At 32.6% G+C, this 72089-nt stretch overlaps 1 protein-coding gene across 1 annotated transcript; it reads right to left on the bottom strand.

Moving 5' to 3' along the window:
* Positions 1-10478: 10478 nt before the first annotated feature.
* On the bottom strand, positions 10479-49659 carry LOC129218156 (transmembrane protein 234 homolog). The gene is made up of 6 exons (XM_054852371.1): positions 49502-49659; positions 48794-48839; positions 44878-45029; positions 30631-30697; positions 28152-28244; positions 10479-13749 (listed from the first exon to the last, which is right to left on the bottom strand). The coding sequence occupies exons 2-6, from the start codon at positions 48804-48806 to the stop codon at positions 13679-13681; spliced, it is 396 nt and encodes a 131-aa protein (XP_054708346.1). The 5' UTR covers positions 48807-48839; positions 49502-49659; the 3' UTR covers positions 10479-13678.
* Positions 49660-72089: the final 22430 nt, after the last annotated feature.

Raw genomic sequence — 72089 nt, forward strand, 5'->3', positions numbered from 1 at the left:
CTAATCTTTGACGTCCATACAAATATTTCTTCAAATTTTCTATATCAAGTTCTAATTTTGAAAAAAAATAAAAACAAGAATGATGAATTTATAAAAAGGAAGAAAAGTTTTATAGTAAGAAACTCCTTAGGTACAATTTATATCTTTGAAGAAAGTAATAGATACCAAAATTTACTAGTCGTAAAAACACATTTTATAGTCTGTCTTCGGTGACATCAGAGAAAAAGGACGGAGGAGGGGGGGATTGCTCCCAGAAAATTATCGAGATTGGCGTACGAAAAATAGTTTTAGTAATCTTTGGTTGTGTTTGGTTGCAAGGAGAAAAGAGTCGGGGATATTCAAGGTGCATGGAGAAATTTTCGACATTGACGTCAAATATCGCTATTTTAAGAACTTTTTCGAGACTTCAGGGGAAAGTAATGTAGGAATTCCCTCCTAAAATTCTTTCAAAATTGAAATCAATTCGAAGCTATTTTTTGTGACCGTAGCTTAGGAAAGATCGGTGCTCTTCCCGAAAATTTTCCGAAACTGAAGTTTTAACAAGAAGTTTTGGGTTATCTTTGTTGACGTTGCTAGAGGGAGGGAGAGTCAATCATCTCCCATTGAAAGTTTTCAAAATTGAAGTTTTAAACGCAAATTTAGGCTGTCTTTGGTGACGGTAGGGGATCTGGCGGCTTTAATCCGATAATTTCTCTGTACTATTGTTTCAAAAACCCATTTTTGGCTATATTTGAAAACGATAGGGGAAACTTGAAAATATTCTGAACCAAAATATTTTTCGGAACTAAAATCCCTTTTAGGCAATTCCTGGGAAGGAAGGGTTTTGGAGCTCTCAAGCGGACATTTCTAAAAGCTCAATTTTATGCTATCTTTAGTGACGTTAACAAAACTGGGAAGCTTCAGCGGATCTTTCGGATATTTTTCGATATTAATATCTGAAAAACATAACTATAGACTTTTGTCCACCTCACTTCGACGATTGATGGGTATATGCCCTATCGCAGCGGTTCCCAGCCCATGGGGGGGGGGGGGGACCCCATTCCACAAGTGGACCGCAAACAGCGTGTTACTGGGCCGTGAACACTGGTCAAGAATCTGAAACATCAAGATAAGTCTTGGGGTCTCCCAAGATTAGTGGATTTCCATTATTTTGTGAAAATTTATTTATCAGCTGTACCTCACTCTAAGAGCTCTCCCTGGCTCATCGCCAATAAGGAACTTTAAGATTAAGATTTTTCATGTTTCTTAGGAACTTTCCCTTATAATTGAAGATGAAATCTAATGAATCAGAAACGTCTTCAATGAAATTTGCCAAAGAAACTAGTATTAGCCTCAAGCTGCGGGTTAAAAATGCTCCTCCTTTGTTGAACTGGCATGACTAATCAGTGAATTGAGACACTTAGTAGCTTTACGACAACCTACCTATAATAATGAGGCTTTTAATTGCACTTTTTAAAAAGTAATGTAGAAATGCATCGCATGTTGTGAGTTATTTGAGACGAAAACTATCTATTTTCAATCCAGATATCAAATCCCTCATAAAGAAAAAACAGCGTCGAAAATCCCACGCAGCTTAGCATGGGATTGAATGACTTTTACACTTAAGGACAATTATGAGCAGAAGAGCAGTTACCTCCCCCTCCCCGGAATTAAATTTTGGCTGTTGAAGTAATATATAGTAGTTAGTGGGCCTCAATGGTGTTCTGCACGAAATTGGTAGGTCGCAGAATTAAAACGGTTGGGAACCGCTGCTCTAGCACTGTGAAAAGTTACATAAGTCAGGCGTTCTCCTCCAGAGTTTTTTATAAATTGAAGTCCCAAAATTGCATTTTAGACATTGTTTGATAACGATTTGACAAAGACCGGGCGGAGGTTCAGTGTGCCCTACGAACTGTTTTTTGAAATTGAAGTCAATTTCAAACTGAGGGGGTGGGATTAGGAGCTTCTCTAAGGACGCTAATTGAGACTATATTTGGTAGTAATGTTTGGGAATAGATTTCTGGGCCCTCCATTGCAAAAATTTCGAAAAAGAAATACGAAAATTGTCATTAAGCAATTTTTGATGACATTAAGAAGGGCTGTGTCCTCTGAAACACATTTTGGATTTTAAAGCCAACATTTTCAGGCTATGTTTGACTAAGTTAAGTTGGAAGGGGTGAATCAGAGATTTAGTTGGGTCTTTAAGATCGGTGGTTCAAACAGCAAAATTTAAAGTCCTGAAAACGCCACTTTAAGCCTTCTATAGTCTCGTCAAGGAGGTCATGGCATCCTTTTGGGTCTTCGTTTTGGAATTACCTTTAAATTTACTACCCGGGGCAAGAGCAATGATCTGAAACCAGGCAGTTCATTCGTGATTTTAATTCGAAAAAAATGCTGTAAAGGGGGGAAAATTACAAAATTTTAGTTTGTCATTCACATATGTTTGACTCTCAGAGGGGGAGTCGCAATTTTCTTCTCTCTCTCTACCCATCCGCGATTGTTGAAAACAGAATTTGTTATTTAAAATGCTTGCGAGAGTATGTAATCAGTATAGCTTTTTAAAAATATAATATATAAAATATGTCTTCATTGTTTAGGTCAATAAAAACTTGGGGGGGGGGGGGGAAACATTAGTGGCCGCTTTGGGCCCTGAGTGCTCCTTTTAGAAGGTAACCTTTCATTCTTCAGGAGGGGGCCCTTTCCCTCATCTCCCCTCCCCTGCATCCATGCCTGATTACTGGTTCTATAATAAGCTTTGCAACCAAATGAAGCATCTGTGTAAAGAGTAGATATTAATGGACAATGAACCCCAACACAATGTTCCCTAACAATCTATTTTCTTAAACTATGCTATGCTGTCGGGAAATCGGCACTTACTTTGATAATTGAACATTTAAAATTCACCACATTTATTTGACTTATTATAAGCTATCTTTTGAGAAATTCTTGAGAAATTTTGCTTGATTAAAAGAACTATACGATGCGGCCTGCGGCCGCCCCTTGCTTTGGCCGCCCTTGTGCACACTCTGCACACCTGCTAGGATCGGCCCTGGCTATTGGTACCAAAATCGAACCAGAACCTGTATCCCTTGAGAGCTACTTAAGGACCAATTTTAATTTTTGTATTATTCCGTCCGTTACTTCTTGAGATAAAAGCAGTCATGCATACCGAAGAAAACGTTCGATTGCTCCACATTCTTGGAGAATTTGGAGTCAAAACATCGTACACCAATTCACTTTTATGTGTATCTAATTCTATTCGATTTCATGCAGCAGTTTTCAGTGGCGTAGATAAGGGGGGTTAGAGTCATTCCCCCCCCCCCGAAAAGTTCGTCCAAAATATTTTTAAGTAAAGAGAAGAACAACAAAACTTTTTATTTTCCTGGAAAGAAAAAAAAACAGTAGGACTTTCCACTAAATATCAGCGTTACAAAATTCACTGTTGCCCCCCTCCCTTCCAGCACCATTAACAATCGTCTAAAATTTGTTTTTAGGACATCAATGTCAAAAAAATTCCGGGGGTATGTCCCCGAACCCCCTATTAAAGTTCGCCTAAATTCGCGTTTTTTGGAATTTCAATTTAGAAAAATTGTGGGACAAATGAGTTATAGGAGCCAGAGATAGCAGTTTCACTTATTTTCAGTTCATCAGTCTGGAATAACCATAAACGAATGGCAGCAAAACCTCACGTAAGTGCTGAGAATATTTTCACATTAGTCGCTAAAAATATTTTAGCATAAAAGCGAGAGGTCCGCAAAGCTCCACCTTGAAAAAGTGAAAATAAAAGCTGGGGCATATAACTTTGTAATGTGTAATACTTTTATTTGGTTAACATCTTCAGGAAAACTCCTCAAAAGAACTAGAGTTTTTTTTCCTCCCAAACTTTCTGGGGTGTTTTTTGCAGCTACCTCAATTACTTCTACCTCAATGTGATAATTCATTGTGGATCAATGGCTATATATAGATTAATTACGTTAACTTTGACTTTACAAATACTTTCTCGCCAAGTGACAAATAGCATTTTAACTTCATTCAAACTTGGCGATGTGAAGAATTATCATGCGATAGTTAAAAAAAAAACTATTTGGTGCTGGTGACTGAAAAGCAACTCTGTGCTATCTCTATTTGCTGCCAGCTCCGAAGTGGAAATCCAAATGGTTTGAGAGAAATGAATTAAAAAGAATTATAAACATGCATTTGAAAATAAATCTTTTTTTTTTCTTGTAATTCATATTATTTTATTGAGAAAAACTAAGCAGTACAAATTGATACCAGGTTTGCTTAATACAATTTACAGAAATTTCAACAGTAAACCAAAAAATGGATTACATGATTTTTTTTTTTTTTTTCTTTCTTTCAAAGAAACATAGACAGCTTTGAAATCGGGGCAAAGGTAGAACCAAATAATTTCCTCTGTTCTAAGCAGCAAAAATAAGCTTCCTGAATATGTGCAACACAATTACATTGAGCAAAAACATTTTAAGACAATTAGCCAGATGGAATAATCAAAACTATACACTAAGTAAACTTAAAAATGACTCTGAAAATGTTAATAACATTAACAAATATTAAAAACTGTTTTATAGGTAAAATTAAAACATTGTTATAAATCGCACAGCAATTTAGCTTTTTTCAAATGAACTGAAAGAATTATAGAAAATATTAATATAAAGTGTAATTTATAAAATTTAAATGACACTTTTAAATGTTAATTTTTAATTTTTATAAATAAAGAGGGATTTTTTTATAAAAAATAACATTTTTATTATTAAAAAAATAATTTTTTATACAAAAAATCTAAGAAACGAAATTAGAAAAGTAAATTTGAGGCAAGCATAGCAGGGTTGATAAAATTTCGCTTCACCCACATAAATTCCAGAAAAAATATATACATCTGAATTTGTGAATACAATCCTAGTTATGCACAGAGCAAAGTCACAACATATAAAATTTCGGGCAATAAAAGAGATTAAAATAAAATTGCCTTTACATATGATATAAAACACATGCATTTCAAATCTTATGATTTTTTTTTTTTTTTTGAAAAGATCATAAGATTTGCTGAAGAAGTTTTAAATAAATATTTCTTTACTACATATGCATATGCAGTTGAACCTGTTTTCAAGTATGTAATGCAGATTTATTTCAGTTTTAATCATAAAGCACCATACTTGTAATTTGACTGTTCTCCTTTTAAACTATGACAGCTGGGGTGCAAAATCGATAGCAACAGGAGAAAGTATTGAGAAATATAACACTTTTTGGCACAGCTTTTCAATAAAAGTTGCATTAATCTGTTTTGGAATTCTTAGTTTGTCAAAGTAAGAAAATGTAACAATGCAAGATAAGAAGCATAAATGTCTTTCAGAAATGTTCTAATTATCTATAACAGGCAACAAAAAAAAAGGTAGATAACGACTTTCGCAGATGAAAATAATTTGGTTTTGAATAACAGTAAAAATATGGATGCAATTTTCATTGCAAACACAAATGACTATTAGTTTAAAATATTTTAATGTTGCATGTCAGTTATAATTAAGTAAAGATATATGAAATAAGTATTACAATGCTACATATGGCATGAATAAAATCATTTACAAAATTTATTACAGTTAAGAAAAAATTTAATTTTAAAATAATCCAGCCTATTTTGAACACAAACTTTAAGCCACTATGGTGTTTTACAAAATTACCAGAAGAGGAAGAAAACACTTCACCAAGAAATGCTTCACAACTCAAATACATAGTTGATACAATATTTCTCAAAATAAAAAGGGGATAAAACGACAACAGAGTTATCACATGTATCACCAAGAACAATATGTAATTAGTACGTAGAAAGTAATTTGAAAAATAAATGAATCCTTAACATAAAATGTTTTTAAATACCAATCTCAAGATATACTATATAGAAAATTTACAGGATGTAATATAATAACATGAAAAAAACTGGGCATCAGTTGAAATTTCAGCTGAATTGAAATCAGTAAAAATGCATAGCTTCCTCTTCAATTTTAAAATCATCCAAACAATTCTTAAAGTTAACTGTTTGTATATTTCAGTTTTGGCAAGTTGATAAAAACTTCTGCTTAGCATTCCTGACGCTTTTCATTCAATAACACTGAAAAAAAGGTTCTTCATAACACCAAAAGACATGCATATCATATTTTTGGCAATCTGTTTTGCAATGGTTTGGCCTCACCAACTTTACTTTCATTGCTTCCTAGTAAAAATAAGGTTGCAAAAAGAAAAAAAAAGCAAATTCAGATTAAAGATAAGTATAGTGAAAAAATTTAAAGGTCACTTTTACTTACAAAAGTAAAGATTTACACGAAGAAAAACGATATTTAATAATTTTGTGCTTTGACAAATTAATCAGAAAGCCTCATTAATTTGAATTTTGATTATGCAGTATGCTGATGGCAGTTTCCTCACCACTATTTACTCAGCATTAGATAAATTACTTTAGTTTACTCCAAACATTTAGGAAAACAGAAACTCAAGAATATTTTGCAAATTAATTTCTAGGAAAGAGATTCACAAAGATGGACAGCAAACACTTTTAACTACAAATAATTAAATATAAGTATAATACTGCTCCCGCTGACTGTTAAAAAATATCAGGCATATCATTTTTGAATGAAGGGAAAATTTTGAACTCACACTATATTTCTTCCAGCAGGTGCTTTCTTTTGCGGAAATTAAACTGCTTCTGAGCTTATATTTGCACACTGAATTTTCATCAATTTGATTGAATGCATTAAGTAGCTCAGAAACATTGAAATAATTTGTTCAAACACTTTTTAAGTTTTTAATATTTTTAAAAATGCCTTAATGTTATTTTCAAAACAGCTTTTTAAATTTCATGCAAAAAAAGGTTGATCAGACGAACATAATGTTTGATGATTAAGACCTGGCTACAAATTGTTCCTATTTTGCAGCAGCAAACTGGAAAAAAAAAAGTTTAACAAAAAAAATAATAATAAATGTTATTACTCCACATTGATTGAACAGTATCAAAAAACGATTTTTAATGTGCTAGCAAAACTTTGATTCAGCACTTAAATATTGTAGCTTTCTGCAGCTTATCATTGCTTAGTTTTAATGGGTGCACATTTACAGAAGACAAATTTGTATCATCATTCCATCATTCTTTTTGAACGATCCATTTTTAAAAAATAATATAATATGCTGGTAGGAATTCTTTCATCTATCGGTTACTTATTATGTGAAATTTTATTACTGAAAAGTAATCCAAAGAATAGAGAGAACACAATGCTATTGATGTCATTTGGTCTCCATCCGTTTTTTCTTTAATTTGGTCCAAAATCTTTCAAAAATACACTTGCCTCAAAAAGTTAAGGTACAACCGGTGTTTTGCTTCTAATTTGCAAATGAATGAAGGTAGAAACAAAAAATTTGGAGGATATATGTACTTAATAGTTTTTTATTGAATGTGTCATAGAAATTTACATAAGTGTATAGCAAAAAAGATTTATTACGAAAAAAGCAATGTTTGCGGAAAAGTCCATTTTTGAAGAAAACAGATCATAGTATTATGTAGTAAAATATCATAGAAACAACTCAAAAATGGGTTCGAATAAGGAATGTGTCCCCCTTCTAACTTGAATGCATTGGCCGCATTGATTTTCCATGCTGTTTATTAAGTTATCGGACACCGGAAGAAGAAATGAAGACCAGACACAGAGGAAACCTTGTTCCAGCACATGTAACGAACTTGGAGGAGGATTTAAAGTGGCAACCTGTCTGCCAAGATAGTCCCAAAGATGTTCTATCTGATTCAGGTCTGGAGATTGAGCTAGCTATTCCATATGTTCCGAACCATGGTCCTTAAGACACTCCTCAACAGTCTGAGCTCGGTGAGTTCATTACCATTCCATCAAAATGAAGTCATTACAAATAGCACCAGCATATTGACGGACATATGGATCAAGGATCTCATCCCGATATCTCAGACCAATCAGAGTTCCTCCACGGAACACATTCAGGTCCATGTGACCACCGAGCGAGATCCGTGCCCAAACCATGATTCCACCATCTCTATAACTGTGCCTTTCAACAGTGTTGGGTTGATGGTATGTAATGCGCTGTTCACTCCAGATCAGTAGACGCCCTGAACCACTTTCTAATGTAAATCTAGACTCTTCTGTGAATAGCACATAAGCCCATTGTTGCAAGGTCCAGGAAACATGTTCTCTTGCCCAGCATAAGCGGATCCTTCGTTGTGGTCCGTTGAGCGGAACACACACAACTAGTCATCTTGCATAGAGACCAGCATTATGAAGACGATTTTGCACTGTGTTAGACATAGCTGCAACAATAACGATTTTGCCAAGGATCTAGATTCCAAAAAAGATCTTGATAACACAGACTTTTTGTTACAAGCTTAGGAGAAATCATTTGAAAACTCCAGTTCTGATGGAGATTTTATCTCAATCTGATGACATATTTGAGGCATGCATGTTATAACGCAAACTAAAAATTTTGCTTTTAAGTAGGGGAGCTAGGGGCTTGATGTAACAGGGGTAAGTAGTAACAGTGCTTTTTCACTAAGAATTTAAACTTTATCAATCTATTTTTCAACTCAATCTTACTGTTATAATGTACTGCATCACGTCATCACTGCCAGTGTCCTGCCAGGCAACGTAGTGAGTGGGTGTGTGCGAGCCCTCCGTTATTGGGCAGGTAACCTATTTTTTGACCTTCGTAAATTTTTGGTTAGCTTTATTGTTTTTGACTAAATAGAGCTTTCAATATTTTATTTCGTATTAATATTTATCTATGTATGATGTATTATCAAAGTTTTCAAGATTAGAAAGTTGTTTGAATAGTTAACACGCTAAATATGAAAAACTATAATTTGGGGTTAACTGTAACAAAATCTCGGGATATGTTGTAACATGTTACAACTTGCCCCATATTGCTGTATGTTATTTGTAATGTTATAAGGGATTTAAAGCTTCCGGTGTTTGGCCTTTAAATGTAGATATTTTCCAAGACAGCGACTTTGCGCCTTCTCTTGTCACTGATCATCCAGATCCCACTCAACAATCAGAAAATTCTCTAAATGTGAATGAAAATTTATCGTTGAATCCCGAAACTGCAAACGAACCAACTCCAAGTTGCTCTGGTCTAAACAAATTTTTCCCATCGTAAATTAGACCATTACCAAAGGCACCACCACGGAAAACAAATATAAATAACAGGCGTAAAAGGAAGTCCACTGTTTTGACAGACACACCCGAAAAAGAAGCTTTGAGAATGGAATATGAAGAAAAGATGAAAAGAAAGCAGAAAAAAGATGAAAAAGATAAAGAAAAAGTAAAGGGAAAAGGCAAATAAAAAATCTGCAAACAATGAAGATGGAACAGAAAGAGTAAAGAAAAGGGTTTTAAATTTGGATTTGGAATCTGAATCTGAAGAGTGGCATTGTCAAGTTTGCAGCGAAGGCTATCATCATTCAAAAGGGGATTGGGTTGAATGTATTGTATGTAAAATGTGGGCACATGTAGGATGAGTCGGAGGAGATGCTATTTCTTTTGTTTGTTTAAACTGTAACTCAGATGAAGACTAAATTCATTGATAAAGAGACTTATGAACAGACTGATATATATATATATAAGATGTAAGAGATAATTAAAATACTTAATTTGGAGGTTTATTATTTAACTTACTGTGATTTCGAAGTGCCTAGTTTGTATATAAGTACCTATGTAAGAATTTTAATACAAAACAAGATTAATAGTTTAAAAACTAAAATACTTAAATTGTTGATTACCTTAAAAATGTGTATTTCTGTTAATTATTTAATAGTAGATGCATTTAATAGAAGTACTTTATTATTTTCGTTAAATACCTAATTTTTTGTTGAAAACTAAGCAAAATGTTAAGAGAATAAATGATTAATGGTGTAAAATTCATGTTTTTTATTGTTGTTACTATATGCCCCAATAGATGTTACAACAAACCCCAAGTACGGGGTAAGTTGTAACACTTCCCTTTTTTAAGAATTTTTTTTTTCTGAAAGACATACCTATAGATGTGATGTTTTTTTCAATTAGACTTCATAGAAGAATAGTCAGAGTACCAATCAAAATTTATTTAGTGATAATTTAACCAATACATCTCAAGATATGACACCATTTTTAAAAATTGTTACAACAAGCCTCTTGCTCCCCTACTGCAAAAAAGCAATGTAGTAAAAGAGCAAAAAAAAAAAAGTTATGCATAATTTTTCTGACCATTTAATCAAATGTGCCATCAGAGAAGGGGGTAATCTTTAAGTATATTATTTCGTTCTGGGAGGTGAGGTACTGTTCTTGTGGGGTGGACAGTCCTGATTTAATGCATTTTAAATTTACATGAAATAATACTTCTACTTGAAATGGAAAGGAGGGGGGGGATTGGCGTATTATTTTATTTGGGGGGGGGGTGCTGTAGCTTTGGGAGGAGGGGCACCATTGCACGTGGAGGATGGACACACTTGATTACTAACTTTAACATTGTATAAAATTATATTTCCACTTGAAATGTATGAGGGGAACGGGGGTACTGCTTTGTTTTACAAGCATAGGGGGGCTCTGTAGCATTGGTGGGATGTGTCATCCCTCTTGCGGGAAAAACACCTTTATTTTCATGCTTTTAAATTTAGTATGACATAATATTCCCTCTTGAAATTTACTCTAAAAATTCCGAAAAAATGCTCAAAACAGCAATTTTTAGATGCTCTCCATTCCGAAACCTGACGTACAATGGGAAGGGACTTTTTACCTGTTCTTATTGGGAGGGTAATAAACAATTTGCAACAGGTTTAAACTTTTTTTTTTGGATGTTTGGGTTCGACCCCTATTTTTACTGTACTAATTTCCATCCATCCAACTGCCCACCACCTTAACAAATCGGTCAAACGACATCTCTGAGGCATTTTCTGAACTCTGTTGACTATTGTCACAGAAACTGCCAACCACAGTTCAAAATTAAAACAAGTTATACACAAAAATACGAAAGCTTGAGATTTGCTTATTTTTTTTCTTACTCATAAAGATATGTTCTTTTCTATAAAATAAAAGCTGCAGCTATTGTTTTTTCATAAATGGTATAAGAAATCGCTATTATCATTCATGTAAACTATGCATTTTAATGTTACTGCCATTTTTTTTAATGGTGAGTTTCGAAAAACGTGTTGTACCTTAACTTTTTGAGGGCAGTGTACATTAAAATTTAGGACATTAGAACAAGTATTTATAGCATTTACTGTTGAAATAACTTCAGTTCTCAACACATCAATAACAGTTCAAAAATAATAAAACAGCAGAACTACGTAACTGCTACAAATGTAGAAAAATCTTGTGAAATTTTAATAGAGGACATTTTTCCAAAATCAAAGCCCTTTCAATGCCTCTAAAGAATAACTAGCTAACTTTCTTCTGGTACCAAAAATCAGACATGAATTCTACAATTTTCTTTTGTTCTCAGCTTTCTTAAAAACATTTTTAAAAAGCTAAAATCTAGTCAATGTAAAGGAAATTTTAACGTTTATCCAAATTCTTAAAATTGATAAAATATGAAAAAAAAAGGTGAAAATTAATTTAAAAGAATTTAGAGAATGAGAGCCGGTTTTGAACCATATACTTACACACACTGTGAGACAGCTATGTCTTTTGATGGAGCATGTGGACTTGGGTATGAACGGAAAATCTGTCTATGCAAAAGACACCATTAAACACCAAGTGAAAAGAGAATGCCAGTTATAGTGGATGGATATGCTGTCATGGATTTGAAATTTCTGGAGGACGGAGGAATTGTGAGGAATGTGCTTCAGGGCAACTTTCGATGCCATTGTCTTGAATATGCAGCCAGACAGTGGGAATAGTTTTGAAGCTAACTGCATCCAGTCAGCAATGGACATTTTTAGACTCCAATATTTCACTCCTAAGTTTACTTTTGACTCTCACAACAATTTTGTATGAAGTTTCTCTCTTCTTCCCAGAATGTTGATGCCAGGTGGGCGATTCTTGAAAACATGTCGTGTGTAACGCTAAGTTTTTTATTTTATTCAAGTAACTATTAATTAAATATAGGATTAACTGTTATGCTTTGATAGTATATTAAAGCATGCATTATTCCCCAACAGCCAGGGTTCAAAAATATCATATTTTTGAAAATATCGAAAATATCTGATATTTTGATATATATTGGATATTTTGATCAGCACTAACTGAAGTCTTCAAAATAGTAAATGAATCGTCAAATCACTCTTTATTTTCTTAAACATTGTTATTGCAACACGTAGACTTAAAATTAACACTTCTTTCATTATTTATACCTAATATTTCATTTAAATTTTTTATCAATGTTAATGTAGTTCATTTAGTATTAGCTTTTGTACCTACTCATTTCTTTTTTTCAGTTAGTCGCTTTTACACAGTTATATGATTCAGAAATAAAAAATATGCTTTAGTCAATGCACAGTAATAAGACATTTTCTTTGACCAACATGTAATACTTAATGAGGCACTTTTAACATGAATTAAAATTGTTACATTACTAATCATTTTATGAATATAAAATAAAAAAGGAATATTTTATTACTTTGCTGTATTAATGATGTATTAATACATCATAAAAATATAATGCATAACTCTTTGGTTATGTTTAATAATAAATGAACAATATTACTATGATTAATATAATTTTTATATTGAAAATACCGTAGTTGAGAAAATAAGTATCGAAAATATCAAAATATCATATTTTCAAAATAAATATTGGATATATATCATGATATATATCGTCAAACTCTGCCAACAGCACTATTTTTTGAAGGTTTTGATTAGCAGGAAAAAATTAAAAACTTAGCATTACATACAGGACATTTTTTCTAGAATCGCAGAGGTACATGTTTTCCAAAAAAAAAAAAAAAGCCTAGAGTTCCCTTTTATTATTTGAAGAGAAGTTGATCTCCCTCAGAGCTACAGTGCAAAAGCTGCTAATCTTAGATAGAACACTTTGAAACTCTGGGGCAGCCTAATATGCTTTTCTAACTCTCCTGGACCTACTGCCTGCTTCATAACCATATTTAGCTTGTAATTTTTTAAGTAGTTTATACATAAATGTTTTAATAAATTTCATTCAGTTTATCTTTGGTAAATCTGCTTGAATACCTAATTTTATCCCTCCAATACGCTACAATAGGTTTGATACATCATGGAGTATTAAAAAACGATATTTACCAAGAGTTAAGTTAAATATGCTATGCTGCATTCATGAATCATGAAATATGAAACCACACAGACTCATATTGTAACTAAAAGCATAATCTATTAAAGGAAATCTTCAATGTGCTACTCATCCCAGCATTTTTTATGTGAAAAGAAAATTGTGCTGCTAAAATAGAAGTACCAAAGATTTAAATCACCTACTGATTTTTTTTTTCATTACATTCTCTGCTGATGACCATTTAAGAGTCTGAATGCACCTTGAATTTAAAAAAAGAAATCATAGAACTAAAGAACAGCAATTAACTACTCAAAAAAAAAGTTATATTTTTTAAATAATATTAAAACGAAGAAATAAGAATGATACAATTTAATTGTATTCAATTTGTGTTATGTAATGTTCATTTACTATAGATATCACAATATTTTCAACACAAAGTTGATATTCAGTCCTGATGTTGCTACTTCCAAGCTCTATCTAAGACACATAAAGTAACTCCAGCAACAACTAAAGTCATCCCAACATATGACACTAAATAAAGATAAAGAAAAACTATTTAGATGTATAAATATATAAGTAAATCAAACATAAAACATTATGAATTCAATTATTTTTTTTTTTAAATGAGACACAACTAGTGATGTGGATATCCAGTGAGTATGTAAGTTTTTTCTTTTTTTTGGTATTTAGAAGGTATTTAAACAAGACCTAGGTAAATATCCAAAAACTGGGAATTTTGACGAAAAAAATTGAAAATAGGGAATGTTTTTTTTAAAATCTGCATATAAAATTGTGGGCAAAATTAATACATTCATGTGCGTAATGCATAGTTGATAATATTTATTATTGTAAGATTTGAAGAAATTATGAAAAAAATTAATTGTGAATTAAATAACCTTTATTTGCAACGTGATAATCAGAGAAATGTGAGAAACGGGTCAGTAATAAATTGAAAAAGTTATGAAAGACCATTTTCTTGAAAACCTTTTCATAATTTAAATCAGAATGTGGCAAATATGAGGGCAGCTTTTACTTTGATTAACAAAAAACGCCAAAATGTTGCTGCATTAGGTTACTTTTCCTATCATTGCATTTGTTATTTTCAGTTCGAAAATTAATTTAGTTTTTTTAATGCAACATATAGAGTGTAAATTATTAAATGAAACTAATAAATGAAGCAATGCTTATTAAAATCTAAAAACCATGAACTTAGGTACCGTACTACCATTAGATTGAAAATTCCAGTAAAAAAGTAGATAAGGAAACTTTGTAATCTTTCCAAGCATGAAAAGTTACCAATCGTTTATGGTAGACTCTATTCACCAGCCCCCTGAGTTCAAAGAAACCCCTTTCACTTCTACTTGATGAAGTTCTTAAGATTCATTAACAAAAAAGGGGGGAGGTTGCATTTGGGAACCAATATACGAGGGTAAATCAAATATAAACGGTAATTTTTTTTTAAAAACATGTTTATTGAATAACCTTATACATAAATCATTTATTTAACATTTTTCAATATAGTCTCCTGCGTGATCCAAACACTTTTGTCACCGATTTGGAAGTTTTTTTATTCCCTGGTCATAGAAAGTTTGAAGGCGGGTGTAAGGTGTTAAGCCAATTGTGCACGTTTTCCTCAACTTCTTCATTGATTCCAAATTGCTGCCCTCCCAGCGATTCTTTCATAGGCCCAAATAAAAACTAGTCACAGGGGGGTAAGTCAGGGATATAAGGAGGGTGCTCGAGGGTTTCCCAGCCCATTTTTTCCAGGGCAGTGTGAACCCTGGCGTTGTCATGAAGGAGTATGACGTTTCTGATGGGCATGTCCCGTCTTTTCTTTCAATAGGCAGCTTTTGCTAACCGTAACAACTGGCAGTAGTAAGCTGCATTCACCGTGCATCGATCGTGCAGAAAATTGATCAATAAAATTCCCCTAGAGTTAAAAAAAAATGGTTGCTAGGACTTTCCCTGCAGAGACACAAGTTTTGGCCTTCACTGGGCAACCTTCATTCTTTCTTCTCCACTCCTTACAGGCCATTTTGGACTCGGGGATATAGTGATGTACCTACATCTCATCACATGTCACTATGCGCTTTAAAAAGGCCTCCCCTTCTTGCTGAAATCGATTCAGAAGCCTTTCAGCAATCTCCGACCTGACCTGTTTTCAGTTTGCAGTCAACAACCTTGGAACCCATCGAGCACTAATTTTTCTGAAACTGAGTTAATCAGTGATTATGAATTGAACACTCTTCCATAGCTTATATCCATTTCTGATGAAATTTCTTCAACAGTTAATCGGCGATCACCGTCGATAAGGTGTCTAATCTTATGGATGTTGTCATCAGTAAGGCTTGATCTTGGGCGTCGATTATGATGTTCGTTTTCAACCTGTTTTTGTTTGCTTTTCTCTCACCCACGTATACACACGATTCTTTGACAGTGCACTGTTCCCAAACTACCTTCAAACGGGAAAAAATTTCTGATGGTTTAAGGCCTTCATTGGTTAAAAACTTAATGATAATCTGTTGCGCAACAGCCGAAGGTACCTCTTGCTCGGTCTTGGCTGTACTAATGGTTAAATAAGAGTCAGTGCACGCACCTGCCTGTTTCCCACTCTTCATAAACCAAACATCTGCTCTACACAACATCATCTGGCTAGAAAGTGCATCATTCTAAGAAGAATAACAAAATTACTGTTTATATTTGATTTACCCTCGTAAAAGCTAGTCATTTGCCCTTAAGTTGAATGATCTGCAAATTTATCTAGCCAGTAGGTAAATTAACAGCTTAGAAAATCTATTATTAGAATTTTTTTTTTTTTTTTTTTTGCAAAAAGCTGAAGAAAAAGAAATTCTGGCAAACTTTAAAAGGAAAAATATATTATGGGTAAAACTCATGAGCAATTTTTCTTATCTTTTTTCCCCCCAATCTTAGGATTTTTTAATTTTTTTAATGAGGGTTACTCTTGAAATAATCATAAGGATTTTTGAAACAGTATCATAATTCCCCTCACAACTGCTGCTATCTTTCCCTTTGGTTGCCACTCTCAATTTTCTAAATCATTTTAAAACCAAACTCAACATTATTATTTGCTTTTTAAATACACAAACTGTTACTTCATTACCCTGCATTAGTCGGCATGCCGCAAAAGTTGGGGGTCACCAGGTTTTTCAATAACACTAGCCTGGTACTTTCCGACATGCAGGAAAAAACAAGGTTTTGAAAATATAATTAATTTAACATAGCAAATACGTGTCGAACTTAAAACATAATGTGAGTCCTACATATTTACTGATATTAATAACACTTAATTTTGTTAAAATAGTAATTAACAATACTATTTTTGTTATTCTAACCAGAGAAATCTAATCGATTAGAAAGATTTTTAAAAAATTGAATTTAAAAGAAGCAACCATTTCTAATCAAACAATTAATATATTTCTAAATTACCTACATACTAGGGCTGTGCGATGCATTGATGCATCTCAAAAAACCGATGTACATGCTTAAATCGCAAAATAACAACAAAGATTGCATACACGAATTTTGGTGCTTCGAATTTCCCCTTTTAAATGCACGATGAGATTGCTTCCATAAATTCACATCTTTTTGCATTGAAAAGATATGTTCATTGTAATTTCAAAACACATGTGAGTAATATTTATTGCTATCTTACACTTTCAATGAAAAAAATTAAAAAGAATTCAAAATAAAATTCCAGCACAGAATATACATCGTTGAGATGTAAGAGGGTACTCTTTAGGTATGGAAAAAAAGCCGTGGTTATGCACTGCGGTTTCTGAAATTGCATACATTTTTTAAAAATGCTGACAGATAGGTTCTGTATGCATTTATCTGTTGGGAAAAATTATAAAAAGAATGAGTTCAACAACTTTAAAATATTTAAATATAGATGTTTAGTTCATTTGCATAGTCTTATAATAGAAAAATATTATGTTTTCATTAAAGAAAGTTGATAAAAGTCGTTTCATTTTGAAATGGGTGCTGTTAAGAAACCATATGCATCATGACATTTTCAGTTATGCAATGGTAACTTTCTGAAATTTTTTTTCTTGCAATGATTGGCAAGTTTTAAACATTTTATAGTGATTATATATTTTCTACAATCATTTATGAAGCTAATGGGTAGCACTTTGACAAAAAATTAAATGGCCATTCTTTAGTCAAAAAGAAAGTAATATAAACCTGTTTTAGATTATATGCGAGTCATAAAAAATCGATATTTCTTAAAAACTAAACTGATCGTTTTATGTAGCATATGATGTAGGAGTACATTGAAAAACCAGATATTTTAGCTCTTCAATGTACTCTTTTACATTATACAATTTCAAAAGAATTGTGATTTTTTGTTAACCCATTCGATGACCAGCCCGAAAACCCTTAACGCGCATGCCGCAGATAACGAAACGGAGTTGCTTTTTGCTACGTTGTAATAACACTTTTCTCCCCATTTTGCTATCGGTATTTTAATGTTGTTTTTGCTGTTCAGCTTGCATTCGAAAATCGCTTCGCTTTATTTGTTTTTAAGCGCTGAATTAAATAGTGCAATAAAATACAAGGTTGCTAATATGTGCTGAAATATTCATACATTTACGCAGTACATAACAGGAAAATAAGAAACAATAGAGGATTGGACGAAAAGAAATTATTTTCATAACACTAATTATTTCATTAATTTATTTTTCGTTTTGCTTTTATCTCAGTATATCTTTTTTTTTCTTTTACTGTTAAACGTAAGATGATCTATCTTTCAAAAGGCCTCAACAAAACATTCTTCAAACAATTGACTGATCGATCCAACGTGTGAGCAAGTGGACAAAACGCTGAATGGACAAAAACGCTTTAAGTGTGGGAATGATATTCTAAGAGGATAAAAAGTATTCTTCGGTGCCTTTTGATATATTGTGACACTTCAAAACGACCAATAAACACAGAACCCTTTGATGGCAGGACTATGGTCGACTTTTATCGTAATTCAGGCGACTTTTAAATCCCTTCTGAATGCCCAGATATCAGTTGCTCAAGCGTGGGAAGTATTTTAAAGATAAGTGATTACAAAAGATCAAAACTTGCGGCTAATCCCCTATTTCCCTAAAGGATACTTTTGTGCATGCAACTAAAAGCCCCCAGCTGAGAGAGGAATAACTAGACCGACTGGGAGGTCTTTATTCTCCAAGGACCCTCTTTGCAAACATCCGAGCAAGTTAGTTCCATTCAAAGAATGGTCAGAAGGTTTTAGTGTTTTGTGGTCAACCCTTCCACATTATTTTCTTACAACAAAACAGTTTAGCTCAGAAAGGAATTTCAAAGCAAGCTTTTATGCTTATATGACGAAACATGTCTTCAGAAGGAAAAAAAAAGGAGATCTTGCTTGAAATCGAGTCGGATTTTAAATCTTTTTTTTAAACATACTTGGATAAATTTTAGTTAGTTTCATATGATTATTTACTAATTATGGCAATTTGATTATTGAAAAGAAACCAAATATTTAATTTATATTTTTAAAATCTCATAAAAGAAGGTACAATTAAAACATGGAGCTATTTTAAGATAAGTAAAATCTGAAAAAGAATGGGAGATAAGGAATGTTTCGTTTCTTATGAGTAAAGCGTACAACAAAAGAACTCAAGATATTATCATTTTATTCGTACTGTCGTATCTATTTTATGTTTTACATAGTCAACTTTTACATATAGTCAATGCGGTCGTCATTTTTTTTTCGTGAAATAAAAAATATTCAAAACCGTATCACTAAAAATCCATCAAATGGTGCCGCGTATATAAAAAGATATAATTTGCGTTTCAAAATATCATGATTTAAAAATAAATAAGTAATAAATAATAATAATAGTATACAAAAAAATAAAAAGCGTAGGAAACACATTATAATAAAAAAAAACATACTCGTACAAAGTTAAGATATATAAGATAATTTTAAAAAATAATATTGCGAAAATAAATTATAAAATTTGAGGATTATGAACAATTTAGGGAAGGATACTTGCGTAAGAAGGTGGATTTTTGATAACAGGAAAAACATATTTCTGTTTATTTGCTTTATTCAGGCATAGAAATATTGATAAATATGTAAGGGAATATTTTCACACTTGTTCATCAGGAGTTCAAATGCCAGAACGCTAAGAAACAAAGCTTCCACGAAAAGATAAAAATATAATGCCTGATTATTTGAAGCATTATACGTGTCCCATCAAAGAGTACTTGAAAAGTTAATATCTTAGTAAAATAAAATAAATTACAACAAGTTCCGTAAAATACTATAAATTACATCCCTTTTGTCTCAGAACAGAGCTTGATTACCGCTCCCCTAAAAGCTCCAGAACCCAACAGAGAAGCGCAATTACAGGGTTCTGCCCCTGGAAGGATCGCCGACACATATTCGGCCGAAGCAAAAACTGCTAGAAACGCCGTGACGACACAGGATCGTCGAGGGCAGTTAGGAACCATTTTCTTGCGACGAGCCTGAATCGGCCGGGGCAGTATTAACACAAACTGCGCGGCCGATCCTGTATCGGCCGGGGCAAAGAATGGGTTAATGTGAATTTGAAATGTATGGCATTGTGGATCACACCAGAAATATAGAGCTTTCAAACAGGATAGTAAGGGAAAAAAAGGAGATTCTGTTAAAATACGGTCAGGGGTGCCCATCCCCCCCAAGCTCAATGGCGCAAATTCCCCCCCAAAATTTTCTCGCTTTCGAATCGGGTTAAATATAAAGTTTTTAGAGTGTTTAATTTCCAGTCAAATTCATGGGGGGGGGGGGGGTAGCGCTAACAAATAGCATTTGGATTGAAATATTGTTGGATTGTTGACCTGCCTTGCCTTCCCTAATTTTACAACGTGCACCTTGAGTAAACAAGTTTTGGGTACCCCTGAATTTTGCTACACCTTATTTTTTATTTTTTTCAAACGTATGAACAATTACGGGAAGAGTGAAATCAATTTTCTGGCTTGGGATGGAGTCATTACTAGATGTATAGAATATGAATCTATGAAATATGAATCTATAAAATATGAATCTTATTTTATCGTCACTTAGATAGGGGTTCCAGGGTTTTCTCCTCCCGAAAATTTTCGAAATTGTAGTTTTAAAACCACAGTTTTAGACGATCTCTGATGATGTCTGGGGGATAAAAGGTTTGGTGTGCCCTTCCCGGTAATTTTTCAAGATTGAAACTTTAAAAGCGCAATTGTAGATAGTTTAACGTTGTGTGAAAGAGGGCTTTTCCTTTGTTTTCAAAATTGTAGTTCTATGAACGCAGTTTTAGACTATCTGTGGTAATGTTAGGGAAAGAAGAGATCCTAGGGCTTGCCCCAGGAAAATGTACAAAATTAAAGTCTTAAAAACGCTATCTATGGTTGGGGGAAAAGCAGTTTTCTGAAATTGAAGCTCTAAAATCGCAATTGTACGTTTGTGATGTTAAGAAAACGAGTTTTCGGAAGCTCTCCCAGAATTTTCTCGAAATTGAAGCCTTGAAAACCAAATTTAACACGATTTTTTAATAATGCTGACGAGAGTAGGGGGGAGGGAGAGAGAGGCGCTCCACTTAAATTTTCGAACTTGTAGCTTTAAAAATGCAGTTTTGATAGATCTGGATAATGTTAGTGGAAGGTGAATTTCGGTGCCATTCCCCCGGCAATTGTTTTAAATTGATACTCCAAAAACGCAATTCTAGGCTTGTCTTTGATCATGTTTAGGGAAGAGGGGGTAAACAGGGGCTCTCTCTTATAATTTTTTCAAAATTGCAGTTTGACAAACGCAGTTTTAGATGACTCTTGATGATAAAGAGGGGGTTATTCTGGCGCTACAGTGGGGGTTGCTCTCCTAGAAGTTTTCCAAAATTGAAGCTGCATATCCAAAAAAGATGGATTAGACGCACGTGACAGATATGTTTCAGAAATCCTCAAAAATGGATTCAGCTATTCAGCACACATCGAAAATCAGAACTCGAGAATTTCAATGAATCAAATATCCTTCTATACATATCAGATATAGAAGAAAGTAAATATGATTTACGAAACATAATTTAATCACCTTAAGAACAGTTTATTACCTCCATCAGCGAAAACCACATCACTGAAAATTTTAATAAAAGTCTTCTAATGATAAATTGAAACAATCAGTTTAAAAATGGTAGAGAAGATGGGAGTCAAGTGAAATGAGAAAAATTCTTCACAAGCTTAAGCTTGTTAATGAAGAAAATATATTAATTGTCGATTGGAGGGATAAAAAATATGTTATTCACAAACTTCAAAACTAGTTCTTAACGATTGTCGAGGTGCAAATGAATCAGTGGAAGACTAGAGCATACTGGTCAGAATTATTACAAACAATAAAACATTTTTAATCTCTCTCCCTCTCATCATTTTTACACACGCATTCATCATGCAAAATTCTGCTACTTCCAGAAAATTTATAAAAAAACTGAAAAGAAATCAAATCGTCTGATCCAGCTTTGAAACGGACACTAACTCCATGCCCTCTGTGATGTTCCCTTCATTGGAAAAGAGACACGCTCATTAAATTTTAGAAAGAGTACCAGGGCCGTCGCTAGGTCAAAAAAAAACTGGGGAGGGGAGTACGCTTTTGGCGGTCCGTTAATTGTTTGAAACGCATGTTCCAATATGCAGAGAGAGAGAAGATTTGGCTTCTGGTTTAGCAGGGATAGCCATATTACTAGACCTTAGTACTAGCAATATAAATTTAATCGTAAGGATAATATTCAATCAGAATTAGGAGGTGTCGGAGGGCTACCTTCTTGCATTATTTAGAAATTGAAGACATAAAAACGCAGTTTTAGACTATATTTTAAGTTTGGGAGGAAGGGGAGAGGAGGTCCAGGATAGCCTTTCCCGATAATTTTTCCAAATTTAAGTTCTGAACACAATCATACGTTATATTTAATTATGTTCAGAAAAGTGGGTCTGGGGCTCACCCCCGGGAATTTTCAAGATTTTTATTTGAAAATAACAGTTTTAGACGACCTATGATGATGTTGAGGGAGGAAGAGACTCGGGGTCATCGTTCAATAATTTTTCAAAATGTAAACTTCAAGCACTTATTCCCAAATGTGAATTATTTGTGACTGTGACACGTAAAGGGGGGTCTGGGGCTCACCCCCGGAAAAAATTTGAACACTGTAGTTTGAAAAATGCTGTTTTAGATGATCTATGTTGATATTAAGGGGAAGAGAAATGCCCCCCCCCCCCTGAATTTTTTTTTTTTTTTGAAATTTTGAAGCTTTAAAAACGCGATTGTAGACTTTTTTTTTTGTTAAAATTTAGTGCACCTCCAGTTTCTTGAAATTAAAGCTCCGAAAACGTAATTTAAGTCTACCTTCGATGAAAGGGGGAAGGGGGAGTTTCAAAGGGGCTCGAGACTAGAAATGTTTCGTAATTGTAGCACTAAAAGTGAGATTTAAGACATTTTTCGAGGATGTTGGCGAGAAAGAGAGAGAGAGAGAGTGGGGAGGGGGCATTCTCTCGAAAAAATTTCGATCTGTTGAAACCGCAGTTTTAAAAGATTTTCGGTAATGTTAATGGGTGGAGAGATACGGAGTCCTCCCCTGGCAAATTTTCAGAATTAAATTCAATTTACGCAATCGTAGACGATTTTAAGTACTGTTAGAGGAGTAGAACACTGTAAAAAAATTCCAAGACGTTACTGAGTATTTCCGTGTGACGTTTCGGGATTTCAATGGTTTTTATCCACTTCCTGGAAATATCAAGTATCATTGTCAAAAAGTTTCCTGAATTGCTACAAGTTGCACAAGTGCAGACTTCTCTCTGAAGCAAAAAATATTTATAGCTCCCAGTTGAAAGATTAACTGAGAGTATTTATAAGATGTGTCGACTGTACTTCACTTACCGCTCATCCTGACTGATTAAGCTCCCAAAGGAAGCGAATAAGTCTTTGGACTACGTAGCTTTGCAAGAATTGCAATCTAGTAAGATGCTTGATACTTTCGTGCAGTTTTGGCTTGGCTTTGGCCAGTTCACTCTGAAGTTCTACAGACACGACTGGCTATGAGTTTTTCAGGATAATTTCAAGAAGGTTGCTGAATTTTAGCGGAAAACACTCTGGTTTTTACGAGATATGTTACTGGCTGAAATTGGGCATATCAGCTGCCTGTTATTTTCCAGGAACGTTTCTGAATCGTTTTTACTGTGAAGGTTTTGGAGATCTCCCCCGAAAATTTTTTTTAATTGAAGCCTTAACAATAAAATTTTTTAGGATCTTCGATAACATTTGGAGAACGAAAGTTTTGGGACATCTCGATGAGTTTTTTAAATTAAAGTTCAAAAGACGAAATTTATTCGACCTTGAATGATGATGAATGATTAATTGAGAGGGCGTTTCTCGGAGATTACGTTGGGAGCACTCTCACAGCTTCTCGAAATTGCAGTCATAAATACTTAGGTGTAGGCCATCTTTAATGACGTTAGGGTAAGGGATGGGGTTTGAGAACGTTTTCTTGGGATTTTTTCAAAACGTATGTTTTAAAAACTCACTTCCAGGCCAGCTTTGGGGATGTAAAAAGAAAGGTTTGGAGTTCCCCACTCTTTCTTTCAGTTTGGCTACGTCTCTCCTATCTTCATTGTAAATTTCAATAATTGATAAACATATTGTGGTAATTTTTTTTTTTCAATTTTCCTTTGCCAAACACGATTATTTGCTTGGATTTTCCATAATAAAGTTTTCAATTTCTTGCACAATATTTTTGTTTTCTTGCAATACAAGCATTTGTGGACTTAGAAAAAGGACTTTTAACATTTTGAAGGGATGTGGTAACTTTCTACGATACCTTAGGACTCTATTTCACTTCATTTTATTTTAAATATGCCACCTGCATCTCTTGATCAAACTTTGATTTACTTATGATTTTTACATTTAAACATTTAGAACTTTTGGTGTGAGTATTCATTTTAATACTTTGAATCTCTCTTTGCATTTAACTGTTTTTTTTTTTTTCTCTATCTCTATATTTCAAATTTATTTCGGCGACAAATGCAATTTTCTCCACTTAGTAATGATTTTCAGGACAACATTTTTCATCAAAAAAAAAAGTATACACATATGGGAATGTTTCGGCGACCCCTATCCTATGGCTGTCCTATTTATTTATGCATTTTTATTATTATTATTTTTTTTTAACTGCAGAACCATGAAGCATGGTTTTGTATAACCAGGGCCGCCGAGAGACAAGGCGTGCAACATGTTAGTTTGGTCGCCTGTCCTCCCTCCCATTACTCAAATTTTACTCTACGCACAATACTTTAATTCGAGCCGAGCCCATAGTATCCGACTTGTTAGACATACGCGCTCTGCGGCCTAGTGAAGAGTGTACTGTAATGAATACTCTTTTTTGTGTTAATAAAAATGTTTGAAGTGTACATTTCCGCGGCCCTTACTGAGATACTCTTGATAAAAGAGAATCATAGGTGTTCCTAAATTGTATTTTAAGATTACGTTTTCTATTCAAATTTTACAGAAAATATACTTTTTTCACCATTATTCCACTTGTTCATTTATAATTACTATTTTAATTTTTTTAAACAACGAAGAGTTATCCTTTTTCTTCGTTAGTTGCATTGCTAAAATTAAATTGGCCGTCACACTTCTAAAAAACGGGAGGGGGGGGGGAGCTTGTTACGGCGACGACCCCGAAAAGTACGCAGAAAAAGTATTGTTAATGCTTCTATTTTTTGTTGAACGAGTTTAAATATTTTTTCTTTCCAAAAATCAAAAATTTCATGTTCTAAATAAAAAAAAAACCTTCTGAAAAAAAATCCCCCCCCCAAAAATTTTGATGGCGCAACTTGCGCCATAATCCCCCCCTGTGGGCACCCCTGAATACGGTTATGCTGAGCTATAAGCAGCTGAAAATGTATTGTTATTCATAGTACAACTTTTGTTGAAGCTGCAAATACAGTAAATAAATCTTTAAACCTTCTATTAAAAGGACTTCACTGCTTGTGAAACTTTCTTAGAAACATAACTAAATAAATGGCTTATTTTTAGCATGCTTTTAATCTTTTATTATTATTATTATTATTATTATTTGTCTTTAGTTTAAGGGTTATTTAAATTTTTTCAAAAAATATCCAAAGGAAAAGTAGCTGAGAATCACTGCATAAAGCATATAAAATGACACAAGCAAATTGTACATTTTAATTAACAACTGAAGACATCTAAAATGTAGACTGCATATAAATGTAGTCAAGCCATTAAAAACAAACTAAAATCAACCAAAAGGTAGACATTAATTAGACCCTGAAATATATGAATATAATTTTTTTTAATCTGCAAGAAATATATAAAAACTCCATTTAGTATTCATTTTAGAAATAAAAAGTTTATTTCAAAGTCCACAATAGTCATAGTTCAAGTTACCCAGCTTAGATGGAGGCATAACTCATTCTAATAAACTTAAATCATTAAAACTTGGTGTATGGCATACACTTAACATGAATTATAGGCAAAAGAAATTTGCAATAACAGCACACTAGTTCAAAATTTTCCTCACTGGAAAAGAGAAAAAACAACAATCTAGGAACAAACAAAAGCTTGATTTTATAACAGTTTTCAGGCCTGCTGTTTCGAATTTTTCTGGGGGAGGAGAGGAAATTGTATAGAGTCAATTCAGGGCTGGATTTAGACTTAATGGGGCCCTAAGCTATTTCAAGTAAGAGGCCCCTTTTGCAATCCGGACAACTTTATCTGATGTTGATGAAAGGGTCAATTTCAAGAGTGTTTGTTTTTTCACTATTTTGGCTCTTTTTTCTGATACATAAAGTCATACTTTACATGTTTGTTCGTTTTTTAATGTGTTTTTGCTGCTGTGCTTTTCTGTTTTGCTCTTAAGATCCTCCTAGATATCAAGAGAATGATGGAGGGCTACCCTACAATTTTAGAGGGCCTGGGGATTTTCCCCCGGAGGATATTTTGAAAAATCGATAAAAGTTCTGCATTTTGAAGCTTTATAAGAGATAAGTGGAACTCCAAAAAATATCAGGAAAAAATAGGCAAACAAAACTTTTTTAAAGTTATATGCTCTTTTGCAAATTAATACAGTAAAATTTGTTGTTGATTTAACAAACCCATGACAGCAATCCACAGAGAGAAAGAGAGAGGAAGGAGAAAATATAATGCATTGTTACTTGCTCACATTCGCATTAGGTCAAATTAGTTTTTAATCACCCCTCCAACCCACCGACAAAAAAAAAACAATGAATTAAATATACAATGATGAATAGTAAAAAATGCTTTAAACGAAGTTGTGTTAGAAAATAATTAACAAGAGAGTAATATAATGCTCATTTGGAAAATTCAAGATTTATTCACTTGATAAAAAATAAAATTGGAACACACTTTGCTTAGGAGTTTCAAAGGCATATCTAATTATTTTTAAGGACTCTAGAATAATTAAAATTATTTAAGGCGCTTCAATTGAACTTTCCAGTCTATGACATTTTAGTACTTGATTGTATAGTTTTACAGCATTGTTATAACTTAGTAAGAAACAGCTATTTCAAGTGTAAAAGAAAAAAAAACAAACTATTGATTTCTCATTAAAACAAGTTTTCAATTACAAGTAGTGCTGAAAATGTATAGGAATAGATGTTGCGTAATATTTTTTTTCATGCTGAACTGATTGACAATATGCAGTAGAAATAAGATAAAAGCAAGCAATAACAAAAGAACTTCCAAAATACTGCATTCAGGATTAAATTAACTGCAAGATATGAAACAAGTGAGGTACTACAATTTGTCTGAAGTAATATATTAAAGGAACGTGAAAACCATGATTTTTACATTTTTGATGCATGATGTAATAAGGAGATGAATTTGACATATTTTGGAATTCCTCCCTTCTATCTCCTCCTATTTGCTAGAAATTTTAAAATTCAAGATTTTTTGGCACACTTTTCCCAATTTTCTAAGTTTTCAAGCACTTGAAACTGTAATTTATTTTTTCAAGTACTTTTCACTTTTTTTAGGAACAAATTCTGCAATCTTTTGGGATTTGGGGGCCCTCATCAAAATTGGTAATGTTGCTAAGCAAGCTACAGCTTGCTTAGCTTATAGGCAAATCTGGCCCTGGAGTCAATGCAAATTACACCAAAAACAGAGACACCAAAGCTTACTTATATGTAAATATATTAATTTCTTAGAGGGGGGCAGAAGCCCCTCCTGATCCCCTAAAGGTTGGCCTGGCAGTAAGTAGCATGACAGGTTTCTGATCGAATTGAAGTAATTTGGTGATGAGACTTGCAATTGATAAAGTTTCTTGCAATAAAAAATTACTACCATTTTTTATTGTCTATTTCTTTTTTCCTTCTTGTTGCACATACCATATATACCAAGCTTCAATGGCATACATTTATTAGAGTGTACTCTGTATAGGTCTAAACGGGAAAATTTCAACTATAACCTCCCTGTATAGTGAAGTAGAAACTAGTGCAGGAGTTTTAAACTAACAAATGAATAAACTAAACCCAGCTGAATTCTGTTAAACATTCATAAGCATAACTTTTGTGTTTTTTCTCTTATTTCAAATCTTTTCTTAAAAGTTGAACTTGCTCTGAACCTTCAGTTTATAAATTGAGGTTGAACTTGCTTACTTGATGTGAAATCACTGAACTTTTGAATTGTATTTAAAGTATTCTACAATTTATAAGAAAATGTTAGTTTAAAAAATCTTGTGTTAAAAGGCAAACTAAAGCTCTGCAAGCAAAGCAGCAAAAAATCCACTACACATTAACATCATAATAAAAATAAAAGTAAATTCCATATCACCAATTTATCTTAAAATGTTGGTTAATGAGTATGAGTAAATAACACATCTCACAGTGTTTTGGTCACTAATTATAATGAGAAAAATTGTTAAACATACCAGATTTTCCTTCTCTCTCTCCTAACAAACGGCCAGAAATGCTTACAAAGATGAATGTCAATGAATTTGTCAAAGGGACAGCTAAAGATAAGTCTAAAAAGTAAAAGTTTATATTGCAACTGAGAATTATATAAATAAGATGTAGTCATTAAAGCAAAGTGTCTATGATACAAAATACAGCACCTAACAACATTGATATGGTCAGCACTTCCTGAACAAAATGCCTTAATTAGCATATTTATGTTACTACAGTAAAACCAGTCAATAACGATACTGTTGAAACCTTAAAACAAATTAATGTTATAGACCAGTTATCCTAAAAGACAGTTTTAACATTTATGCAAGTATTCTCCCCTAAATATTTGGTGTATATAATATATTGAGTTTTTTTTTTTTTTTTTTTTTAACTTATATTGATCCAAGCAGTTTAAAATTTAGATAATAGTACACAAAAGATAAAAGTGCAATAATAATTTAATACTAGTTAATTTAACCATTTAGAAACTTTTAGCTTTGATAACTAATAAAAATAAAAATTGAAAGAGAAGGACTCTTTTATTATCAATATTAGAAACATTTTTATGTAATAAAAGTTTGGTCAACATTGTCATTAATGGCACCTTAGAGATATTTTCATTTGGTGTTCAACTTGATGTTTTCCTACTGCAATTTCAATATTGTTCCTCATAAAAAAATAGCTATGATTGAAAAAAATTCAAATTTTTCTTTGGCATCAATTTGTTTTAATTTTTTTGTCAATTGGATGTCAGTACAGTTGAGCTTTTTCCCAAATGGTACTGAATTTCCTTAGCATTGTGCTTCCATCCTTTGTTATCTTTTATTCAGGAATTATCATTTTACCCAGGTGAGTAAGAAATGTGATAATCACGATTTGCAGGTAAACAAATATACTGGGTAAATGAGAATTATGACAGGACAAAAGAAAATGTCATAAAAGACAGGTTTATTGTAATAAACAGTATTGTTGTACACAAGTTACAACAGAATGATATAGAAATAAATGTTTAAACCTGAGCCACGTTATGTTCTAAAACAAAATACATAATTCATACCTATGTGGCTGTGGTAAAGAAGGGGAAAATCCTCTTTGGTACACTGTTCAATTTATACAGTTAACATGGTTGAAAAAATGAAACTTTCCCTTCTACAACAGTTGTACCCATGCATAGAAAGGATTAGTCAAAAGTGCTAAATTTTCTGGGAAAAACTAAAGAAATAAAAAATAAAAAGCATGAATAAAAATACACACTCTAAATCTAAGACACTTCAAATAAAATTTAATGACAAAAATGTTAAAAATAAAGCTTTGATTAGGCAAAAAGCAAAACTTGCAATAAAATATAAATATTCCATCAGTGACTTTTTTTTCAATCAAAATATTGAAAAACTAAATTATCTGAGTATAAAGGCAAAACTCTGGTGGCTCAACATTACTCAGCAACTTGTCACTATGGCTGGTTGAAAGCCTTTGTATTTTTTTATCCATCATTGTCTTTATACACAGTTAAATTCCATTATGACAATCTTGAAGGGAGAGCATTATTTTTTTTTCGTCACAAGAGGAATTTTGTTGTAATGGAATTCAAGCAATGTAATAGCAGTTAAAATGAGACTGATCATTTGTTTCATTGAAATGGATATTTTGTGCAATGGTATTGGCTATAATGAGATCTTAATGTTAATATTCTTCGGTTACTGTTCATTTGCTTTTCCAATTAATGACACAAATTTAAGCTTCTATTAAACATGGGGAAAATGTAAAAAAGTAAACTTTCAACTAACAGAAAATCTGAAATAGAATATTATTATTATTTTGGTTCAATATTTGAACATGCTTTTAACAGTTATATTACCAAGATTATCATTTATAGGGATTTCTGAAACTGTGCTGCAATAGACCCATCTCTATGAGTTTGTTTTCACAATGAGTAAATGAGTTTTAGAATGATATCAAAGTAATACTCTTAATAGCCTTTTGCGACCTGACAGTTTCTGGAGAATCATTAGTTTTATTACTATGTTCAAGAGGACTCTTTGAAGGTATTTCAATGCTGAACTCTTTGACTGTTGCTAACTAGTTGCCTTAAAAAACCATTTTAGGTGACATTCATGAGCCAACACTATTTTTCCATGAAATTGTTTGTTTCTGATTTAAGTAATTTAAAAAATGAATTAAAACCAGTAACTTTTACTGATTTACATATTTTTGCAGCATTCATAGAAGCCATCTTACATTCTGATTCTTAAAAATAATCAGACTTTTTCAACTCTGGTTTTTCCACAAAGTCCTAAATTGGAATTTTTTAAACTTTGCTCCTCATAATAATAATAATGATTTTAAAAAAATCAATTTTATTATTGTTCAAAAAAACACCAATAAATTATTTTTACACCAGATCAATTTATGTAAAAGTACTTTTGCAAAGTTCACAGACCCCAGAAGTAATACTACACATACCTGCAGATCCAAGGGTCAAAGCATAAACTGCTGATCCACTTTGATTTATTAAAAATGGAAATATGTACTGAAAAATAAAATTGATGTGTTTTTGTTAAATATGATTGCAAAGATATGTATCTCAACTTTTACCTTTTACGTATATATATATATATATATATATATATATATATATATATATATATATATATACCAGTGCCGGCTTGTGAGAGGGTCGGAGGGGTCCCGGGCTCCCTCACTTTTTTCAGACAATAATTTAAAACTTTTTATTTATTTTTCTTTTTTTTTTGTGCATAAGTGTTTGAAATAAAAAAAGAATTGTACCGTAGTTTCCTGCATATAAATGCAGGGGGGGTTGAGAGTGCGCTCATGATCTGGACCCCCTCACTTTTTCAAGGCACGAGCCGCCACTGGTATGTATGTATATATATATATATATATATATATATATATATATATATATATATATATATATATATATACATATACACACAGTTGACTCTTTGTTTAACGACTTTCAAAGGACCGCAAAAAAAATTGTCCTTTAATACAATGCTTTCAAAACTAAAGTGGACCACCTGGGGCCTTGAAAAGCTGTCGTTAAATAGAGAAAGTCGTTAAATAGCATGTTGTTAAACAGAGAGCCAACTGTATATATATATATACACACAAATAATTATAATAAAAGTAAAAAATATAAAAAGTGAAAAGACCACACCACGTGGTGCCACATTTGCACGTGGGAAATGGACGATTCACATGGATTGATTTCTTTGGATACGGACTGGTTTTTATTTTTTTTTTATTTTAAAGTTGATAATTGGATTGAACCTTGATTTGCTGATACTGTTTTTCTGCGGCAATGATATGACCTATTACAGAGAATGGTACCAAGTTTTGAAAATCAGTGAAATGCTCTAAAAGAGGGTTAAATTCAAAATAGAAAATATAACCTTCATAAAAAGATGTTTTCGATACCTTTCATTGAGAAGTACTTGATGAACCCATACCCCCCCCCCCCTTCTCGATTTCACACAATCCTTTTCACATAAAAATAGAATCCAACACACAACATCCAGTGAATAACATCCATTCCCTGACATTCATTTGAATTTTGACATCTTGAATTCAAATTATAGTTGCGATAAAAGTCATTAGTAGAAACAAGAAACCCAACGAGTAGGGTCCTATCACAATTCGCGATTGAGAAAAGCACAGTTTGAATTCATGATCTCAAAATTCAAACATTAGTTGTTGTTGTTGTATGTGTGTGTTTCCATGTTATTGTATTAGCTAAGGATTTTTTTATACTAAAGATGCAGCTTAAAAGTAATACGTTTTGCAATCAGTACAATATATTTAACAAAATTGTGCCCATTGGATAAGAACTTTATAAATTGCTAAAATGTTGAAAGTTTTGTATAGCCTTATAAACAAAATTTACTATGGAAATTTCATGATTTTTTACATAATTAACGACAGAATATTTTTAACTAATAGGATAAGCAAACGAATGCACAGCTTTTTAGAAATGATTATCATTTAACAAAAAGATTTCTGAAATATGTGCAAAAACAAAAACTATTTGCTCTTTTTTACAATTATGAGTAAAATATTATACAATTTTTTATTTGTGAAAATGTAAGAGACAAAATGAGGGGTCTCTCTTAAAACATTGACAAACGCTTTGTAGGAGTCTTGAACATTCCAGCAACCTCTGGCTTTGGCATTAGTGTCTATAGATGTTTTAAACTATGTGTTATAAACTTTTTTTCTCATCTTCTACTTTATCTTGAGATAATACTTGTAGTCAATTGTGGATATTGTTATTTTACATTGTAAAGAAACAGTGAAAAATATGAAGCAGTTATGACTTAACTACATATTTTAATCATAATGGAGAAGAATCCCAAATCTGTACCCCATAGATGAAAATGAATCACAAACACTGTAAGAACTGTTTTTCAGATTTCAGTAGTGTATTTTGTTTGCCGATTATGAGCTTTGAAAGGCTAGCTTTGTGCTACAGACTAGATTAATTGCTATAGAAGCTTCAAATGAGAGCATTGTAGATGCTCTTTAGAATATCATTAATTTTCAAAATTTTAGATTATTCAAACAATGGAATTTTTGAAAAAAAATTTCAGAAATAGTACATTTGAAGTGTTTAATTATACTGTTTGTTAGTATTGTTACTGTCCATTAAAAAATAACAATATGAAGTGTGAATATATATGAAAATAATAAGCAACAAAATATCTGACTATTTAAAAACAAGAAAAGAGAATAAATATAACCGCAAAAAAAAACTAAGGAATAGAGATTGTTTTTGAACCATTTTTTATATTGTGACTTTTTTCAATTGCTGAATTATTTTTACAAATTTTCCAGAGAAGATTTCACCAATTTGGATTAGTATGCCTTTTTGTTCTCATAGAACTTTTATTATTCTTAAACAATACTTATCTTGGTGATTTTTAAATTCAATTCTTGAAGTTTTAGATAGAAGAAATAAATTAAAATACAGTCAGAATTAGAAATAAGCTCATTTGCACATTAGGTCACGCCACATTAAGGTCACTTTTCTTCAGTCCCTTTTCGTTAACTAGGAATTCTATGTTATGAGTTATCGGATAAATGGTCAGATCTTGATTACCATAATTGCTTATAAGGTTCCTTTTATTTGAAATTTTTTGGAAGATTTAATTTCAATGTCTCACAGATTCAATATTCCATTATGGTGCACAATCACTCATCTGTGGAAAGTTATTTTTTTACTAATATTGTATAAAGTGCAGAGAATATATATATAATACACTGCTCACACACAAAACAATTAAAGGATATTGTAAGTCTTGTACAAAAAAAGATATTAGCAAATTTTTTTTGCTTAGAATTGAAGAAAGAAGTAACAGATACAAATTTTTCTCAATTTCAAACATCACAGTATGCAAATTTTGAGTTTGACGTCAAAGATGACATTTTAGGGGCAGCAAATGAGATTTCTCTCTTAACTTATTGTAAGACAAAGCAGAAAAGAATGATCAACATTCAGTAAGAGTCAGGGGCGGCTCGTCACTATGGGCCGGGAGGGCTTGGTCCACCCAGACAAATTGTGCAGAGTTAAATAAATTACTCAAAAATAACGTTTTGTATTTCAGTTAAACAAAAAAAAAATTGGGGGCGTGAAACAGATTTTAAATCTTTAGCACTTTGCATATCATTAATAAAATATTACAAGTTTTCCATGTGTTAGCGTTCGCTATTGCAAGCTTTGAGAATGATTCTGGGGCCATTTCGACTGTTGCCCCCTGCCACACCTCCGCTCCAAACCAATCACAACGATTCAACCAGACACCAAAACGGCAAGTCCGTGTCACCCCGACTCCTGCTGTATGGGCAGCAGCTTCCCTGCCCCTTGGAAAAGTATCTTCATCCCAAAGAAGGAGGGAAATATTTTACGCGCGCGTCACTTGTACGGAAAAACAGCTCGGAGGGCAGAAAAAAGCGAGCCGATTTGAATAAAAAAAGGTTTCTCACGTGCTCCGACCCTCTTTTTTCTTTAATCTTAAATGGCTGTTAATATCTGGAAAAGGGATCTACAATTTTATGGATTTATCACAACTCATGCACATTTTTATTTACTTAATTTTCTGCTTGGAACTTATATGAACGGAATTTTCGGAATTTCTGAATAAAGATTTCCTTTTCGAGTAGCACACAGCACAAATTAATTGGTTTTGATTGTGGTGCTAATAAAAGTTCTGCATTTGTCCGAAACTTTTACAAAACAGCTTCAATTGGGTAAGATCTATTCAATTTCCTTCTTTGTTCTGACAGGTGGCTAAAGTACAAATAAGTATCAATCGTAAAATAGGCTTTATTTATTTATTTTCTATGTTAAAGTATTCTGTCGAGCAAAAACTTGAATTATTTCAGTTTGACCCAGTACATCGCTTTAGGTCCTTAAAGGCGTAGTGGCTACATTACCTCAAAAATGTCCAAACTATTGATTTTTATTTATTTAAAAACTTCAGATTGTTTCAAAAATTATGGGAGTTTCAACACTCTAGCTTAGTTATTTAAAAAATTATTGGCTTTAGGTCACTCACGCAGGGGTATGCGTTTTCTCGATGAACTTCTTTTTGAGTAATCACGAATTACTTATTAATTTCACTTGACCATTGAATGACATCCGTCCTTTGATTTTATTTTTCTATGCTTATAATGCAGGTGTCCATGTGCTTCGTTATTAGAATTATTTATTAACGCCCCTTCTCGATTTCACACAATCCTTTTTACATGAAAATAGAATCCAACACACAACATCCAGCGAATAACATCCATTCCCTGACATTCATTTGAATTTTGACATCTTGAATTCAAATTATAGTTGCGATAAAAGTCATTAGTAGAAACAAGAAACCCAACGAGTAGGGTCCTATCGCAATTCGCGAATGAGAAAAGCACAGTTTGAATTCAAGATCTCAAAATTCAAACATTTGTTGTTGTTGTTGTGTGTGTGTGTTTCCATGTTATTGTATTAGCTAAGGATTTTTTTATATTAAAGATGCAGCTTAAAAGTAATACGTTTCGCAATCAGTACAATATATTTAACAAAATTGTGCCCATTGGGTAAGAACTTTATAAATTGCTAAAATGTTGAAAGTTTTGTATATCCTTATAAACAAAATTTACTATGGAAGTTTCATGATTTTTTACATAATTAACGACAGAATATTTTTAACTAATAGGATAAGCAAACGAATGCACAGCTTTTTAGAAATGAGTATCATTTAACAAAAAGATTTCTGAAATATGTGCAAAAACAAAAAGGGCCTTACATTTTTTTATAAAGTTGAAATATTCTTAAGTGTTTTGATTTTTTAATGGCATTAAAAAAATTAATGATTTATCAGTAAGCACATACAAAGATTTCAAAAAATTACATATTTTATTAAAATGCAAAAAAAAAATGAATTGAACTCTGAATGAGATGTGACCAGTAGGTATTGTGATGTGGTTCCACACAATTAACGTTAAAGATAATTCTAATTTTGAAAAAGAAGAATATATAGGCAATTAAAGAAACTGTTTGTTTCTAGAAAAAATATTGTTACTTTCGTAATTTGCTCTAAGGAAGCATGGCTAAATCGAAATTAATACTGCTGCGTGATCAACTGATCGTGTTGATATTAAGAGTGTAGTAGTAGTTTGATTAATGCTGTGTGTTGTTTATTACTAGTTGCATGGGTTGGATGTCTTTAAATTTAGATTGTTTAACTTGAAATTTAAACAAATAATCAAGTGGATTATTTTCTAAAATCACCAATTTCAACCAACAAATGGAATGGCCTGTGTGTTCGCCAGATATGAAAACAATAGAACATGTTTGGGACAGTCTAAGCAAGGAGTTTTTAGATGCCTATCACCTCCACAAACTCTCCAAGTACTGGAAAGAGCTCTTCAGAAATAGTGGGGCAGAATACCCTAGCCCCTCATCAATAGCCTCATTGATTCCATGCCTTAGAGGTGTTTTACATTGCTGGCCGTCCGGGGTTACCATACCCCCTATTAAAAGCAATTTTCTATTAAGAAAACCCCAGGGTGGCGACAGGAACTGTGAAAAAAACTTCCCTGACTTTTCCCTGATTAAGTTCACCAAATTTCCCTGATTTACATTACCAATAGTAATGGTTTCCTTTCTTTGCTCTACTTGAAATACATTGTATGTTTGTATAAAATACAGTAATTTAAACGTTTTAAGTTGTGTAAAGTTGATGAACTAAAGATATATTTTAAAAAGTTGCTACTTTTTCAACAAAATGGTAAAAAAAAATATCAAGTCAATTTTTTTTTTTTTGGGGGGGGGGGGGGGGGAACGAGAAAAAAGTATATTAAATTTCTTACATGGAAAGATACTTTGCTTCCAGAAACCACTTAGCATAAGAATTTTAAGAAACTATTAAACTCACTCTTAAAAACGTATGTGTATTTATGGTAGAACTGAAAAGTATTTGAAATTATTTTGAATTAAATTTTCAAACAGTATAATAATTGTTGCAAGAATAAAAAGTAATATTGAAAGAATAGAAGTAATGTGATATTCTTATATAACGAATTGACATATTTATGCAAAATAGATGAAACCTTTTGACATCCATTCATAGGAAGCTTTTCTCTAATCAAGAACATAGGTTTCAATGAATGAATACAGCATTTTAACAATAAAAAACAAAGATATTTACTTAAGTATACAAGTTAACTCCATTTCAAATGATTTAAGTATGTAACGAAAAAAATCTTAGATTGCTTTTGTATCAAACAACTTTGAAATGCAAGAAAAAAAAAGTAATTAGTTAATTTCAAAATATATGAAAGAAGAAATCCAAGTAGATAATACTCTGCTATTCCGGATAATAAGTATTATCCAAGTAGATAATACTTATCTACTTGGTTATAAAATAAAAGAATCATTTAAGTCTGAAAAAAAGAAAACCTTTATAATCTGCGGCAACAGCAAATAGTATAACAGTAAAAAACAAAGTTTTTCTGATTAAAAGTTTAGTTTTAGCAATTAAATTTAAAAAAAAAAACAAAGAAGTAATAACTTTTAAGCTTTTATCAGTATTAATTCAAAAACCAAAGATTTCTTCTTGAAATCGTGATTACAGTACGCTAATCACTTCGAGTCAATGGAATAAAGGCAAAGGAGCTAAGGCATTAATGAAGGCTTCCTCTTTGCCTGTATGGTTGTTTATTTTACCTCGCATTAAAAGCGTGAAAGGAAATTTCAAGCTAGGTGAAATAAACAACCTAACAGATGCAGAAGCAATCTAAGGAAGTTCATCCTGTGGTTAATAAGTAAGATTCAATACTTTGACGTTGAAGAAAAAAGATGTACAAATATGCGGCAGTGTAAAGTAGACCGACCAGTGAATGAACAGTTAAGCACAATTTCATTTTTTAAAAATCCTAGTAATTTCAAATTCTATACTACACAGATCGTGATAGTTAAAACATTTTAATTGATGTATGTAAATATCTCAAAAAAAATCCCGGGAACCTAAATGGTACTGCTTCCGACTTTTTTGAGTGTTTAAAGAAAAAATGGCACAACGACCCAGTGAATGAACACCTTGAGCCAGTAAATGAACACAAATTGGTCCAGTGAATGAACATGATAAATTTTGATTCAAAAAGAAACTAAGTTTCGTTGAGATCTATCTTCCTATCTATCTATAACTATCTATATCTATTTATCTATTTATATAACTATCTATATCTATTTATCTATCTATTTATATAACTATCTACATCTATCTATCTATGTCTACTTTTTTATATCTATATCTATCAATCTATATATCTTTCTATTTTTCTATCTACTAATCTATTTACCTATTTTTCGATATATCTATCGGTTAATCTAAAAACATATTTTTCTATCTACACATCTATCGGTCTATCTCTTTGTCTATTTATCTATGCACTTATCTATTTTTCTATCTATCTATATACTTATCTATATCTAGCCACTATATATTTATCTATCTATCTATCTCACTACTTATTTATATCTAGCTAGCTATCTATTTATCTATCCATCTATCTATCTATTTACTTATCTCTCTCTACTTATCTGTATACTTATCTACTTATCTATCTCTCATTCTACATATCTATCCACATTTCTACTTATCTATCTATCCACGTACCTATCCATTTATATAGTTATATATCTATTTGTCTACTTATCTATCCATCTACTTATCTATCTCCTTATTTATCCAAGCATCTACTTATCTATCCACTTATCTACTTACCTATCTATCTATTTCTCTTTATCAGTCTATCTACCTATCTATCTCTTTATCACTCTAACTACATATTTAACGGTTAATCTAAAAACTTATTTTTCTATCTACACATCTATCGATCTATCTCGTTGTCTATTTACCTATTTATCTATGCACTTATCTATTTTTCTATCTATCTATCTACTTATCTATATCTAGCCACTATATATTTATCTATATCTATCTCACAACTTATTTATATTTAGCTATCTATCTATTTATATATTCATCTATCTATCTATTTATCTATCCATCTATCTATCTACTTATCTACCTACTTATCAGTATACTTATCTACTTATCTATCTATCTATCTCTTTATCATCCTATCTACCTATCTATATCTATCGGTCTATCTACCTGTCAATATATCTACCTATCTATCTCTATATCAGTCTCTCTATCTACCTCTCTATCTATTAACCACTACCTATCTATTTATCTATCAATAAATCTATCGATCTATCTATCTACCTACCTATTCTACCTCTATATTTATCCACATATATATCTATTTACCTCTTACTTTAAATACATCTATCTCTATATCTTCCTCTATCTATTTATCTATCGATGTACAAGCATACATACATATCTACCTATCTATTCTCTCTCTTTGTATATATATTTCTATTTCTCTATCGCTCTATCTACCTGCCTATCTATCAAGGGAGATAAAGATATAGATAGATAGATGTAGATAGGTAGATATATAGTTAGATTGATAGATAAGTAGATAGGTACATTCAAATCTATATAGACAGACAGATAGATAGATAGATAGATATTTAGGTAGGTAGGTAATATACAGATTGAGATATAGATAGATAAAAGATAAGACACAGTAAAAAGTGCATTGTTTGCGAAAACAAAAATAAAGAAATTATAAAACATATAATGAAATAGATAAATAAATAAGCACATAAAACTATCTGCATTACAAAAAAGTACGAAAATGAAAATATCTCAAAGAAACTTCAAATTTATTTTTAAATCAAAAGAAATTTTGCCAGTGTTCATTCACTGGGTTTTCACAATTTTTCGTACCCAGTGACTGAACACCCCTCTACATGAAAATCTATGCATTCTGCATTAACTGAAACAATTTAAATCCATAGCCTAGATATGTATACTTAATTTTTCTTTCGTAGAGTTGAAAAAAAAATTATAAATAAAAATAATATTCATGAAAATAATTGATAGCACGAAACCAGCCTTATTATTTTGAAAGCGAAAAATAAAGATTCACGGCAGTAAAAATTTCAAATTTTTTTCTGGAAAAAAATGCGTATCCAAATGAACCAATCAGGGGTCAGATAGCTTAGAATATCAATAAAGAAGGCCTTTGTAGTGACTTTATTTAGAAAAAAAATTGGAAGCTTATTTTCTTTTAAAAAGTGACGCGCTGTTCATTCACTGGGTGGTGTTCACTCACTGGTCGGTCTACCCTATAATCACACCTCATTAATTTAACTTTTTTTTTTTTTTTTTGAACAGATAATTGGCCAAAAATGCGTAGGAAATAAGGATACTTAATTTTGTAAAGCAAAAAAAAAAATCTTCATAAAATCAATTTTCCCTGATTGTTTGCTATTTTTTCGAAATTCCCTGATATTTCCCTGATTAATAAAGTTCCCTGACTTTTCCCTGATCTCGCTGATCTGTCGCCACCCAGAACCCCCTTTTTTATTTGTTTTTCTCATATTCACAGTTTTTTTTTCCTTTTGTACCTAAAAGTTTTTAAAAAAAGTTTTTTTTTCAGCCAAACAAATGTAATTTTTGTCTCACATAGTTTACTACGTCTGTCAATAATGTATATATCATCCAAAAAGTTCTTCAGGTTCAAGATCAACCCATAACCTCAATATCCTTTAATTGTTTTGAGCAGTGTAGTAGATAGTGGATTGGTGGATATAGTGATAGTAATACTCAGTGATGTCCCCATCAATTTTTCTGAGGGTCCCAGTAATCCATTATGTACAATTTGTGTAAGTAATCATATACATAGTATGGCATAATATGAAAATTTATGAAGCTTGAGGGTATATGCTATACGTCTAAAAAAATGTTTAAGAGTATACAGCGTATATGGAGTATACCCTATTGGAACGCCACTGGGGATACTGAAGTGTTGACACAAGGAGAAACACTAACTCAATGCATAAATGTCTTTAAATGATATGAGAGAGCTGAAGAATTTTTTTCAGAAAATATAAAACTTAGAAAACATCAAAAATTAGAAATTTTCTGTATCATGGATTATTTTGATAAAGGTAAGTTGTACATTAGTACAGCGCCCAATCCAAAAAAAAGTGGACATGAGGATGAAAATTCAAATTTCATTCAATATGGTTGAAATTTTGCATACACACTGTTAAAAGTATACTATTTCATATTTTATTGAAAAAAAATTTCATTTATGTCATTAACATTCTTATTTTAATTACTAAAGTGGAACTATATCAGTGCGAACTAGACTGCACCAAAACTGCTCATGTTGCATGGTCTATTACAGCTGAACAAATAATTCTAGAAATCTATAAAGTTTCACACATAATCTGACATTCATTAGCAACAGTTTTTTCCTGAAGAGAAATTTCTACTAATCTTCACTACAAAAGGTAAGCATATTTAATTATTCTTAATTATTGTGTCACACCCGCAACAAAAAAATGCATTTATATTTCCACAGAAAAATTTATTTGCCTAAAAGTTTTGAAACTTTGTATTCTAAAATAGTTTACTAAAGCACTTTGAATAACAAACAGAAAAAAAATTAATTAATGTTTTAATTGGAGTTATTAAGCGTTGCGGGTGTGACATGTTCCTGTTGCGGGTGTGACATTTAGTTAAAGTCACACCCGCAACATCTTTTTAAATTAAACACAAATGTAATTCTGGAATGCATGTAGATGACAGCACTAATGTTTTAACATTTGACCTAACCTTTGGCCTTTGACTTATTTGTCTAGACCCCAGTTAATTCAAAACTAGTATCTTTAGAGCATGTGCAGTTGATTTATTTAGTTTGGTATTCTATATTATTGGTTCTCCTAAGAAACATTTTTGTATTTCTTGATTTATAATTAAGGCAACTATTCAATAAGGTAAGATTTTTTTTTTAAATAAAACTTTAAAAAACCAAAACAATATTTTATCTTTTTTAATATGTATAAAAATGTATAATTTTGCTTTCAGCATTTCACTTTTTCCCCCTTTACTTTTTAAAACAAATAATGTAATATTAGGGACAGATTACTTTTTACTTCAAATTCAAAACAAATATAAAGAAATAATAAAAATAGTAATAAAACTTTTATTAAAATATTTATTAAAAAAACCTTGTATAAAATTCTGTCAGTTAAAGTTTTAAAGGAATCAAAACTTAATGTTTTTAATTTCATTTGGGGTTAAAAAATTCAAGAAACTTCAAAAAAAAAAAAACATGTTCAACAATGTATTTTGGGACTTGTAGTGCTATATTTATTCACTTTACACATTTTTTTTTTTTTTTTGCAGAAGAATGAACAGCACTGAAAGATTCCGAAATCATCGTAAAAAGATGAAAGAAAACTCAGCTAAATACTCGGAATATTTTCTAAAAGAAAGGGAAAGAAACAAAGCAAGAATAGAAATTACGAAGAAACTACTTTAAAAAATTACATCTGTGGCCATGAAAAAAAAAGAAAATGTAGAGGCAAAACCAGAACGAGAGGCAGAGAAAGTGTAGAGAGAGAGAAAGAAATCTTCGACAAAAGGGGTCACACCATCTCCAGCTGTAGAAGCAGAGTCGATGGCAATTTTTTGAAGAGCTCAAACCTTTGGTAATGCAATCCATAGACAGGTACAATCTTCTGTTAATGTCATACAACCATAAAGACTACAACATTAAAATTGCATGGTCATACTTTGCAAGGACTCATGGATAAGGAGCTAGCTGTGGATGCTGTTGGTGCGGTAAAAAAAAAAAAAATGGTGTCACTTGCCGTTCTACAGCGTAGAGCAACAGTCAATTCTACATCGGATTTTGCTATTTGAGCAGAAAAGGCTCTTAAAAAAATCAGAGTACTTTATTCTGCGGAGAGCGACATCACAAAAGATGTTGCAAAAATGCTTCATGCACGCTGCTGCCTTGTACAAAGCTATACCAAACTTACAATCGGTACACCATGTTGTACCGATCGATATGGGTACAATTCAAGTGGCAGGCACTAACTGCAGAAAGTGCGCTGAAGATAGTTTCATTGCTGCCTCAGTCGGAAATGATCTCCCTCGGTAATATAAATGCTATTGGAGATTTTGTAGAATTAGTTTTGTTTAATACCTCAAAAAAAAAAAAAAAAAAAGGTCAAATCAAGCAAATAGATGGAGAAGACATACAAGTAGAATACTTGGAAAAAAAAAAAACCTTCACAACATGTATACATCTGGCCCAATCAGTCAGACATATCATGGGAGAAACAGAACATTGTAATAAGAAAACTAACACCCCCTGAAATCATCAATTCTAGATTGGAAATGAGATTTATGTAAAAAAAATTTCCTTAGTTATTTGCAATTTCTCTTATTTATTACTGTGCTAATCATAAAATGTCTGATTGATAACTATTTGTGTATGTTGTTATTTTATTGGCCACACAAGTCACACCCGCAACGGGGTGTCACACCCGCAACGGCAACTTTGAATATTTTTTACAGTGAAACTAATTGAGTGAGTATCGAAATTTTTGTATAGAATAATTAGTTAAGTATTACTGTCTAACATAAAAAAAAACAGTTCGATCAGTTGATATAATTCACAGAGTTTTGAATGTTTTGATCGCAAGGTGAAAATGCATGTCCTTTTTATGTCACACCCGCAACGGGTAGAAATTAATTTTTTTAAAAATAAATAAAATATCAATCAACTTGCAAATTGGCATCAATGTACCTGCAAGTGATCTTTATTGAAAAATATAAAAATTGAAACCTATACTCTAAAATATTTTTGCTGATGACTAATTTAGTTAGTGTAAATGTCACACCCGCAACTTTGGATTGGGCGACAGTAAACTCTCGATTATCTGCGGAATAGGGTGGCAGGGTAACCGAGGATAACCGAATTCGTGGATAATCCACAAATTAAAAGTAAACGCAAATACTGGTGCAGTCACCAGCTTTAGAAAGATCAATAACACTTGCATACATTTAAACTATAGCTAAAATGATAACATTGTATATAAAATATATGTAAAAGTTAAAAAAGGATCACTCATTAATGCAAATAGATTACACACATACACAAGCAAATGGTGCAAACAGATTGACTGCTACAAATTGAATTAGGTTACATCAAAAATGCATGAGAAAGGGGAGGAGAGAGTTTTTTTTTTTTTTTTTTTGCCAAGACTGGTCCGGTTACAATATTACGTCCGTAAATCTAGCATGTCTGGAAATTAGTAAGTAGTGTAGACTTAAAGAAGTAAATAGTGTAGATTTAAAAGCAAGAAAGTAGTCAGGTTTCGGTAACCATGGAAGGTTTGATGTCATTGGAAGTGAAGAGGAAGAAAGAAATAGGAATATCTCTAAAAATAAATATTGGCAGTTGTGTGCACTTTTCTGAATTCAGTCAAATATTGCCAAAAAAAAAGGTTTTTTTCTTTTTGAACACAGTGATAGGTTGCGAATGATTTCCCCACAGATAAGCTCCTTGCATATAATTGGGAGTTTACTGTACTTTGCTTGAGCATATTTTTACATAACTTTGTTCTGATTCAAAAACATTTTTTTTTATTGATTCCATTAACTTTAATTGGTTCAACTTGGTTAGAAGCTTTAATAAACTGATAGTTTTCAACAAATTCAATTTTAGAGAATTGAACTATTTATATACATTCTCATTGTGTAAATAAGTTATACGATCAATCGGCTTATAAAGTCAGTTTCAGAAAAGTTCTGAGGGGTGACTTTATATCGAGATTCCACTGTATAAAATTATTTTACTTCTTAATGAATCATAAATCTAGTAATTGTCTCTCATCACAATGAAGATACGCATGACCCATATTTGATTTCAGGGTAAGCCACTGCCAAGCATTACATGAATAAGAGCTAAATGTATTGAGAGTAAAATTTGGAGATCTTTTCATAGCATATCAAATATGTCAGGGATAGATTATCACTAAAAGATGGCAACATTTTAAGTCACACAGTCACCTAGCCTATCTACCAGTAACAAAAATAAATTATGCAACATGCTTAAACATAATAAATACTAAAACTTTTTATTTATTTTGACTTGTGTTATAACTTTTTTTTTTCTTTTTTTTTCAAAATATTTCACTAACATTTTTAAAAAGTAATATTGAACAATATGACGCTCAACAATAAAATACTTAAGAATATTTACCTTCCAATTGGTTGAAAGAAATTTTAATTCTGCAAGCCATTGACATATAAAGTTTCTTCCTGATACATTTTCAATACCAGCACTTCCATACCTAAGTAATGGAGTTGATAATCCCCATATGGCAGCAACAATAACAAGCCACACTATGGAACCTAAAGTTTGATGATAATGATTAGATTTGAAAACTGAAAAATAGTTTAAAAACTGCTTTCAAAAAACTCTAAAATATAATAAATATATTTATTTAATAAAACAAGAAATAAAAAATATATATAAAAACATCAATATACTTATTAGAGCAATGATTTTAACTAGAACTTTAAAAATATTTTCCAACCAGTATGGAAATATCTCTTGTTAATTCTTGATATAAACTAAATTGCAGAAAAAAAGTATTGTGTTAGGATTTTTACTACAATCAAAATGAATGTGAACATAAAAGCAATTGAAGTGGTACAACCATTCAGAATTATATTAAAATAAAATCTTAAATATTTAGAACACAGTATTTACGTTTTTATTTATTTTTAAAATCCTAATAAGAAACTCAGAAAATTTTATTCACTTAAACCACAACTGGCACATAATCATCATAATGTATAGTATATCATTATAGTTGCAGCCTGCCGTGTAAAAAAAATATATTTCTATTTTACAAATGAATATAAAACATTGTATATTGGTAAAATATGTTATAAAATATCACGTTGTGACAATAACTCAGTTTTGATGAAAAGTGCAGATGCGACTTTTGTGCTAAGCATACCATAAGAAAACAAACAATACAAATTTCATTGTATGAGAGTTCTGATCAATTAACTCTTTTTAACGAATAATTTTAATGTGATTAAGAAGAGCAAATCAAATGAGTTCAATAAATACTTCCCTAAAACCAATTTTTCACAACATTTGATTCAGTCAAAAACTAGTCAAAAAAGGGTGTTATCTAAAGATTTAATGCTTTCCTTAAATTTTGGACCTAAATCCTAAGTAATTTTACTAATAAATTTTGAGGGAACTATGTCTCTGATTTTTGTATTTTATTTATAAGCTATAATTTTATTTCCAAACTTTGGTTCAATGATTTCATTCTGATGAAGAAATACAAGGTCTGTCCCAAAATCATCAAACTTGCATGCATATCTTTGCACCACAACATTCAGACGACTTCTATAGTGTACGAACGTAAGCAGTTACTCCTAACCTTCTTCTCAGATGCTTAAGTTACCAATGAGATGCTTTAGTTCCTGTGCAATGTCTATTTGTTCTGCAACATACTTTTTGTGTTTGTCAGACTTTCTAAAAACAATGGAAGTAACTAACTGAACAGCAAAAAATTTAATTTAATCTCGGTAAAAGTTGTGTGGAAACTATTGAAATGTTACAAAAGGTCTGCCGAGATGACTGCATGAGTAAAACATGAATAAATGAGTGGAGTAGGTGGTATGAAAATGGCTGCACATTTGTTGACAGCAATCCTTGTTCTGGACGATGTTTAACAGCAACGTCGGATAATGTCAAGCGTGTGTGTGAGTTGCGATTGGAAAAAATTGTGTAGTTCGACTGTGAGGGAACTAGAAAATGACCTTGGAATAACCAAAAGTATTGCTCGGCGAGTTTTATTTGACAATTTGGTAATGACTCAGCCTCATGACAACACTCCAGTGCATGCATCAAACCTTGTGCAGAAGTATTCATCAAAACACAATGTTGAGCAACTTTGCCAGATTTCATACAGTTCCACAATAGCCCCATGCACCTTTTTGCTATTTCCTAAGTTAAAAATGCTGTTTAAAGGACACAGATTTTACCAAAGGCATATCCAGCTCAACAAGAAAGAGGGGCAGGTCCTGGGGAGCCTCGATGGGAGGTTAGTGTGACCTCCCAAAATTTTATTTATTCGGCAAAAATATTATTATTCGGCAAAAGTTGGAGTTTGATTTAACAAAATTATCATCATTCGGCAAAATTTAGAGTTTCCGTCCTCCCAAAAGTTTGAGTTTGGGGCCCCCCTGGGCAAGACCCATCATTTGTGTAATTAGGGGACTGGTCTACTGCCCCCCTTCCCTCCAAAATTTTAGAAGCAATGTTATTCAAAACTGATAGCAGTATTAACTAAACACCAATAACTTTCAATTTTCAATGGGTTCCCAAAGAAGATGTATCTTCTTTGAAATTCAGGGAAATTTACTATAGATGAACTCATTGATAAATTTAGAAATTAAAGCAACCATCAATTTAAAGGCTGTTTTTTAAATGTTTTTTTTTTTTTTTTTTTTTTAAAGGAGGGTTTTATTTTAAATATTTTTCACTTCTGCTCCCCTCCCTTGCCCCCTCAGGATATACCCATGGATTCAGCCCCAAAGAGTGATGAAACTAATACGATGCATGCACTAAAGGCAATTTCAAAAACTGACTTTCATTACTGCTTTAGAAAGCGGAAGCATCGATATGAGCAACTATTCAAACAAATAAGGACTACTTTATAGGATGTAGCCAAACGGATGACGAAGTATAAGTCAAAGGGCTGAGAAATCAAGTTAAGCTAAATGCTCTTGGGCCAAACCTCAAATACGAGATGTCATATCAGCTTAGTCAGAAACTAGAAGCTCTGCTCAGAATCAGAGTAGTAAAAGATTTAATAATGAATTTTGAAGTCATTTGATTTTTGAAGTCGTTATTGCAATGAAGTTCATGAGTTCTCAAGTCTGGTAAGTTTCTACCAAGCAAAATATGAATTTTTACCTGGTTCCTGTTTGTAGCACTATGAGCTTCTTGCACGCAAATGCTTCCCATGGGTCAGCTATATGTATTATTTCCCAAGGCTGATTTTTATGATAATGTCATAGCTTCGTCAAAAATTAGTCAAACTTCGTATGCAAGGTATCATTTTAAAGATTTTTTTTTTCACCACTTTAGGAGAACATTAAACAGAAGACTAACATTGTGGTGGTTTTTTTTTTTTTTTGAAAAAATTTGTTTATTGTTTTTTTTATCAAGCATTTCTTTAATGTACAGCACCCCATGAGTGAGGTTGCCTGGCTCAAGTGGTTAGAGCGACATATTAGGAATGCGAACATCGTGAGTTTGATCCCACCATGCGTTTTGTCGTTTACGCCTATTTTTCTTGGGCTGATCATGATTCAAATTTCTGAGAGTACATAATCTTAACTCACTGCAAGATTCTGAGTTACAGTCCTACTGTTGCATTAAAATCAGAAATGAAAATGTTTATTTTAGCATGGTAAATCACAATATCATAAAACTTTATAAAAGATTTTCTTTTTCTTCTGATGCTTCCTTTACACTTCATAAAGCTACAAAAGTAAGGCATCATTTAATTTTATTTTTCACCACCATCAGCAAAAAATAAACAAATAATTCACAATGTGGCTGTTCTTCCAAAAATTACTATTAAAAAAAAACAGATTTTTAAAATTATTGCTGTCAAGTCGGTTTAGGAAATAAACGATATCGCATTGCAGTTTGCTACTCAAAACGTATGAAACACTATACAATATCATTAATTGCATCGAAAATTTTGTGATGCAAAAAGTAACTAATTTTTTAATGGTTTTAGATGACTATTTTTATTAATAAATGGGGTACAAATGTTTTCAATTTTTTAATGGTATAAATGTAATTTTATAAAATTTTCATATCCTAACTGTCATTGTTCAAAACTTTTTAAATACACACATTTAGTATTAAGTTTCTAAAAACCTGTTTGTTTTCTTGTTGAAAATGTAATTCAACAAATGTCACAAAACTGCTTTTCAATTTTACAGAACTGCTCCACAATATCAAAATTTGAGGAGCAGTACTGCTCCTCAAAATAAATATTTATTTCCCACACTGTGTCAAGTGGGAATGTTTCACATGGGTCAGCTAGTTTTTCTTTGGTTTAATAACATACCTATGTCTACCATTCTTTGATTTGATGAAGCAGCAACATTCAACAACTGAAAAAGAAAAACAAACCTCAAAATTATTAAAACAATGTTAATGCATAGTTTTTGCTTGCATATCAATATAATTTTAATTTAAAATAGAATGCTGACAGAACAAAACCAAGACAGAACAAAATCGCAATGTATATATACATTGCGATTTTATCCAGTATCTTTTGTGCAAATTTTTTCTACCATTCCTACACATTAGTAGTTCAAGCACACAACTCCAAAAAAATATCGACATATATTAACAAATGTAAAATAAAAATAAGAAGAGCATAATGTTACTAAATTCAGAAAATAATGTTAAATTCTCAAAAAAAAAAAAAAAAAAAAAAAATGCTCTTAATAGTTGCTTAAGGCATATTACATGCAGCTGAGTATAACAAGATTGTAGTGTATCCAACTTCAAATCTATTACTAGAGTTACATTTTACTGTACACTGAACTCTTAGCAAGGTATATTAACAACAAGAATATCAAAATGATGCTGTAACATAGTTCCATTACTTCAGAATAGTGCGATAAAAACATTACAGAAGAAATTATAAACATGAAAAAATTATATTCTAGTTACAAGTCTTTTATTAATTTTGCTGCACAGTAACAATATTAAAAGTAATATAATTAGAAATTTATCTATGCTGCATAGCTAACATTAAATTAAATACCTGTTAAATAGAGCAATCTGCACTAATAAATTCCTTAAATGCTGAAGTATTGATCGCTACATTGCAGATTGATTACGTATATCTTATGACTTGTGTGTTTGTTCTCAAGAATCATCTTCCATTGATCGATTTGATCGGCGTTGCACAGAAGACAACCCAGCTCCAAACAAATTTGTAAACAAACGAAAACGAGTTGAGCTTGCAGTGACCTGAGTTGAGGCATTTAAATGCTGAAAAAAATATTCTTGACCAAAAATGTAACAAGGAAACAGTACGATACTTCCACGATAATTACTTTTTGGAAAACAAATCCTTCCGGCAACAAATTTTTAGGTTTTTTACATTATTGTTTACTATTAAATGCTCCCTAATGCTGCGTTTGACGACCTTGACCGATGTACCTGTGACTAACCGGTTCCGTTTTAAGCTGTTGATTCAAGCACGTGATCATTAGCTGTCACGTGATTAACCAACCGGTAAATACCAGTCGAAGTCCGCGAACGTAAGCTTAATGGATTTTTTCCTGCAGCCACGTGAGTAATGTAGTGCGAAATGACTGATCTGACTGAATGGATGGCTTTCCTTAAAATCGTCACTCTCATATTTTCAAATAAAAATTAAAAGATTTGGATCCCAAGCTTCAGTTACGTGTATTATCCGTAAGGTGACCATATTATGGTCTGTTTTGAACGGGGCAATCCCATTTTCAGATTGCAGTCTCGTGTCTCCGCACATACACACCAAAAAGAATGGTATCTTTGAATATGAATAATTCGTGAACACAGTTGCAAATCGTAGTTCTTAAAGAAATGTTGGTTGTAAAAGTAACAAGGGCGTATATAAGGGTAGGGGATGAGGGGGCCCGGGCCCTTCCAAAATGTGGAAAAAAAATTAACAAAGGTAGTTATTTTTGGTTTTATTTGCTCAAATAACTTCCAAACTTTTAGATACAAAAAAAAAACAATAATAATAATTTATAAATACGGTAGTCTTTGTAATAATTATAACACGTTAGCTCAGATTTCTGAACTGCCTGCCGCAGGAAGAGGTGAGTGGTGCCACGAAGTGTCCATAGTAACAATAATCTTTACTAATAATAACCAACTCTTTCTAGGCTCCGTTTTCACAAAATTTCCGAGATACACTGTAAAAAAAATTCGGAAACGTTTCTGAGTATATCGTGCAGCTGCGGTTCATGAAATTTTCAAAAACGTTTCTGAGTATTTCGGAATTATCTTTCTGTAATGTCCGGAAACGTGTCTGAGTACTTCGGAATCCTCTTTCTGTAATGTCCAGAAACGTGTCTGAGTATTTCGGAATCCTCTTTCTATAATTTCCAGAAATGTTTCTGAGTATTTTGGAATCCTCTTTCTGTAATTTTCAGAAACGTTTCTGAGTATTTCGGAATCCTCTTTCCGTAATTTCCAGAAATGTTTCTCAGTATTCTGTGCAGCTGTGGTTCATGAAAGTTTCGAAAACGTTTCCGAGTATTTCGGAATTCTCCAAACAATTTTCGAAAACGTTTCCGAGTATTTCGGAATTCTCCAAACAATTTTCGAAAACGTTTCCGAGTATTTCGGAATTCTCCAAACAATTTTCAAAAACGTTTCTGAGAATTTCGAAATCCTTTTTCCGTGATTTTTTCTAAAAAATAATTTTTTACTATAGTATTGCATGCCATATCAGTTTCAATTCTTTCATATCTAAGAGCAATGAAACAAGCAATTTTAGAGTCATTCGTGGATTTTTTTTTTCTGAATTTCTAATGACAAATAGCATTGTTAACAGCATAACATATGCACAGTTATAAATTTTTGAAAATTTATGAAATAATATAGTAGTTTCATTCATAATCACAAAATCGTCGGGGGAGGGAAGGGGAGTACTTTCTCAAAAGTGGGATTGTTTGTTAAACAATATTAAACTTCAGTTTTTCTCTCAATATTTTCAAGACAAAATTATCAACATATTGTATTTTTAATGCAGAACTTAAAAACATATCTTGTATCAAACTTGATAGCTTTTATTTTCGGATAAAATTTGACAGAACTTACCTACACTTTGCGTTCCGAAATTCGTTCACGTCAAGTCAATTTCTTTGACGAACAAAGTGTACCGAAAAGTACCAACAGAGAAATTGATGAATTTAAATATGACACCAAAGTCCCCCTGCTGGAACCATTCGGGTTTATTCTTCTGTTCTTGCCCTTTTCCAGTTTATCACAAATATAGATACTTAATCAAAATAGGTTACTGATTTTATTTTTAGAGTGTGCGCAAAATGCATTATATATTTTATTTATTCAAACATTGAACTCTATTACATGATTATTCCATTTCATATATACGAGAGTCCCCCCCCCATACCATAAGAGTGATGGTGCACCCATAAAATGATATAAAGCACCCCCCCCCTTAAAAAAAGCAACCGCTTGAAAATGTCAATGGCACAGTCTGCGTGGTGAACGTCCCTCGTCTTCTCCCCATATGTGCATTGCATATTCATAACATAGTATTTTAAAAATGATCACTTTTAAAACGATGACATGAAATAATATTACTTTTTATTTCGGCATGTAAATGCAGCTGTTCCATTTTTGCCACTGACTCATTCCTCCTGACTGTCCTACGTTAAACTAGTATATCCACGAAGGAAATGTTAATTTCGGAACAATTAATGTCAAGGAATTTTTTTATTGTTAACCACATTTAACAAAATGAATAAGCAGATGAATTAATTGCATAACTTTGTTCTTACTAATAGATAACATGGTCATTTTATCATGGTATAAATATTTTTAAATGAATGAATAAATTATAATAAAAAAAGATAAATAATACTGGCACATTTTTTGTGAAGCATATTACAATACTAGAAAATATTTGCATTACCATATTTTTAATGAATTAAACAATTGATTTTTTTTTTCTTTTTGAACCAAAACGTATGTACATCCAAGTATTTCGAAATAACTTTTCTGTGATTGCTTCTCAAAAGTAAATCTTATTTCTTTTGCGTAATTAATCAGTTTCAGTTGGTTACAACAAATAGTACACCGCGCACATGTAGGATAACTTTAAATTAATTCGATAAACCCAAAAACAGTTACAATTGGAGCCTCATCAAATGCAAATCAACAAAAATATAAATGTATATAACAACATGTTTTAAAATATTCATTAATACTTACAAGTGAACATGAGCGGAGGAAAATCTAAGTACCTCCATTACAACTGAATAAGTAATCCAAAGGGTTTCATTTCATTAAGTTGGTAACGGGTGTTGAAACTATTCACGCGTGAACACACAATATATATCTAATTATGGTCGCATTGAAAATAGTAAAGAAGCAAATGGTTATTAACTAACTTAATAGCCGCGTACATCGTCTAAAAAATCAAAGGCAGTCCAAAATGCAAAGGCGTAAGATTAGTTTCGATTCGACACATTTTACTACTCTCTAGACATGAAATAACAAGCAATCCAATGCTAAACAGTTGCTGACTGCAGCAACCATAGATAAAAAAAAAATAAGTTCTCGTTATTTCCGACTCATTGGCGCCCGTGTTGGAAGGATGAAATAGGTTTCGAAGTGTTGCGTCATCACTTCCGCGTCTAGATTTCTTGAAATAACAAAAAGCTTTCTGAATATTGAGGAGTTCGCTATTGGATGAAGGATTCCTACTATTTCGGAAACGTTTCCGATATATCCAGAAACGTTTCCGAAATTTGTTACAGTGTATTGTCAATGGATCTAAAAGTTTTTTTTTCACTGAAAATTGTTTTCTCAGTTAAAATTCATTTGCGATGCTTCGTCTTAATGAAACTTTGTTTTTTTTTTTTAAGAGACTCTTGCATACAGGGCCAGATTTAGACTTAACGGAGCCCTAAGCTTTTTCAGGTATGGAGAACCCTTTTTGTAGCTCGGATATCAATAACAAAACGAGCCATTTTGTAAGCTTTTTCCTCACTATGCGTATTTCTCTCCGTGTGTACGTGTTTATTATTATTATTATTATTTATTTATTTTTGAATTCTGTAGTCTGTTTTTTTTTTTAAATTTTTTTTTTAATTTTAATATACCTTGGAGGAGGAGGCGTCAGGTGAGTGATGCTGGGACCTCTTTTGGGTTGAAAGTAGAATATCTCTAATTTTAGGGGTTCCGGAGGTTTCTCCCCCGGGAAAAATTTGAAAAATACGTTTAGAAAATTCTGCATTTTTAGGCCTTACACAGGATAATAGGAAATAAAAAACATCAGGAAAAAAAGGAAAACAAAAACTTTTTCAAACATATACACTCGTTTGTAAATTAAGATAATGCAAAACAAAAATTGCTCGCGGTTCTACAAATCGTTGATATTAATCGACAGAGTGGTAAAAGAGCGAGGGAGGAGAAACGTTAACGCATTGTCACTTACTCACATCGACTTCGGTTAGTAAGTTTTTCATCATCCCTTCAACCCACCAAGAAACACAACACTGAATTAACTGAAAAAGGGTCAAGATTAAAAAATTGCTTTAAAAGAAATGGCGGAAATATTTAGAAAATAGGTAATGAGAAAGTAACACCCTAAACATTCGGGCAATTCATACTTTATACATTTGATAAGAAATAAAGTTGAAGCATTTTTCAAGCAGTTTCAAAAACTTTTTTAATTATTTTCAAAGCCTCTAGAACAATCAAAATTATTTAAAGCACTTCATTTGTACTTTCCAATCTCTCCAATTGCTTGCTTTTATATTGCGATAGAATTAACATAAAAACAAGCAATAACAAGAGCTTTCAAAACACGGAGTTCGTGTTTAAATAAATAGCAAAATGTGAACATGCAAGTCACGAAAATACATCTCCGGCAAGCAATATGTTACAGCAACGTCATAACCATGCTTTTTACATTTTTGATGCAAAATATAGCAAGGAGCTGAATTTGGCACATTTTGGCGTCCCCCCCTCCTCGCATTTGAAGAAGTTTAAAATTTCCCAAGTTGTTAAGATGTTCAAGCACGTGACAATAAAATTTATTTTTAAAAGTATTTTTCCTTTTTTTAGGGTCAAATCATGCAATTTTTTCGAGAATTGCGAGCCTCTAAGGAAGCAGGGAATCTAAACTACTGTACAGGGTGTATCAGTACAGCGTTTACAGACTTTCATGGCAGATAGAGTACACCTAGACGATGGGAAACCACATGGCAATGCATGGTCGGAAACGCTTTCTCGGCGCGGTAATGAAGACACAAATCATCAAAAAACAAGACACGAATAAGAGAAGAAAACATGTTTATTATCCTTAGTACAGCAAAAACTAAGAAAAAAGAACATAAAGGACCCAAAGATCGTCATCAAAGTGGGTGTTCGAAATTATGACTTCAGACCGTGATGCATGCCTCACATCTCCGGCGCATTGAAAATCGAACGTCAAAGGGAGCCCGGCAACAAAAACCGCATGTGTGCATGCACCGTCATCTGATGCTTCGGTTTATGCAACGACATCTATTGTGTACACCAGACATAAACTTACCAGCATTTTTGCTACATTAAAAATATTAAACATGTTTTCTCCTCTTATTCGTGTCTTGTCTTGTGCTTTGTTTCGTCACTATCGCGTCTGGAAAGAGTTTCCGACCATTCATTGATATGTAATTTCCCATCGTCTAGTTGTACTGTATCTGCCCTGAAAGTCTGTAAACGCTGTACTGATACACCGTGTATAGCTTGTTGCTTATAGGTAAATCCAGCACTGATTCTAATTAATAGTGACATAACAGTGCCTCTCGTAGACATATAAGAACATTTTCTACACTTTGATATGAGGAAGGCTTCTTTCAAAATATTTCCTTTCGGCAACGGATTTTACACTAGAAACAACACTAGAACTAGTTTCAGTTTGTATCACTGAACTTAAAACTCAAATCAATGCATATTTTTAAAAAAATTTCTTCGAACTGCGTCGCTTGCCTATGTTTTGAGTTTCAAACGCTGAAAAAGCAAGCGCTTATTTGTAAGTGTTTTTTTTTTTTTTTTTTTTTGTCCCTCATCGATTTTCCTAAAGTAATGCTTACCTTTCAGAAATAAGCATTTTTTTTTTTTTTTTTGTAATGCCTTGAAATTTATGCAAAAAAATCATACTAATTTTTGGTTAATGGCGTCGATATTTATAGGGAGCTATGAAGGACAAATAGAATTTCTCACTTTGAACTTGATCACTTTCACTGAACTCTTTTCCGATTGAAAACCCGTAATCTTAATTTTCTATGAAAAAGACTTCCTTCAAATTAAAAAACTTTCAGAAAAAAAAGGGGAGAGGATTTTTTTTTTTTTTTTTCTTAGTCCCGCTTCGTGGGCACCTGTGCAATGCATGTGCTTGCCCACTCCCCTTCTCGACGGCCCTCAATGATGTTGTTTAAAAGGGATCAGGGAATTGGTACCCCTTACTCAAGAAAATAACGTGTCTTGGGAAAGGGAAGTTATTTTAACAAAAAGAAAAGCAAATAATGTTGGGGGGGGGGATTTTAATTCTTACAAAAAGAAATCTTTAAATTAGTATTTTTTAAACAGATGAGGCTAGCAAATTAAGCTTTTTCTTTCACCCCCCCCCCCCTTTTTTTTTCTTCCTAGTCAGTCTGAAATCCAGGGAGTTGGTCTTGAGTATCTCCCCTATTATATGCACAATAAAGTCACCAACCACAATGTGACTGCAAATATGTCTTAAAACGTCCTAAACTATGCACAAAAACTTCAAAAAGTATGCACTATTTTTTTTTTCTTTCCTCAGCCAATTAGGAGTTTTCATACCTGGAAAAAAAAATGTTCTTTTTATTCATGATATTTTTATGTTTACGAAGAATAAAATAGGTCGTTTTTGCAGTTCTTCTTTTATGAAAAACAAAAAAAGTTAAAATTGAATGAAGCCCCCAATAGCATGCAGTTATTTTGGAAATTTGTCGTTTACATGCAGTTTCAGTGGCGCGCACACAGGAGTCCAGGGGATTCGGACCCCTCCCATCGCCCTTGAGTTTTTTTGATTGACCATATTCCTATGTATGTAGTGAGTGAAATAATTCCAAGCAAGGATATAATTTCAGATTTAATAAATGAAAAAATAAAATTTATTTTCTCTCTTTCTTCGTTTCTTCCCCTTCAAAATCGAACTTTATGTGAACATAAATTGTTCGATAATGATGATTTTATTTCGCTGCTTTTATTTTTAACTAAGAGAAAAGTAACTACATTCATTCTTGTGCTTTCTGGTGTTTTAATTAAGTAAAAGTTTGTAATAAATTAATTTTATTTACTAAGCTGAGTAATTATTCTATATTTTTTAAAAATGTTTTTTGTACCCGATAATCGATAAAATCAAAAGAATGTGTTAAATAGAAAGGATGCGAGTTGAAGTATATGAGGGGCCGTGGTAGCCCGATCGGTAGAGTGTCGGATTCGGGGCCGGAGGGTCCTGAGTTCGAACCTCGATGGTTGAAGACCCACGGTCGTCATTAAAGGGGACTGGGCGACGTTAAATATGCTCGTGGTCTCAATGTCCTCCAAGTGAAACGATACCTCTGGGGGTGCTAGCACCAGCTAGCTATTAGCTCCTGGACTAGTTCTAAATTCTCATTAACTGTTCGATCCGGTGATGGTGCTGCCATCTATCGGTATATAAAGTAATGGAGGCAAGGCACGTAGTATGCAGTCCTCGACATAAATATAGTTGTAGTCAGTTGTGACTCGGAAGAGGAATTATATGAGAACGTTGTACCTTCAATCCTGGACCCCCCCCCCCCCCTTTGAAAAATTCCTGTGTTCGTCACTGTGCAGTTTTATGCATTAACGTCAAAACAAGCAAAAATATACATTAGAAAGGTATGGGATATGCACATATGCAGTTCATATTTTACTAATGACTCTTTCCCCTCCAAAAGCAGAAGCGTGATCCGCCTTTGGCCTGATCCTAGATTAACTAAAAGGAAATTCGGGCATGACTTTTACTGCCTTGTTTAAATGAATAAAATTTTTGTTTCTACTCGATTCATTTCACTTGCTTTTACTCACGCCTTGCAAGTGAATCACATGCAGGGCATAAAAATTCTGGACTCCAGTGGATCTGTAATGGCAGGTCTCTGTTCGAAATTTAATGTTTGTGACTCTAACAGAGAAAAAAATTGCAGACATTCAACTACAAGAAAATTTATGAGTGTCAAAAATAGATAGATTTATTATACAATTTAAGCAATCAAATTTTAATTTTTAATCTACTTTGATCAAACTTCATCAAATTTATTTGGTTATTAAAAAAGGCCAGGCCCTTTAGAGCCCCAAGCTTCTGTGCGGTTGTTCTCCTCTGACTTATTAGGCTTTGCTTGCAAGCTTGCATGATTTGTGACCTGAATTTTTTTTTTTTTTTTTTTGCACAACTGGACAGCATAGCAAATGTTTTTATTATTCGCCGGTAGATGGCACAACAGTTCAAAGCAGATAAAAGATTTCTTTCTTGCAGATTTTCCTTCATCTTCATTGAGGTTTCTCTTATTTTTAGGTAATCAGACGTTTTTATTGAGAAGGGGAGAGGCTATTATAAAATCATAGTTCTGAGTTCTGTGGTTCATAAATGTTTTAAGTTATTTTTTTTCTGCTCTGAAAAAAATCTATTTTTAAGTCATAGCTTACAATGAAACTGGAATTTCATCAATTAGCGGATTATACCTAATAGTCCAGTCAATAGGTAGAAAAAAACGGGCTTGCCTTACAAAAAATGGGGTCAAAGATTTTTTTTTTTTAATTTGCATATACTAGTGCCAATACGAAAAAACCAAGTTATCCAATTCGAAAGACCTCGGGAGAAGTTTTGGGGGCCGAAAACCCCCCAAAATTTATGACTTTTTGTACGAGTTATGTGCTTTAAATGAATGTGAAGATTATGTAATTCAATTGCAAACTGCAATATAAATCACATGTTATTAGAGTCTGATGAAGACTACCTCTGTCAGACCAGAAATATTAGTTCGTGAGGGTTTATTATTATTATTGTATCAGAGCATAGGATGCATGATTGTGTTGATTGTGTTTGCTTATTAGCTGCCGAATATTCATTCCTTCAGCACATTAATATTTAAAAATCGCATCTTTGTTTGCAATAATTAAACTAGAATGTACGAATTATGTGCCTCAAATGAATGTATATATTGTGTAATCCAGTTACAAACTGCAATATATCATATGTTATTGGAGTCTAATGAAGACTACCTCTGTCAGATCAGAAATGTTAGTCCGTGAGCAGAGGGGAAGGTTTTTTTTTTTATTATTGCATCGTCGTATGTGCTTTAAATGAAAGTGTATAAATGTAATTCAGTTCCATAATACATAGTCTGTTTTTTGGAGTCTAGTGGGAACTAATCTGTCTGCCAGAATTTCTACTCTGTGTCCGGTGGGGTGGGGGGGCAAGAAACAAACTACTCAGACTGTCGATAAACTCTCCTGAAACTAAAGTTTCTATTCAAGTTCTAATAATTATGACGCCTTGCTTTCGGTGTGAAAGCTTTTTTTTTTTCGGAGTGGAGGAAAATGACCTATTTTCAAAGAGCTATAGCAAGCTTGCTATTTGTGCTACAAAATAGTTGTAAATGCAAAAGTTGTAGGAAATTTAATGCTCTTTAAACTTTATACTTAATACTTTTTTCTAAGTTGAACTGTTTCGGAGATATTTTCGAAAAAACAAAAAAAGTCATAAATTTTTGTGGTTTTTCGGCCCCCAAAAGTTCTCCCGGGGTCTTTCGTGTTGGATAACTTGGTTTTTCCATGTCGGCATCAATATGTACAAATTAAAAAAAAAAAAATCTTTGACCCCATTTTTTGCAAGGTAAAATGTATCTATTGACTGGACTATAATTTTCCAAATGCAAAACTGTTATTGAATAAAATCGTTTTCGCGCGTAAAATACAAATCAGTACTTTTTGTTTAATTAGTTATTAGCGTGTAATTTTTATAACCAGCAACATTAAAAAAATAATAATTGTTGTTTAATATTTTGTTCACTTACTTATTATTACTTTTATTATTATTTATAGGTAATAAGGTAATGAGTAAACTACGTTTGGCAGGCCAAATTCTCTGGGATCGACTCCGTAGATGTTGTAGAACCCCTGAACACGACTCCCCCAACCTCCCGAAACAAAAACTATTGTCTTTACTCAGCCCAACATATACCCCGATCAGGAGCGTATATAGAAATTTATTTTGGGAGGGGTCCCAAGTCAATTATTATGAACAATTTCTAAATCAAAGTTTGAAAACTATAAATCCTTATTCACATTGAATGGTTTAAAATTTATTTTGTTGGAGAGCAGGGCTCCCTTCAGCTCCTCCTCCTCAAATATGCCCTTGACCCCAATGCATAAATGAATATTAATGCCAGTCAGTAGCGTAGTTAGGGGGTCTGGCGTCCCTGGCGAACTTAAGAAATGTCATCCCCCCCCCACCCCCACACACAGCGTCGTGAAGATGGGAAGTCCCTCGAGGTCACTGTGACCTCCCAAAAAAATTTTGGGGGGAACATTTGATTGTTTGATTTGACAAATTAGGAGACAATATTGTAACCTTTATATTCTTATTTTCTATTTTTAAATTGTTTTCAATGATGCCCTATTTTCCTTCTCAGCAGATGTTATGTATGTATATGTGTGCATACTCGAATTTTATCATTCGGTAAAATTGGGATTTCATTCGGCATATTAAGAATTCTCCCCTCCTCAAAACTTTTAGTTATCCCCCCACCATTTCACTCAAATTCAATAAAACCAATAATATTTGCAATTCGTTAATAAGTATAAATAATGTACGTTCTTGAACCAAATGAGAATAAATATTTTTCATTTCCGTTTAGAGCAATGTATTTTCTCCTCTAGCTCTTTATCTCGTGAGACTTTTTTTTCCTATAAAAGCATTTTTCTACTCATATGATCAATTAAAAAAAAATTATAATTTTTTTTTTTATAAAATCAATCGAAATGCCGCCCCCGTAGCTGCTGCGCCCCTGGCAAGAGTCACTCCAGCCAACCCCTTGTTACGCTACTGGTGCCAGTGCCAGTTGGGATGGAGAAATTCCCGTTTTCAAGACCGAAACCTGTTGATAGGTACACAGATGCTTCCATCCGTTCTATAAAAATGAGGAGTACCAAGAGAAATTTTAAAAAGTCAATCCTTTTCTATGTTGTTTTGGTCGGACGCACCACATTTGTGAATTCGTATGTCATACACATAGTTCAGGATATTTTTTGTTTTTAGAACAACCTATTTATTGATTTTAATTATTCATAGATTTTCTGGCATGAACGATAATTATGAACGACAAATAAAAACGACGCGCACTAAAGTTGATTAGTGAAGACGCATTCTAATCCTAACGAAGTACAAACCAATTTCACTTCGAACATTTTTCAACGAGCTTTAACTATGTATATGCTGATGAATAGGCGTAAAATATTTGATGCATATTTCTGCTATGAGCTAAAAATTACAAAGAAAGAAAAATAGAAGAATAATAGAACCTAATGCATTGTGTTATTTCTATAAAGTACATTTAATTAAAGTTGATCGTTTCGTGCATTTTCACGATATTAGCAATTAGTTACAAAACAAACAGTTAGTTTTACAGTAGTTAAACATTTTGTGCGAATGTTTTATTTACACTAATTTGTTACGTAACTATAGAATAGTTGGTATTTCTTCATCAAATATCTGCTTATATTAATTTCTTAAAAAATATATAACTGCTTAGCACATTTCCATGAAGATGTAACATCTTTTGAAACCAATTTCATTTTCAACCCTTTTTCTCTTCGGTAGCAAAAGCAACGCGACGCCGACGTTTTGACATGCGTCGTAGATTTTTCAGAAAATCGGCAGACTATTCCTACGCTGGGGAGAGGGGCGCAAGGCCGTATCCAGGGGGGGGGGCGCCCCCCCCCCCCGAAACCCGAAATGTTTTGTATCGTAAAACAGAAGAAAGGTTTTTTTTTTGGAATTTCTAATGTCAGAAAAGGAAAATAACAAAGTTTTTTTTATTCTTAATTTTGTAACTATTAAACGAGTGAAATTTTGAAGAAATAAAGCAAAAGCAATTCTAGCTGCAGAGCATACTTACAATTTAGACCCTTAATTAGGACTTCCTGCTCTCTTTCCCAATTCAATTCATGGCTGTCCAGGGCCAAGGCAGGCCCCCTTGTCAGCTTTTTAGACTTGCCCTCCTCCAAGGGCGTGCACAGAAATTTTGAGGCTCGACACAAATGACTTTTTTGGGTCCCCCTCCATATTGTTTTCCACTATTTTCAACCCTAGTTTTGAAAATATTGCGCCCCCTTCAGGTTCGGGGCCGGGCCAACAGGTGTCCCTTCTTCCCCCTGTGCAAGCCCCTGCCCTCCTCCCCCTAAAACTCTTATAAAACTTACACTGCACCGATTTCGAGCCGGGGAGCCCCCATGGACCGGGCCCCTCGTTTCCGATTAGGCTGGTACATATTTGGTTACAAGATGTGCCAAATTCAGCTCCTTGATACATCATGAGTAAAAAATGCAAAAATCAAGATTCTCGCGTTTTTGTAGCATTTCTTTCAAGATCAATTTTTTGTGACATATTTTCCATGTCTTGCCATTTATTTAATACCGAATTCAGTATTTTGGAAGTTCTTTTGTTATTGGTTGTTTTTATCTTACTTCTACTGCATACTGTTAATATCTTAAGCATATATATATATATATATATATATATATATATATATATATATATATAAACACTTACTTTACTCTATTTCATTTTCTGCACTACTTGTGATTGAAAAAAAAAATGTTGTGAGAAATATTGCGTTGCATTTATTTTTAACTTAAAACGGGTGTGTCGTCTTACGAAGTTATAACCATTTTGTAAGACTGTCCAATCAACTTCTGAAAAGTGCAAATTAAGTGCTTTAAATAATTTCAACTGTTCTAGAGTCTGAAAATTATTTAAGTTTTTGAACATTTGATGAAAAGGGGAGGGATGTTGGGGAAATGATCAAAAACAAACTACACTAAAACCGATATGAGCAAATGACGATGTGCTTCTCTTTGATAGATCTTGATTTGGAAAAGAATGCATAACTTTTAAAAGACTTTGCCTATTTTTCTTCATTTTTTTTGTAGTCTCAATTACCCCATATAAGGCCTCAAAACACAGATCTTTATATCTATTTTTCAAAAAAAGGCCCGTGGGAGAAACTCCCGGACCCCCAGAAATTACGGATGTTCTATATCCAACTTAAAGGGACACTCTCCAGTTATCCTTACCACTACAATGAGAATAAAAAAAAATAAGAACTTAAAATAACAACAGTCCACGCAGTGGAATCATTAAAAATCGAGACCAAAAACAACTTCTATGTTAATATTTTTATGCGTGTATGTGTGTCCATATATATATACAGTCGGATCCCGATACAACGCGATCCAACTTACGCGAAAAGGCTATTAAGGCGAGTTTTTCTTGAGTAATGAATTTTTTTACTGCTGAGGCAAATTGCTCACGTGCAAAATGAATTTTTTTGGAAAGGAGCGGTGCGGCGGCGGAGCATCAGAATGGGCTTCGTTAGCACTAAATATTGGTTTTGCGAATGGACTTTCATCCCTTTAGCATCACTGAATGCGGAAGTTCACACACTTATTACTGTATTAGTCTAAACAGCGCTTTGCTTTAGTTTATACAAATAACAGCTCCCATTCTTAACTTTTTTTTTTTTTCATTCCACATTTGAACGTTGATAAAATAGAATGGCTCCCAAATGCGCTTTTTCATCCAAGTTGGGGGAAGTGGAAAGAAAAGGAGAATGTTTCAGACCATTAAAGAAAAAGGTCAAGATTATCTATATGCTTGAACAATTAAAAAGTGCTGCGATGAGTGAATCTTCGACACGTACAATTAAAATTTAAGAAAAGGAACTCCGTAAAAGTTCAGAACTTAGATTTAATACAGAAGCTTGCAGAGTAGTGTCGGAGCAAAATACAAATATCACGAAAACAATCATTGAATTTGTGCTTCATAACAGTAATTTATGTTAAATAGTAATGCTTTTTCTAAAATACAGTAAACAGTCGGTTCTTTATAAAAGATACGGTAAGATATAGTTAAGAAATGGTTTGAAAAAAATTGAGGGGTGTTAACCACATGTCTGAAATAATTAGGTATGCTTATAAAAAAAAAAATTCTAAACATTCGTTGTTCCACAACGCGAAATTTCGACTTGCGCGAGGAGTCTTGGAACGCATCCCTCGCGTAAGTCGGGATCCGACTGTGTGTGTGTGTGTGTATATATATACATACATATATATATATATATATATATATATATATATATATATATATATATATATATATACGGCCTATGGGGGGGGGAGCTTTAAAAACTTTAAGAGAAAAAAATAATCTTAAACTTCAGCTGATGAAGATTTATTTCCGTATTTTCTGGGATATAATTTACAGGTAGCATGTAGGGGAAAAGAGGGCACATGTGAGCACAGGGCACATGTGAACATGGTATGTTTTACTAGGATAACTTCAAGCAAAAAATCTTTGAAAAATCTCAAGTAGTGGCAGTACCAGTCCCACTTCTTGACCAAACGTTTAGAGCAAGGAGCCAATTTATGTTCCTGTGGTGATAGCATCTTTGTTTTAGCAGATGCTGATGTACTTTTATCACTGTCTTCTTCGTGTTAAAACTTATTTTAAACTAACTAATAAGCTAAATTTAATTATTGCAAACCATTATATGAACATTCATGTAAATTTATGCTAATTTTTAAATTTTGAAATTAAATTAAAAATTCTTGATTTTTTTAAAAGAAAAACCTATATATGTATATATGTTAGATGACGGAGCACTTGTGAACACAACATGTAGGGGCACATGTGAACAACTCCCATATCCTCTCCGCAATATAAATATTAGTGTGGGCTTATTATAAGCGTTAAAAAAGATGTTAAGATTTATAATTATTAGTTTGCTGCAATCAGTTTACAAATTTATTGTTAATTATTATTTCAAAATTATTAATTATTTATTTTATTATTTTTATTTTTTTTAATCTTTAAATACTAAATAGTTGACCAAAAATTTAGTGGTATATAATCTATGTTAGGAAAATAAAAAGAAATTATTGTCCTTTAGCTAAAAACTGTATCGAATGATTTAAAATTCATCATTATATTCTGTATGAAGCTTAAACGCACTATATAACAAGAATAAACTTTACATAATAAAATATTCTTTGTATTGTTTAGTCTTATATGATTTTTTTGTTGGTCGATACAATAATTAGAACATGCTATCGAACTTCGAAATTTGAGTGAGCAGAATTATATATAATTTGGAAAATATATTTTCTTGATCGCAGTTACTGTACAATTCAGGCTGACACAGTATATGTTACAAACGCTTGAATGTAATAGGTATATACGTTTATACTTCATTTTAATTAGTTTTTCGTATAAATATGATGCTCGTCATGCAATTTTTAAACTTGTTTACATTTGCCCCTAGCTTGATCACATGCACCCCCCTATAGGGGCATATGTGAAAAATTGAAGACATTTTTTAAAAAATCCATAAAGTATAGAAATATATATATTTTTAAATCTGAAAAAATTCTATGGCACACAGAAAAGATTATTCAATCATAGGGACCCTTTTTCTGTGAGAAATTGATAATATTTTCTGAGAAATTAAGAAATGAAAGAAATTGTTCACAAGTGCCCCCTTTTCCCCCGACTTCTATTAGCTTCTTTTTTACAAGTATTCCTCGGTGCCGATTAAAATTTTACGATTAATCCAGCGTCGGTTTTTCTTACAGACAATTTTTTGATTTCTGATCTGCGTTGCAGACTGCTGGGGAAAAAATTGCTATCAAGCTCTTTAGTTCCAGTTCGAGGCCTTCGAGATAGGAAGGCCATCCAACTAGCAAATGACGTCATCGTTTGTCGATCCACAATGATATTGGGAAGTGAGCACTTCGATTAATATTTTGGTTAAATAAAACTATTTGGTTTATTTATTATTGACTTCTGTTATTTTAGTAGCATTACAAGTTCTACTTTTTCATTTGAAAACATAAAAAGGAACCGATAATCACACATTAAAAAATACACTGAGCTTAATTCATAGTATTTGACATAAAAACATTTATAAGTATTACAAAGTATTCAAATAACTAAACACGATTTTATTTTACAATCATGTTAAAACAAAGTGATAAATAAACACAGTTTTATTTTTCATTGGAAATTGTTTTTTAACTAATCGCATTTTAACTACTCGTATATTGTATTGAAACATTAAGTCTTAAGAAGTATTCAAATAAATAAATGAACTTTCATTTTACAATTACATCAAAACAAAAAATAATATTACTATTGTATTTGAATAAGAATTAAATGAAATTTTTTAAAAAAAATAAACATTTTTACTTAAGAAAACGGGAAACATGACTGCAATATGTTTCAAAGACATAACATCAAATTAAAGTACATAATACCATATTATTAATGTTAACTTAGCTGAGCAAATTTATGCTTTTCAAAAGACGTGAATGCTTGGGTGCCATCCCCCAAAGTAGACGGTGCCCTACCCCCTTCAATTATGAAAACTTCAAAAAAAAAAAAAAAAAACCCCAAAACATCTCCATCTCCCTTAAAATTTCAAGGGCACAGTTTTTTTATAACTATAGCCGTTGAAAAGCTATCATTACTATGAGACTATAATTCCGACCCCCCCCCCCCTTCGCTGTGCACTCTCGAAAAATTACACAGGAATTCAACTTGAAAAACGTTAATTAAAGAATGTATAATACAACATCATGAATACTGTATGTTGTACATCCAAAAAATGTATTCAATATCCAAACAGCCTTTTTTTTTTGGAATTCGGCTACTTTTCCATTTTTAGCTTTTTCTGCTGCTAATGATTCTTGTGTGTGAGTGGGGGGGGGGCTTTAATAGTTCATCATTTTAGGCTTTTGAAAAATTATTTTAAAAAGCATTAATTGATGACAAAGTAACCTTTTTCAAAAAACTTTTCATAGAATGACCATTTTAGCAACTTTCTTTAATACTTAAAACCTCATATATGTTAAATTTAGATCAACATTTTGCTGAGTATGCTCTTTTAGGAAATCAATGTGACAGTTTTGTAACAGGGGGAAGGGAGGGGATAACAAGAAGTGTGACATCACGCGTTGTTTATAACAATATGCTCATGTTGAACAGCGTTACATGTAACAAGGAGGAAGGGGGGGGGAATTTGTTCAAAAGTTTGCATAATACTTTATAGACAGCCCCTTAATTCAATTTATGTTACAGTTTCAGAGTTCCTGAAAGCTTATTAATACTAAACCCAAGGAGTTCAAAAAATATGTAGTTCAAGATATTTTGCCCTTTTTAAGCATAAACAAACAAGCACAGAGCATTTGGCAAAAACACGTTATGTATCCACTGCTCAAAACTAATCTTTCGCAAGCCCAGAAATTATGAATACCGTTAACTTAACCACAATGTGTGCATAAATATCATAAAACTTAAAGACAACAGTGAAAAAAAACCGTATATATTTTTTTAATTTACGCACAGAACCAGCTTGTTTGAATAACATTGCAGGGGCGTAGTTGGGGGGAAATGTTTGAGTATCGGACCCACGACCTCCGGCGTTCAAATCTAATCTTCTATCTCGCAGAACTACGGAAGCCCATCAAGGAATGTTTTTTGATCAAAATAACACATGCTAGCGTATGAAACAATTTAATCGAAACGGAAAATATAAGATTAGTTCAGTTAAAACCCTGTTTCAATAAACTTGCTTACATATTAACTGAATATCAACACCAAGTTACGTTACTTCTGATAGCAACAAGTATATCTGCAGAAAATTTTGACATATGTATATTGTCAGCTTGGAAAATCCATTTCTAATAAATGCGTGTACAAAGTTGAAAAAATAAAGAAATAAAAAGTTGCAAGTTAACCGTTTCAAATATTAAAGCAGTATACTAAAATTACAAATTACAGACAAAGATATCAGAAAGGAAACTGACAATTGTTCGTGTAACACCCCGTTTGCACGGGCGGAATTAAGCCGCTTAGTTTTCAGCTAACCTACTGCGCATTCAATTAGCGCATCTCAAAGCCGCTTCAGTTGAGCGACACTGGGAAGCCGCGAAGGAGACGAATCTCCATGTTAGCAATTTGGCAACAAAATTCCACTTCCGCCAGAGGCCGCTAGAGTATCATCTCTCGCACTACTTATATCTTTTCGCTCGTAGCGAAGCATTGTAAACAAGTGTGTTTTAAAAACTATCACCTGTATATTTGGAAGTATTAAACTACTTTCGCCATGAAAGCTGTTCAAAGAAGCATAGAATACTTTACTCCACCCTAGGTTTTTGGCATATTTTGCATTCGATGTGTTTAATTTGTATTTCTGCTACGACTTTAGCGAGCATTCATTCTTGTTATGTGTTGTGCAATTTTGTGTTCTATTTTGTATATTGTTTTTGATATGGCTGTTCTGCTCATTTGCCATGAAACTAAAAATGATTTTAGCTGGCTTTTGAAAACATTTTCTCCCAATAAAACCCGTAAATTACGATCCGGTTTTCATAATTTTTCTGAGTACTATGCATTTAATTTTAAGAGTAAGCGAGAAGACTTGATTTTAAAGTTATTCATTTAAAAAAATAGAAAGAGAGTAGCAATGAACAACTAGAGTTTTGGAATTTAAATCACTAATTTTGTTTCCTTCTAGTTATATTTCCATGTCCTTTTTCTTCTTATTTATTAAATTTCACATATGCTTAACTTGAATAATAGAAACTCCACTGTAGTAGAAAAACTCAATAACGCACTCATGTAGAGAATTCAATTGAAATTAAGATTGAACTGTTTAACTTATAATTTTCATCAAAATATTTATGTTTTGCTTTTTTTTTTCTTCAAATTTCACTTAAATCCAGAGCAGAGCAACAATTTCAAACTAAACGTAATACATAAAGTTTTATGTAAGCTTATATCACACGAAATTTATGTATGGGAGGAGGAGAAAGAAAGTAACTATGGTAAGTAAAAACGAAACACAATGTGATAAATATAAGCTATAAACTAGATCAACGCTTGTAATAAATAGCACTTTCTTGTAACATTATTTGTAATTGTTCACTCATAACTAACGATAAACAATTTTTTTTTCTCAATATACAGAGTGTTAATATTTTTTCTAATCGTTTTTAAAGATAAATCCAACGAAATAAAAAGAAAAAAAAGGTTATTTCAGCAAAAGTAATTAATTAAACAAAAACGAAACTAAATATTGGTGCACATAATACAGTGAACTATATTAAGTTATATGAGCTAATATCGCACGAAATTTGTGTGTGTGGGGGGTGGTGCAGGATAAAGAAACTCGGTGTAACAGAACCAAATATTGGAATAAAAGAACCAAGTAATTATGGTAAGTGAAAACGAAACTTAGCTTGATAAATATAAGCAATAAACTAGATTAACGCTTGAATTAAATAGCACTTTCTTGTAAGATTCTTTTTTAATTGTTCACAATTAACTAACGAAAAAGCAGTTTTTTTTTTTCAATGTTCAAAGTATTAATTTTTTTTTTCTTATCGTTTTTAAAGATTAATCCACCAGAAAAAAAAGGGGGGAAAACGGCTTTTTCAGCAGAAGTAAACAAAAAAAGAAACTAAATATTATTGCACATATTACTGTGAAATATTTAATTTTAAATGAGCTTATATCATGCAAAATTTATGGGGGAGGGGGGGAGAGGGTTGATCGAAGTTACTGCATAAATTAATTGGAGTAAAAGAACTAAGGAGAAAGAAGATCGAGGACACACAGAATTAATGTCTAAATTCTAGAACAAATATAAGAAAGAAAGTAATTTTAGGTCCATCGTGCTGACCGCGCGATATTATTGAGTTCCAACAAATTTTTCGTATCAATGGCCCCAAACTAGCTAACTGCCGGCATCCACCCAGTCGAATACTCGGGGTCGGTTAAATCAGGCGAGCGAACTGCGAGAGATGGACCACTAGTGCCACCATTGGCGATGGAATAATCCGGTCACTTTTTCGCCCCGCTGCCAAAGGAGATGAGGCTCCTTCTTTTAGCCTCCCTGGGTTTGCAGTTAAACTTTAAGTGCGTTCTCTAGTGCAAACGACTTTTAAAGTAAGTGCGCTTAGCTCGTAAGTGCATTGATGGGTTGAGCGCGCTTAGCTCGCAGTGCAAACGGGGTGTAATGGAGGAAAACTTAAGTAATCTTAACTGCATAAAATGTAAATTTGTTTATCTGAGAAAAGTACTTACCTCCGAACTTTAAAATTTATTCCATGAGACGCCCAGCTTTTTTCTTCACATACAGGTTGTTCGGAAGCGGAAATCGCTGACTCAAATTCACTCAGCAGACACTTATATTATATATATATTTTTTAATTGCCTCTACATTCCGGTACGTGGAAAGGATGAGATAAATCCAACAGTATTGTATTCAAAAATATGCAGCCGAAGTTAATATTTCCTATTTCATCTATTTCAACCGGACCAAGAAGCACTATTGTTTAACTGGTAGACTGCACTGCTTTCAAAGTTTCGCGCCAAGTTCAAAGATCGACTACTGGTGGCGTAACGAAGCGGGGGGGGGGAGTTGTCTGGCCTGTTATCACGTGGGTCTCGTCCAGTTCTAGATGAAAAATAAATTACGATTTTCTCGCGCGCGCGAGAATGACTTGACTTGCTACGAGATTTTATTCTGGGCGCCATAGTTTTTTAAGTTACGGTAAAAACTTCTTTTATTTTCAGAATTAAGAAGAAAAAAAATCTTATTCGTTGAAAATGGGAAGTCAAACCTTGATGTGAATTGTTTTCTTTTTTAAAATATCTTCGAAAATAAATTTATTTAGAGATGCAACTTTGTATAGAAATAATGTTCCAAAAATAATTATTGGAAGAAAAAATTGAATTTGTTTCTGAAAAGTTAAAGTTTTAGTCTTTAAAAAAAAGAAAAAAAAAACATAAAACAATATTACGCGAAAACGGGTTAGACCTGTCGCCCAGGGTGTCCTTTAAAATTGAACATTTTTCGTTTCGAAAATCTTAAATCTGCCAAAACTATTCAATTAAAACTAAATATTGTTTAAGGAAGCACTGCTCCATTTCTATGATTTCATTTCAAAAGAAAAACTAAAAAGATTTTTCTTACTTTTTTACTTGCGAAATGAAATCGTTTATAACACTGAAAACCTAATTCATTAATTACTTCATGTTCAGCTGAAAATGCAGAAAACCTCCTTGAGCCGTTTTCGATCATGCCTGTCCAGGTTAGACTGATGAATTTTTATGATTTATGACACCTTATGCCTTTATCTGTCATAAACAATAGTACCGAGTTTTGAGAATCAGTGGGAGTGCGCAAGATCGGAGCTAATTTGTACGTAAGAGAAATTGTCCTTTCCTCGAATATAAATTATTACAGAATTTTACCATTTTTAATTTTAGGTACTTTGAAGCATTGAAGTATATGCTCAAATCATTTTATTCCTCCGTCTTCTAAAAAACTGAAACTTTCCCTTTATCAATTTTTTTCTTTCATTCATGTCGTCACTCCTTTTTCCTCTCCTCGTGACGTCATGAACTAGGGCACGAGGAGGGGGGGGGAGCTGTTCGTATTTTTTCTTTTTGGTAGCACATCAAGTATTTTGAACGAGACATTTCAAGAAGAGGAACCTGGTCCTTACAGCTTTAATACAGAGCAGGCACCAGGCACGTGCCAACTGGGGAAGACGAGCGAACGAGGAGTTCACCCCTGCAGACTCTAAAGAGAAGGAGCGAAATTCATTTTTTGCCCTCTAGTTGCAGACGTAAAGTTTTGTAAAAATTGTAGGAGTTAGATTAATCGCTCGCACAGCAAAAAAAAAAAAAAAAAAAAATAATAATAATAAATAAATAAATAATTTTAAAATATATAGGTTGGGTAGCATTACTAGTGAATGAACACTTAGGGGCTGTCCCTAATGATGTTATACTTGGTTGAAAAAAAAAAAAAAAAAGAAAATTATATGTGTGTGTGTGTGTATCTACTTTGAATTCTGACACTTTGAATTCGAATTATGTTTTTCGAAATCACGAGTTGCGACAGGACCCTAATCATTGGAGGCTATTGTTTCTAGAAACGGCTCATGTCCTCCATAGCCTGCCCCTCCTCCTGGGCGGTTACGTGAGTGTATGTGTGTAAGGACTTGTTTGTGTGTGTGTAAGTAGGAGTGTGTGCATGCAGTACATAGACGCCACCGCCTAGAAGGAGGAGATTCCAGTGGACAGTGCTGCTAGTGGAGGCTAGGACCAGAGGAGCAGCTCCGTTCTCCGGTGGACGGCAGTGCTGCAAAAGCCCCTGGTCCCTTCTGAAAAGGAACCGGACATCAAGGACGTTCAAATGAAGCAGTAAGCAATCGTGATAGCTCAAAAATAAATACATAAATGAATAAAATAAATAAATAAATAAATAAATAAATAAAAT

This window comes from Uloborus diversus, chromosome 3 (assembly GCF_026930045.1).
Source record: "Uloborus diversus isolate 005 chromosome 3, Udiv.v.3.1, whole genome shotgun sequence".
Taxonomy (NCBI): domain Eukaryota; kingdom Metazoa; phylum Arthropoda; class Arachnida; order Araneae; family Uloboridae; genus Uloborus; species Uloborus diversus.

Bases quoted from the DNA above. Each gene is read 5' to 3' on its own strand.
- LOC129218156 (XM_054852371.1), bottom strand. The intron at 30,698-44,877 runs GTAAATATTCTT...TTTATTTTTCAG, and splicing joins TTCTTTCAACCAATTGGAAG to TACATATTTCCATTTTTAAT. The intron at 28,245-30,630 runs GTATGTGTAGTA...TTTACTTTTTAG, and splicing joins TTTGACCCTTGGATCTGCAG to ACTTATCTTTAGCTGTCCCT.